This window comes from Gadus morhua, chromosome 3 (genome assembly GCF_902167405.1).
Source record: "Gadus morhua chromosome 3, gadMor3.0, whole genome shotgun sequence".
NCBI lineage: Eukaryota > Metazoa > Chordata > Actinopteri > Gadiformes > Gadidae > Gadus > Gadus morhua.
Window position 1 is genome coordinate 16,007,917 of NC_044050.1, and position 69,597 is coordinate 16,077,513.

General features: G+C 42.5%; 7 protein-coding genes across 15 annotated transcripts in view; 5 read left to right on the forward strand and 2 right to left on the reverse strand.

Moving 5' to 3' along the window:
- Positions 1-8,683: 8,683 nt before the first annotated feature.
- psip1a (PC4 and SFRS1 interacting protein 1a) lies at positions 8,684-20,979 on the forward strand. 4 transcript variants are annotated; one of them, XM_030351652.1, is made up of 17 exons: positions 8,684-8,747; positions 9,208-9,296; positions 9,396-9,472; positions 9,774-9,912; positions 10,223-10,312; positions 11,491-11,622; positions 12,392-12,451; positions 12,723-12,783; positions 12,891-12,984; positions 13,269-13,455; positions 13,885-13,967; positions 14,099-14,154; positions 14,605-14,675; positions 14,787-14,888; positions 18,153-18,354; positions 19,119-19,209; positions 20,388-20,979. In XM_030351652.1, exons 2-17 carry the CDS (start codon positions 9,225-9,227, stop codon positions 20,416-20,418), a joined length of 1,548 nt encoding a protein of 515 aa, XP_030207512.1. In that variant the 5' UTR covers positions 8,684-8,747; positions 9,208-9,224; the 3' UTR covers positions 20,419-20,979. The 4 variants fall into 4 exon arrangements, with proteins under 4 accessions (XP_030207512.1, XP_030207511.1, XP_030207513.1 ...); XM_030351651.1 differs by having other exon boundaries at positions 8,712-8,747; positions 9,162-9,296; XM_030351653.1 differs by lacking the exon at positions 11,491-11,622 and having other exon boundaries at positions 8,712-8,747; positions 9,162-9,296.
- snapc3 (small nuclear RNA activating complex, polypeptide 3) lies at positions 20,857-25,228 on the reverse strand. The gene is made up of 9 exons (XM_030351655.1): positions 24,967-25,228; positions 24,773-24,856; positions 24,588-24,669; positions 24,349-24,450; positions 24,038-24,187; positions 23,695-23,777; positions 22,670-22,828; positions 21,963-22,070; positions 20,857-21,545 (listed from the first exon to the last, which is right to left on the reverse strand). The coding sequence occupies exons 1-9, from the start codon at positions 25,191-25,193 to the stop codon at positions 21,398-21,400; spliced, it is 1,143 nt and encodes a 380-aa protein (XP_030207515.1). The 5' UTR covers positions 25,194-25,228; the 3' UTR covers positions 20,857-21,397.
- Positions 25,229-25,251: 23 nt separating this feature from the next.
- On the forward strand, positions 25,252-33,006 carry LOC115540405 (tetratricopeptide repeat protein 39B). Its single transcript, XM_030351650.1, has 18 exons — positions 25,252-25,552; positions 25,881-25,915; positions 26,188-26,289; positions 26,643-26,774; positions 26,873-26,949; positions 27,479-27,608; positions 28,032-28,137; positions 28,365-28,430; positions 28,667-28,775; positions 28,944-29,011; positions 29,772-29,831; positions 29,916-30,077; positions 30,932-31,023; positions 31,115-31,235; positions 31,520-31,631; positions 31,740-31,857; positions 32,208-32,324; positions 32,408-33,006. Exons 1-18 carry the CDS (start codon positions 25,520-25,522, stop codon positions 32,520-32,522), a joined length of 1,755 nt encoding a protein of 584 aa, XP_030207510.1. The 5' UTR covers positions 25,252-25,519; the 3' UTR covers positions 32,523-33,006.
- Positions 33,007-33,144: 138 nt separating this feature from the next.
- dnajb14 (DnaJ heat shock protein family (Hsp40) member B14) lies at positions 33,145-43,304 on the forward strand. The gene is made up of 8 exons (XM_030351759.1): positions 33,145-33,319; positions 35,321-35,501; positions 38,259-38,404; positions 38,942-39,130; positions 39,999-40,081; positions 40,337-40,446; positions 41,658-41,830; positions 42,385-43,304. Exons 1-8 carry the CDS (start codon positions 33,187-33,189, stop codon positions 42,507-42,509), a joined length of 1,140 nt encoding a protein of 379 aa, XP_030207619.1. The 5' UTR covers positions 33,145-33,186; the 3' UTR covers positions 42,510-43,304.
- Positions 43,305-43,435: 131 nt separating this feature from the next.
- pla2g12a (phospholipase A2, group XIIA) lies at positions 43,436-46,723 on the forward strand. Its single transcript, XM_030351760.1, has 4 exons — positions 43,436-43,981; positions 44,151-44,227; positions 44,357-44,522; positions 44,941-46,723. The coding sequence occupies exons 1-4, from the start codon at positions 43,768-43,770 to the stop codon at positions 45,057-45,059; spliced, it is 576 nt and encodes a 191-aa protein (XP_030207620.1). The 5' UTR covers positions 43,436-43,767; the 3' UTR covers positions 45,060-46,723.
- Positions 46,724-48,680: 1,957 nt separating this feature from the next.
- Positions 48,681-53,236, forward strand: LOC115540905 (caspase-6). 4 transcript variants are annotated; one of them, XM_030352540.1, is made up of 7 exons: positions 48,681-48,935; positions 49,098-49,149; positions 49,516-49,650; positions 50,107-50,183; positions 50,279-50,454; positions 50,700-50,850; positions 52,460-53,236. In XM_030352540.1, the coding sequence occupies exons 1-7, from the start codon at positions 48,905-48,907 to the stop codon at positions 52,693-52,695; spliced, it is 858 nt and encodes a 285-aa protein (XP_030208400.1). In that variant the 5' UTR covers positions 48,681-48,904; the 3' UTR covers positions 52,696-53,236. The 4 variants fall into 4 exon arrangements, with proteins under 4 accessions (XP_030208400.1, XP_030208402.1, XP_030208403.1 ...); XM_030352542.1 differs by having other exon boundaries at positions 48,690-48,935; positions 49,101-49,149; XM_030352543.1 differs by having other exon boundaries at positions 48,690-48,923.
- Positions 53,237-64,277: 11,041 nt separating this feature from the next.
- The window catches only part of LOC115540657 (caspase-6), an 11,759-nt gene continuing 6,439 nt past the window's right edge, over positions 64,278-69,597 (reverse strand). For all 3 annotated transcript variants that reach the window (XM_030352132.1, XM_030352133.1, XM_030352134.1), the window contains 2 exons: positions 66,332-66,479; positions 64,278-65,053 (listed from right to left, as the gene is read on the reverse strand). In XM_030352132.1, the coding sequence (XP_030207992.1) occupies positions 64,818-65,053; positions 66,332-66,479 (384 nt within the window). In that variant the 3' untranslated portion in view covers positions 64,278-64,817. The remainder of the gene's footprint in view (positions 65,054-66,331; positions 66,480-69,597) is intronic.

Below are 69,597 nucleotides of genomic sequence, written 5' to 3' on the forward strand. Positions count from 1 at the left end.
CCGTGGAGCCACAGCTCTAATGGGTTAGAGAAGGCGATCAATAGCAGCAGGCCCACATAAAGAAGATGATGGACACTACGGGTGCATCACGGCTGCAAATTAAATCAAGAACCATGGGCTGGGATTCAGACAGGGATACAATGTGTGAGAAGAAGAATATATTCAGGAACATCTTTCCTTATTATTATTAAAGATGATATATAATGTGTAAGCCTCTGATGTATCAACCCTGTTAAGGGGTGATACAGTAATCTATATATGGTTCTGTTCAAGCTCAAGTTCTGTTCTAACAAATACTGTTTGATTAAGAAACGAAAAAGGGCCAACAATAAGCCATATCTGAAAAATTTCCCAGCATTTATTGAAAAGAGAATACATTATTCATTCAAAAAAGATAGAAAATTAACTATAATCAAATAAATTAATTTATAATGTTATTTTCCTTCATTTAAACTGCCAAAGCGTCAAGCATCAGCTATGATCGGCAAACATATATATACGGTTCCTCCCGTTTATCCCGTCATGGCGGGGAATATAGGGCAAAATAAAAACGAGATTCTATCTGGAGCAGTGTGTGTTCTACATGGCCGACCCCTGGAAAATCAGTCTCTGGCCAGAGCCCATCAACAACTACTCCCCGCGTTGACCATCACCTCTGCCTCCTCCCCCCCCGCCCGCCGCCACGGGGACAGACCCTGGCCCCTCGCTCCTCATGTGACGTGACAGTACAGATGTAGGTGACCAGTGGGTGGCCCCCCGCGAGAGCCCGACCAGAGGTCAGGGGGGTCACTGTCCCTACGCGGAGGCCCCGGCGTGCACGGCTCTCGCCCTCGTTATTTATCTCACCCTGACAGTCCATTCCTCTTCCTGTCAGCCTCCCCTCGGTCCATCCCTCCTCTCCTCTCCTCTCCTCTCCGTCCCACCTCCTTCACTCCTCTCCCCCCCTTCCTCTCTCCTCTCAAATCCTTTGCTCCCCTCCTCTTCCCCTCCCTCCTCTACTCCTCCCCTCTCGTCCTCTGCTCTTGGTCCTCCTGACGCTCTGGCCCCTAGAAACAAGGTGGTGTACCCCACCGCGCGCCCAGGAGGGTGGCGGTACAAGGGGGGGGGGGGGGGGGGGGGGTCACGCAGTGAGCCGTGACCCCTCTGCTCCGCCCCGGGGAGCCAGATCAGGTGACACCCTCGCCTCCAGCGAACCTATAACTACCTCCTCCAGGGACAGGGGAGGGGGTATAGGAGCTGTGCCCTGGACTGCCCGGTGGGAGGTTGGGGGGTTTCCTCTCAGCAGCCAATCCAGAGGGGTAATTACTGCCCCGGGTCAGACTCCAAACTTGGACTCTTTGCCCCCCCCCCCACACACACACACTCCCCAACCAGGTCTCACTGGACCGTCCGGGACATGCAGCTATCCTTTCATTAGACGAAGAGAGAGGCGGATGAAGTCAGAGGCATCCTGGCTGTGAGACACCGGGAAGCCCCCCCACACACACACCCACACACACACACACACACACACACACACACACACACACACACACACACACACACACACACACACACACACACACACACACACACACACACACACACACACACACACACACACACACACACAAACACACACACACAAACACACACACACACACACACACACACACACACACACACACACACACCTCCTGCGTTGGCCTCCGGTGATAAATGGGTTGGACTCTCAGACTTGGAGGTGGAGGAGGATGACACTCAGAGGACGAGAGGTGGAGGTGGAAGTCACAAATACAGTTAGAGGGAAAAGGAAGATATAAATACCTCCAGTGAATACTATACGGACACGGGGTGAGAGACTCATCCACGGTGGCCCAGAATTATGACCGTTGACTATTTGTACTCCAGGTAAATGGCGTCTTCAAGTAAATGGCGTCTTCAAAAATCACTCACACTATCCGTAACAAGCGTAAAGCGACATAGTGTTCGGGGGAAAATAAACTAAACCAAACCTGTAATTAGCGAGTGGTTTCATGTGGGTGCTCTTTGATTTATAATTCAGCATAGCAAGCACCCCCACCCGACGACTGGGAGAGGCCAGGGCGGGGCGGGAGGGACTGAACTCGTTTGAGTTCTGTGTGAGTTGGACTTAAAGGGAAAGCAATACGTGAGGTCCATAGCTCAAGACCTGGCTGTCTGACGCACAGGATTTCAAACCGTCTGTCCATCTGGATTTTCCTTCTTACTTTCCGTCTGTACTTCTGCCTTTCTTTATGTGCTACTCTCTTTCATTATTTTGATTTTAAGATCATCTTGGTCTTGCTCCGCTTTTTTATTTCTTCCGCTCATTCTCTCATCCTTTTTTATTTTCTCACGTTTCTTACTTTGCGTTGTTCTTTCTCTCTTCCTCTGGATATGCTGGAAACGGCCTGTAGTGTGCCTTGGGAATCTCTGTGAGGGAGGCCACCCTTGTCCTCAAAGTGTCCCCTCACCCCACACTGATCCCCTTACTATCCAGTGGCTTTCTCGCACTAAGACAAAGACAAGGGGCTGTGAACCGTATCTTGGAGGGAAAATAACCCCCATCTTGTGTATTCGGTCGTGTTCTGTGGGCATTGGGAAGCTGTATTCCCACATTCAATAAAACTTTGATAAGGAAGCCTCCTCGTCTGCTGTGGCCTGGTTTCCTCCCCCTCCACTCGGGTCGGTACATGCTAAGATTCCGCGTCCTCCCGGGGGTGCCATGATCCCCTGATCATCGTATATTCTGCCGCCCGTATAAAGCTAATGTGCTGATGCGCTGTTTTCAACCTGCCGTGATCCTCCTTCAATCCCCCCCGCCCCCGACGCTTCCCCCTTCGTTCCCTCCAGTCCCGCTTTCACACTCAAGCGGGGATCTGTGGGCGCTTTGATCACAGTCCCCCCGCTAAAGGTTTAAAACGTCTCAATTCCTGATGATCGTCAGGGCCTCTGCGCTTTTCACTTTAAGCATTTCCCCCATGCCACCCCCTGTCCGAATTCACAACTGCTTAAACGAGGAACCCTATTCTCCCAGCTTCCCTTCCCCAGCGCAGCTTTCAAGTTACCCCCCCCACCGCACCCCCCATCGGGTGCCGCGCCGGTAAGCCCTAGATTTTGTCTCCTCCATCGTTGTCAAGCCCATTTGCCAAATACGAAAAAAAAAGAGCCAATAAGCTGGGTCTTCATCGCTTCTCTGGAATGTAATCCCCAGATCTCCCACTTCTCGTGAAAATCAATGCCGAGGTTGAGTCGAGGTGAAACTCCCGTCTTAACTTATCACGCTGTAAAAGTAATACAACCGAGTGTGGTGACTTTTTTTTTGGTAGAATGAGGAAACTAATTGTCTAATTGCATGCAGCCGTCACTCCCCTTACCCTCTGCTATTAAATAAAGATGTTATCCGTATCTGCCTCATCAACTCCAAAATAAACAATGTTTGTCTCTCTCTCTGTGAGGTGTGGTCCTATGAATGTTGCGTTTAATTTATTATAAAACTTGAATGTGTGATTAAATGTCCTGGTTTAGTGTTTCCTGCTGGAGCAAGGACCCAGGGTTGCGTGTGTCTGGTGGATAAGGAGGTGTCTAGTGGGTGGAGGGGCAGAGCAGGAGCTGGCAGCCACCTCACCGTATGTCAAGCCCGACGGAGGCTCCGAACCAGTGGGGTGGGATGTTCCACTACAACCCTCTCTGCCCTATAGGACTACCTCTGTAATTAATATGTTGTTGTATCAAAGTTGAGGCGTTTGCCTTCCGAAACGTCCCGCACGCAGCCCCCCCTCACGAAAGGCCTGACCTCCAAGCAGCTGAAGGTTGGGCTGCGAAACTTGGCTCGCCCCCGAGTGAAAACATCTGCTTCCCTCGCAGGCAAGGACCGCCGCGGACCCCCTCATCTCAGCTGGCGCCCGTAGCCCAGTGAGAAAGAGCCCTTCCCCTGTCCTCACCAGCTGACCCCCACATTTATAACACCCCTCCCTCCCCCCCTCCTCTCCCAAACCTGAGTCTCCTGGTTCCAGGGCCTTGCTCCTCCTCCATCAGCCCCACAAACCCCCCCCCCCAACCCTCCTCCGATCACCCCGCACACCAGTGCGGTCACACCGTACCGCTGTGAGGACTGCTCTGCTCTTGTTATCCACCCCTCATCACAGCCTGTCGAGAAGAGGAGGAAGGACAGCTAAAGGGAGACCTGGAGGAGGAGGAGCAAGAGGAGGAGTAGGGGGGGGGGGGGGGGGGGGGGGGGGGAGACGTGGAGGAGTATCTGCGCTGCTCCCACAAAGCGGCGACTGTTGGAACACTGACAGAAGCATCTGTCATCCCCCTGCCTTCACACACCTTGCCTGCTGTCCTCAGGGCTAGCCCCTCTCCCCTACTCCTCCCCACCTGCTCTCTCTCTCTGTACGCCTTCTGAGGTACGACGGGAAGCTCTACGACGCCTCCTTTGGAATTTAAGCGTCACACTTCTCCACCCCCTGGATTCATTCTTCATGTGATGACGAACATAACTTTAGAATCACAACACATGTAGTTTAGTGTAGTTGGCTCATTGGTTTGATTGAAATCGCGAAACTTAATCTACCCAAATAATGTCAAGAAAGTGATGTGTACAAAACACAGTAGTGTCATTTATAAATATAACTTATAGCAGCAAGACGCAGAACATCTATGGGAAATTAGGTCATGTGCTACACATGTGTGTTCTTCCCTGAGACCTTGGGACATGAATTAGTACTTTATGGAGAAGTACTACTTACTAAGGAGAGAGAGAGAGAGTGAGCAGGAGTTAATGAATATGCTGACCTGGCTGGTGACTACTTTATCATTCTCTAAAGACCCCCCTGCCCAGCCCCCTTCAACTAGCTGAAGCTTTGCCAGCAAGTATAAGGAAAGATGCCAATCCATGTATATGACACACACACACACACACACACACACACACACACACACACACACACACACACACACACACACACACACACACACACACACACACACACACACACACACACACACACACACACACACACACACACACAAACACTGAGCTCAAGGACACCATCACTCACGATGCATTGGAAAGGTGATCTTGAGACAATGTCACACTGAAGTGTGTTGTCGGTTGTCGTTCATGTTTTTGTTTTGATCAATAGATGGCAGAAGTACTGTGCAAGCAGACACTTTCTTACTGAAGACAATATGCATAGGTTTCTAACGCAGGTTTTAAAGCGCACAATGTGCGAGTGATTCATCATATAAAGTGCCATCAAGATAATTGCAAAATAAAATTTTGATAATGCGCATTATCACATCAAAAACAATACAGCTGAAGGCTTTGCTTTGGAGTGAGATGGGTGGGAGTGAAGGTGATTATGAATGCCATAGACAAATATAATGGTCCCTCTTGGAATAGAAGCATAACCTCACTGATGTTATTAAATTGGTTGTATAGCCGAACTCAACGGCCCTAAGAGCGATCTGGACAGTTAACTTAAAAAATATATATATCACGACAGCAACACACAATTATAAATATACGTGCTCCTAGCACACATACTCATCGACCTACACACACACTGACACACACACACACACACTTACAGGAGCAGGGCTGCAGATCAGATAGCTTTGCATGTATGTGTTCGTGTGTGTGTGTGTGTGTGTGTGTGTGTGTTTGTGCGTGCGTGTCTGGCTGGGTTCCAGCGTCAAGGTCTCTTACTCCCAGGCCATGCAGGGGGGCCGGCCAGCTCCTCTGAGTTATTCCTGAGCATCGGCCGGTGTCTCCCCTCTACCCCTCCTCCTTCCTTTGTCTTGTCCGCTCTCCTCTTGTCCATCTCGGCCCCCGCGTCTCCCCAATCCCCTTCTCTGGGACCCTGCGGCTAATGGACCTGTCCTTCACATTTATCAGCATCTCCTTCCATTGTGCTTAATGCGCTGGCATGCATTACCGCACATGGACATATGCATCCTCTACACGTTTTCAAACACACACATACACACTGATGAACCCATGTGTACGCAGAAACACACACACCCATCCGTACATTCCAAACAACTATACACATACATGCATTCATTCACACACACATTGCATTGTAAATCGACAAACAAACTGATAGAGATTATGTGTTTCGGGAACAAAGTTGAGGGAAACTCAACTATAACAAAACCTCTTTAATAGTGAAAGAGTACAGTTGTACTGTCGAAGAGGGGCCATGATGGACTAAATGAAAAGATAACCACTGGAGGGCGCTAAATCCACACAATCCACCATGCTCTTAAATAAATGTATGCTTTGACAATCAAACAACATTTTTGAATAATGCCGAAAAGTTGTAATATTTATTAATAATAATAATAATCATAATAATCATAATAACATTTAACATTGAATTTATTGGGTTGTATCCTCCGTATAGCTCTATCTATTTCTGAAAAAAACCTTTCAGAAAGCATGCATCTCTGATTCAACATTATTACGATTACTCAAAATACAACGTCGACAACATTTCTTCTTTTCTTAATAGCAGATTAAATATTTTTATTTGAATCGGGGAAGTCTATAGGTATTGTTTGGGCACCTTCCCTTCTAAAAAATAATATATACATCTGCCTTTTGCACATATGACTACAACTGTATGCATCTAGTGGCAAAATAACCATTTGACAATGTTGAACATATAAAATAATGTCTATATCGAAACGTATAGGCTACATCAATAACATAATATAACAATTTGTAGTGGTGAATACCACATAATTTAATATCTAACCATTATAGCAACATGAGTGATGTGTTTTATTAATATATTAATGCATTATGTGAATCTAACAGGTTAGTGTTATATATAGCACACCAAAATAAAAAATAAAAGTCAAAGAACCAGTTTGGATTAATATTCTGTTTTATATTTTGGAATAAAATAGGAATACATTTCAAAAATCATTTTCATTTTTGGATAGGCCTAGCATTTTATCCAATGCCGAACCTACTTGAAAGGAAAGTGGAAATCAATCCTTCCCCAACACTGACAGAACACTCCTACGAGCAAGCAAAATCTCCCTCAGGGGGAAAAAGGAAGAAACATTTTGATTCCTATCCAACTGATTGGAATGTTGTTATTTTACCCGTAGGCCTAATGATTTTTTGGATTGTTCAATTAATTAATAATGAAATTATTTTTAAGGCATTGGTTGAAACTGTCACCACATTTTTCATGCGGGACGTGATAAAACAAAGTTTTCAGGTTATATTTTATTTAGATTAATTAAGGATTGCAGTATAGGCCTAATACAACTATAAAACAAAATATCTCTGCATTGATGTACAAGCCCTTTATCCATGCACAACATGTGAAACAATATTAACTAAAAAAATAATAATAATCTGGAAAAATCAAATCCGGAACTACTACAAATAAAACTACTACTATAGCAATATTTTTATATTTTATTTGTGAAACAGGAATAGTCACCCCTTTCGGTTCAATTTCGAAATTAATTTTAAGATTACCTTGTCCACGAATTTTTTTTCTAAACGGTTGGGGAAACGGCAGTTTGGTGTGAATGAACAGAGCCAAACGAAGTTCTCGCAGCAACAGGTGATTTTTCCGTGAAACCAAATCAAATTCACCAGCTGCAACGGGTGAATTATTAAGTAAAATCAGACGAAGCGGTGAATCAAAGTATAACTTACTCTGGTTACCTTGGCGAGAGTGAAATGGTCAATATTAAGCGTAGATGGCAAAACTACCCAATGTCCATAGCAAAATAGCCTCGCCTACTTTATAAATGTAGTGGTGTAAGTTTCAATGTGTTGTAGCAGAGGAGGCTGTCCTCTGGGGGGCGCTAGAAAGACACAGTGGGAATCAAGACGAAAGGCTTCGTTCCGTTCAATCCACTGAAGGTTGAAATAAAAATAAAATGCTCGGATAGGGAGGGGTGGGGGAATCATAATCCAACTACAACATTAAAATCAATAAAGTGTTGTGATAACGCACAAATAAATTAAAACAAATACAAATAATAATAGCATTAGTGATAATGATAATCAAGCGCAGATAGGACTATTAATAACCACAGAGGGAAGAACCCTCATAAATAAAGCAATGTAATACAAAATAAATAAATTATCAAATTAAATTAGTTATAAGCGCTATTAGAGGAAGGATTAAATTCTATTCAACAAGGAAAAATTAACTATTTGCAAAAGCAAGAAATTAATACACTGGAGTCGGATTGAGGAAAAATAATGTGTTATGGTAGGGTAAGTAATAGGGTTAGCGTTAGTAATAACCCAAACCCTACGACTAATCCTCAACCTTTTACTTACCCTAACCCTATAAATAGCAGGGTTAGTGTAAGTAATACGGTTAGGTCTACTAATCCTATTTAGCCCCGGTTTATTCCTCGTGTGCTTCAGCATCAGTACCACCAAGGATCCTTTGCTCACCAGTAGTTGCTCATACGAGTGACGTCCATTCGCATCCGGGGTAGAGTTATCATATGAGTATCATATATTTACTTAAAAAAATATCTTATGGCATATTGATTGTCTTTAAGATGTATTTATTTATCAAAGATTCATCATAAAAAAGCATCAGCCTTATCATTCTATGTATACTTATACATAAATGTAGTCAAAATAGAAACTCCCCCCTGTTTTGCTTTTTTTTTTGGTATAGTCCGTTGCAGGACAGCGCGGGAGCGGAAAACGTGCAGTGTGTACGGGAAGAGTAGTGCTGCGCTTTCAGGTAAACAACCCTTATACTTTTCGAATACATCCTTTAGTGAATTATTTCAGTTAGCATTGATGTCGTTGAAGCATGTAATGAGACGCTACTGAAGGTTCACCGCTCGAACATATTCTGTATGTGTTATACGATGTATTTCTCGAGCTAGCTAGCAGGTTGCCTGTTACGCACACTAGTAGAGGTGAACTCTGTATCCCGTAGTAATGTTACATCTATTCACTTTAGTATTGACACATACTCTACGCTTATTGCTTGAACGGTATGTAATGACATGCACTGTGTGGATTTATTTGTTTGGACATCTAATGGAGACCGAACAGAATTCTCATGAATAAGTTCCGTCTTGAATGCGTGAAAGTACTTGAGAGGCCACACGCCCACTAAAGTCAGTGCGGCGTGTGTAAACTTTTTCAGATGTGAGGATGGATGCTGGTCTATTCACCTAATTATTGTTTGCTAGGTGCCAAAACTGTGAATATGGCTCGAGATTACAAACCCGGGGATCTGATTTTTGCCAAAATGAAGGGATATCCCCACTGGCCTGCCAGAGTAAGTAATGGTTAACGGTACATCCAGGAAATGAGTAATATAAACGGTGGCTTCTCTTAATTTTTGCTCTATTTACTGGTCTCTTTCTATTGCTGCTAGATTGATGAAGTCCCCGACGGTGCTGTGAAACCGTCCAACATCAAGTTCCCCATCTTTTTCTTTGGCACCCATGAAACGTAAGTATTGTTAATGACTTTAACACAAATTATGTATTTCTGACCTGATTTACTTTGATAGTTAGTGTGCCTGAAAGACAATCGGTCTCAGAATGTTCGCCAACTATGTTACTATTTATTAACACAAAACATTTAAGATTTAAAATCACTATATTGCTATTTATTTTATGTAATATGACCTAAAGTTATGTATATATAAATAATTAAATGATCATGTGACACAGGAAACTCCTCATTAGAAAAAAACAATGGGTGAGATTGGCAACAACAACATTCCAAATACTCTTCTCTTTTTGAACAGTGCATTCCTTGGTCCAAAAGACGTATTTCCTTACCATCCTAACAAAGAGAAGTATGCAAAGCCTAATAAAAGAAAGGGCTTCAATGAAGGCTTATGGGAGATTGAGAACAATCCAAATGTTGAGTTAACTGCACCCAAGGTACACCATTCACTATTTTATTTTCCTTATTTCTTCCTTCAATCTACTCTATATCAAATTAGCATTTTATATCTGTAGACCTACTTGTTCTTATTTCAAGGATGTGTATAATATTAATTCTATATAGCTAAATACATAGTGTGTGTGTGTGTGTATGTATATATATATATATGTATCTGTGTGTGTATGTATATATTACAGTATGTGTGTTTTATATATTATAGCTTTCATGTAATTTTCTACTTTTGCTCACTCCTGGTGGAGGGTGTTGTTTGTGATGAATGTGGGTATTGTTCTGTGTGGTTTAAAGCCGACTACTCTGGATACGATGGGCGGGAAAGGTTCTGACGGCGGTCCAGAGGGTGACGAAGACTGTGACGTCAAAAAGCTGAAATTCAAAGTGAGTAGATCCAATCACACACATCTCCAATGATACATTTGGTTAGTGTCTGTCACATGAGGAACGAGGGTTTGAAACACTGCATCGAAGCTCCAACCCCTAATAGTATTGCATGTGAACTCTAGTAATACTAACCTCAGAGTAAAATATGACTGATGAACAAAGATGGCCCGCAACAATGCGGGCGATTATTGCGTTACTTCCTAATTGCTGGGTGTTTTGTACTCGGACCATTAACAGATAGATAGGCTAAAATAAGTTATGTTTCATGAGTAGAAATTTATCTTAGATTCATCATATCAAAGCAGGTATCTAAATCTGTTCTAAGCATATATGGTTAACAGTCTGCTCTGAACTGCCTTAACATTTTCTTCTTTTAAAACACATAAAATCATGAAAAGAATGCTGATGCAGGCAAGGCCACGCTTAAATGCCCACTATTCGACCGTTCGAATGAAATGCTCATTCTATGGAATAATTGAAAGACCAATTTTGAACGTGCTGCAGGGAGGGGGACCCCCGACTTGTATGTCAATCAACACCAATACTGGTGTTATAATTGTCCAGTCGTCCAGGGTGCTCCCTTCGAGCCAAAAGGTCAGGGGTAACCAATATCTTCAGTCAACCTGCATGCTTGAGCAAGATGCCACCTCCTACCTGAACACTAATGATAATATATGAATTCACTGTAAGTTGCATTAGACAAAAGAATCTGCTAAATGACTCGATAGTGAATGGCACTACTGGTCCAACTTAAGGGCAACTGAACTAATGAAGCCACAGCTGAAGATGCAATTTAATTTTCTTATTTTATCCTTAATTGTTGGTGTGTTTTCTATCCAAGATAGCCTTTTCTGTTCAGTCTCTTGTATTTTATGCTGCCATTACATAGGTCTACGGCTGCTTCATAGGCCTTTTGTCTGTTAAGTCTCTCTCTATCTTACCAACTGCCTTAACATGCCTTCTGCTTCTCTGTCCTATGTGGGATTGGCACCTTGATGCATTGTACATGTTTCTGTTAATTTGGTTTTGCCCAAGGAAGCTGAAGGGAGCTTAAGACTGTTTTCCCAAGAAGAGAATAGAGGACGTAAGGACTGGCACTAACTTTGCTTTTTCTTCCAAACACTCGTTTAACCCTGCCCACACTCGGATCTATGACGTGTCTTGGGGGAATTCAGGTTCCAGAAAGTGAGGCTGGACAAGAGAATGAGGAGGAGGAGGAGGAGATGATGATGGAGGAGGAGGAGGAGGAGGAGGAGGAGGAGGAAGGGTCTCTGGAGGTGTCTGGTCAGGGCCCTGAAAGCCAGGATGTACGTACTTTGCATGGGGTTGGCCTCGTAGAACGTACAGGTTCTCCTGCCCAGTGTTGAATGGGTGCACGTGTGGGGTTTTACTCTGGTGGTGGTTGGTTCCATTAGGCATTTGTAATTGATTTGTATGCTTTGGTTTTGGGGTATTTATGATGGCTTTTTTATGGTGCAGGTTGGACAAACGTGGAATCACAATTAAATACGTATGCGAGTTGGAACACAGTTGAATACCTGTGTTGTAAGTAGGCACAGAAGTTTATATACCAGATGGGGATGGTTTGTTCTGTGCCAACAAGGAATAAACTGGGAATTAGTTTGAGGATATTTATGTCTTCTCTTATTGCTGCTTTGATTTCCATTCTTCGCACTGTTTATCTGACCTTTTAGTTGCATGGCAGTAATAATAAGTGCTAAAACAGGTCAGCTGTCCCTTTATACTGTTTGTATTGCTGTTTAATATAGCGTTTTAGATACACACTCAATACACTTATCCTATCAAATTTATATAAATGTATTGCTCGAGAGCACAGATGTGTTATAGCTTTCTAACACTAGAGGGGTCTAAAACCCCAAACCCAGACTCAAACTATAAGGAACGTATATTTTGTCAAACTTATTTCTTTCTGGTCTTGCCCAAATTCCTATCTTGCTCAATTTTTACCTCGCTTTTTTATAACATCCACCATTGGTGGTTTGCCAAGAACACCTATAGACAGTGAAATATGGTGGCTTGGTCAAAAAGGCATTAACCAAAGGTTTCATGTTCAAGGATTCTTCACAAAAGGGAACCTCAGACGCAGCTAACCCAAAAAGAGGGAGAAAGAAAAAGGTTTGTTGTTTTTTATTAACAAGTATGGAGGCCTGTTGTGCTGGCTGCTCTGGTGATGGAGTTGGGGATGAAGAGCTTCTAACATTGACATTGGTTTTGCTTCCTGCAGCAAATGGTATCAATGGCTTTTCCCTTATTAAGGCCATTTAATTAGTTTAGCCCTTGATCACAGATACAGTCTAAAAGGACTCACAGGTCCCCATTACAGTATATGACAGCCTTCTTACCATGGAAGTTCTTTCCTCTTCTTTTTTTGTCTCTTGGTTTCCAGGGTGATGGCGACCAGGACTCTGAGAAGGAGGAGGACCCTGCCAGTCCAGCCAGCCCCTCAGGTAGACCATCCCTTTGGGGACATCCCTTTACCCACCTTCAGCCTCCGGCATGCGTCCATGGAAATGTGAACATGAAAGAGTCTTGTCTGTGGGCGTTGCTTGAGCAGGTGGAGAAGGTCCTAAGCGGCGAGGCAGGAAGCCCAGGTCTGAGAAGAGCCTCTCCCTCCACCAGCAGGACCTCCAGGGCTCTGGCAGTGAAATGTAATCACATTCCACTACTCCCTCCCCCCTCCCATATCTACAAACGTACAGAAACAGGGATTCAGGGACATCTTGGTTTAGATATGTGTTCTAAAATGTGTGATTCAGGATACTATAAAACCTACTGGTTCAGAATATTTAGGAATCAGTAGGTTCCTATATATATATATATATATATATATATATATATATATATATATATATATATATATATATATATAGTTTTTACAACAATTGATTCTAAATGGATATTGATATCCCAAGCCGTCTCCGTTCTCCCCCAGGGACTCTGCAGAGTCGGACAGGAAGAGGAAGCGGACAGCGGAGGAGTTCAGGAGTGCAGAGCAGCAGCAACAGGAGAGGAAGAGGAAGGAGGAGAGCAAGGTGAAGGAAGGGGACGGGAAGGAGCCCGAGGCCAAGAGGAAGAGGCAGCCCAAGGAGGACAGCTCCTCCGGCTCGGAGGACGAGGAGGCAGGTGGACCACTGTTTGACCGTAGAACGAGCCTAGAGGGACTCATGATGAGAGGTGTTTTAGTGCTGAGAGTACAAGATTGAAGAGGTGAATGTTGAGGGAAATGATACATGAACCTGAAATGAAGTAAAAGTATAAGGCAGAAATAGGTTATGACTTGAAATTTTCATAATTGAGCGGTTCAAATAATGTTTATTATAAAAATGTTTATGCGTTGTATTTATTTACTTGTATATGTTAGTCATTAAGGATCACTTACAATCTTGATGTGTTTCAGTGATATTTGACTAAAGCGGTTATTATCGCATTTATTTTCAAAAAATCTGCGTTCTAAGTCTCATACATTTACTGATGTTTTCTTGGAAATATAAAGGGAAGGTCGGATTTAAAAAAAGCTTTTTAATGATGGGATGTTTTGTGATGACCAGAAAAGCAAGAATCGAAAGAGAACACCCAACTCCATGGACAGTGACAAGGATGTAAGGCGGCGCAAGGCGGATGAATTCAGGGAGTAAGTGCACACATAAACACGCACTTCATTCACTCGCCGACTCACAGTAGTTGTACAATATCGCTGCTCTGCTTTGCAAAATAAACTAAAAATGAAAGTGGAAAACTTTCTAATCTCACGTTTCCCTGCAGACAAAGCAAAGACGATGCAAAGAAAGGTGAAGAGAGGAAAGGGGATAAGAAAAAAGGTAAGCTTGTCATTTTCCTAAAGGTTCATAAAAGGCAAGCCGTAGAAACCTGTGATCCTTCCCTGATGTGATTGTGATGTCTTGAGTTTCACATGATTATTATAATTCATGGCTGTTATTTATGGATTCTGGGAACCAACAATGCGAACAAGCGGCCGTTGTGATGACTAATTACTTATGACTATCCTCTTATGACCCTTATGACTGTGGTATAGGTTGGTTTGATCGTTGTTGCGATAATTTGATATTTGTAAATTATGACCTTTACAACCCAAACCATGACTATTATAACAAGTATGTCTAATTCTTTTCCTAAAAATACTTGTACGTCCGTAGTCTTCAATGAAAGGGAGCCTCAGTTATTGGCACGCAACTGTAAATGTTACAAACGTTGTATTTCCTCTTTAACTATGTTGATCTTCTATTGAATTTGATCATTCTTTTCTACAGAAATCTCAACAGAATCCAAACTGCAAAGGTTGCATGGGGAAATCAAAATATCTCTAAAAATCGACCACCCGGTTAGTTTCCGGATACGGTTAGCTATCACACTATATATATCGTACTAGGAAGATGGATCCCATTTCATTTGAACATGTGTAATCCCTCCCCCGACCCCCCCCCGTCCCCAGGACGTGAGGAAGTGTTTGGAGGCGCTGGATGAGATTGGCACGCTGCAGGTGACCACGCAGCACCTGCAGAAACAAAGTGAACTCATCGCCACGCTGAAAAAGGTGAGGACAACTCCCTCCTGGTCTATTGTGGTGTCTTCTAGGCTTGGTTGCAGGCTATCCAGCCCTGTGCTACTGCCTCCTCAAGCCCTTAGTGCAAAGCTAATTCGTTTTGGATTGGAACTGATAATCAAGGTGCTGCAGTCTCAGGAAATCCTTTTTCCAGCAACACTCGATTTTCTAGGGTGGCCACTGGCCGTGGTTTGGAGTGGAGAGAGGGAGAGCAGAGTGTTATCATTTTTATTTAGAATGGAGCTAGCATGTGAAGTGTGTAAAGTCAGGAGAATCTGAATTAACAACGAGCAAGTGGCTTATCTCCCGCTGTGTGTTGCATGTGTGAAAGGGCAACTCCGGATCACCCCAGACCCGATTCTCTGGAGATGAGCCAATAAATAAACAAGCAGTTTATGTATATAGTGAAGCAATATACATTGAATACCATTAGGAGTATACAATACTAATGGACTGTATGTATATTGATGTCAGTTCTATTATGGCGTTTTTCCACTCTACTATCCTGGCACGGCACTGCAGCCCAACACTGCTCGGATTTGCATTTCCATTGCAACCGGGCTCCACATTTGAAGGTGTGTCTTTAACTGATGACGCGCTTGTCTCGTGTTGATGATGCAACATCACTCAAACTTTTATTCCCCTTTTAGTTTTGCATTATAGCCCACAATAAAATCGGATCGATTTGTTTAAGACGCATTTGGAATACTCAGGTTGTTTCACACGGACGGCGACATACAATGATATCCGGATGAGGTATTCAGTTTGACGTTCAATGTTCCCCCTTGCTTCCCAGTCTCAATAGCTCATCGAGAGCCGATTTATTTCATAGTCCTCTTTACACACTGGACAATGTTTTGTAGATTTTTCCCCAGGTGCCACACGATGTCCTTGATATAAGAAATAACTAATAGATGGAAGTATTGTACAATAACCATTCTTTACAGAATGACTAATCTTAACCAAAATTCAAAAAAAATCTCTTTCAAAGAGTTTTGCCGGAGTATATTGTCAAACTAGCGTTGCTGGGGTGCATTTCTATTAAACCTATATTACCCTTTATTATAAGGCTTTAATATAGTTCTAGAAAGCTGTTGAGAACTCTAGCCCTACTCTTCGTGCATGCATGGCGATGCGCCACATAGACAAGAACATATAGTTAATTGTATTTTTAAAGGTCTATATTCCTACAATTGGAGAGACAACTTCTCGCCCAAACGGCAAACAGGGCTGACGTCAGCACAGCCCACTTTGAGGCGGGGCAGGCTCACTTTGGTCCATATCGGGAGCGGTACGGTACGGCACACTTAAACCTGTAGTGGAAACGCTAATTAGCACGGCAGAATGACATGGTTGAATCAAGAAATAATGGTTTATTGATCTTTCAGGATTTTATTGGCTATTATTGTTGGTTCATCAAATAGCAGATGGTTGTCCCCATAACATCGCATTCCCTTAGAGGTGGCATATGAATAAATATACCAGCCTAGGTCTTCAAATGTGGTTATATAACATATACAGTAGGGCCCGACCGATATTGATTTTTGAGTGCCGATGCCGATTATTTTCAGAGAAAAATTACGATTACGATTTAATCGGTCGATTAAAAACAAAACAAAAACAAGCATATAAAACGTAGTTTTTGATACCTTAAATATACTTTAAACACTTTTGACGAATATGTGAATTGAATGCAGAACCTTTGAGTGTTTTAGAATACATTTAGTCAAAAATGAGTAATGTAAAATGTGAAATAAATAACCAACTCCCAATGTGCTGCGCTCGTGAGCAGTGACTAACACGTGCGTGCTGAGCAGTATGGTCTCACCGTTAGAGTCTACAGTATAACAAATTAACATGGCCTGGGACCTAAAGAAAAACAGGCACAACATGCAAAAAAAACAACGCGTCTTGTGTACATTGGTGAGGTGAGCGCGCAGCTGCCTGAGCGAACGTGCTTTCATGTTGTACGGTAAAATTCCATCTCCTCTTTTTTACTCCAGCTAAAGTTGTTAGTTAGCAAGGCGAGTAGGAGCCCAATCTGCAGGATACTAAGCGCAATAACATTTAAAAAAATAATAATAATAATCGGTTGTAATCGGCGTCTTTTTGGCAGATCTTGATTATTTTCAAAAAGGCTATAATCGGCCGATTAAATCAGCAGGCCGATGAATCGGTCGGGCCCTAATATACAGTGTTGTATCATGCAACAAGTTAAAATGTCCTTCATGTTGGAACCCACAAGGAACTTAGCGACCCACGAGGTCGCTAAGTCACGCCCCCGTCGTGAGCCTTGACGAACTTGGACAAACCAGACTAGATAACAAAAACATATGGAAAAATGTCTGCTGACGGTATATCAAAACAGGTATTGGATAAGTTTTGGGCAAAAAATAAATAAATTTCTTCCTGGAGGAATCGAAAGGGACTACATTACACTATGGAGCGGTATATTCAAAACTTCAAAAATACATACAGAAGGTGACGAGTTTAAATTCAGTTGGTATTCTGGCCTGCCACACAGTCTGATCCACATTACACTTTTTCTTGTCCTGTTGTGGCTTGGGAAAAGGGATGAAATATACCCCATGCTGCAGCCTCTCCGGATACCGACTCATTTGGTTTACACAAACAACATAAATCCACCATTAAATTAGAGTAGTTGAGGCTGGAATGTCATTGGCTCATCTGCGTTCTAAGGGCGGAGCTGAGCGACAGGTCAATTGTCCCTGGATACATTTACCTGGGGATTATATGGATGGAAAATTTACGGAAAATGAATTTGAAATGGCCGTAATGTCCTGATGGATGTTTGATAGCATTAAACAAGGTATTTTTTTTGTGATACAATGGATTGAGTTTTGAAATGGTTGGTCAACTTTAAACTCAATCGATGTTGTATCTCATGGTAGGATATGTTGAGGCTTGCATGTCCTGTCCCGTCCCCTGGGATTTCCTGTCTTATCTTATAAACCTGACCAAATCTCATTGAACTGTGGATGAATAATTTATCTAAAAATTCCAATAGATAACAAAAATATACATTCGGTACTTTTTGATATAATGTGAGTAATAATGATTTAACATTGACTTGGAATTAAAATATCCGTGGGATTCACCCAACACCGTTGGTTTCGCTTCACTAACCCGAGGCCACAGCATCGGTGCAAGTGTTTCCATTCAACCCAACACTCAGTGTGAGCTTACAGGACTCCCTATTTGTGGGTCACTTATGATGTGTGGTCTTGCTCCAAGATCCGCAGGTTCAAGGCCAGCCAGGACATCATGGACAAGGCCAGCATGCTGTACAACAAGTTTAAGAGCATGTTCCTGGTGGGGGAGGGGGACTCCATGATCAGCCAGGTGCTCAATAAGTCCATCGCTGAGCAAAGGCAGTATGAGGAGGCCAAGAAGGGAGCGCTGAAAAGAGCCGAACAAGCCCGGGAAATGAATGCAGGTGAGCTTACTGTGATGGAGCCAAGGATTAGTTTGAATTCAAAGCCAGGTAGTGGCTGCTTTTTCAGATTCTACGCCGGTAAAGGTACATAAATGTAATGCTGGCACAAATTAACATTAAAAATAAAGTGACAGGAAAACTGATGACCTTTTTTTCTATGGTCGACTGTCAACGACAAGCCTGCTCAAATAATTCTGTAATCCGACCATACCTGACCAGATATACATGGTCATAAATGAGCCATATGAAGAGTCTATGGGTGCTTTAAGCATGACCATGAAAGATTTGTTCCATACATCGATTTATTTCATGTGATGAAGAAAATGGTTGCTCTTCAGGCGTCTCACAGACTCGTCATGTGGCCTACTTTGACATCGTACGATCCCACTGTGATTACTCTGCATGAAGCACTAAACCAATCGGTGTGATCAGAAGGCTTTCCACCACTTCTTCCCGTCCCAGGCCCGACCATTCATTGGAGTAGCACCATCCACAATGAGAGGTTCTGTTTTAGACTAAAGCATGTCAGATTGACCAAACTATCCCTTTCACCTCAGTGGTGCTCAGGCTGAGGCATGTGTTATCACATGCACTTCTGAATCCTCCTCTTGAGTTGGGCTAGGTTATTCATTTGTGTGTGTGTGTGTGTGTGTGTGTGTGTGTGTGTGTGTGTGTGTGTGTGTGTGTGTGTGTGTGTGTGTGTGTGTGTGTGTGTGTGTGTGTGTGTGTGTGTGTGTGTTTTCTCTTTGAAAAAAATAAAATAGATAAGATCTCCAATGGTGATTTCAACTTGTTAGACAAGAAGGATACTGAGAGGGAAAAGGCTGATGAGGAGACCACACTTGGAGATAATAGGTAAGACAAAAAGGGGTCCATTCAGCCATGGCCATCAATATAGCGGGGGCCATCAGAACAACTGGCTTATTTCATTCTGGGTTTTCTAAAAGGTTTCTAAAAGGCATAGTCATGTGGAAAGTTAAGACACCCCATGAAATTGTTTGCCTTTTGTTTTAACACATTTAGACACATGGACATTTAATAACATGATTTAGAGATGGATGTATTATAACTATTATTTAATTATTTGGAAGATATTAATAGAAATTCGATTTTCTTTTGAGGGAAAAGTTATGACAACCCTCCCATCGTCCTAACCACAACCTCCCCAGACTTGTGACAAGTGGAAGACATTTAAGACAACTGCAAACATGCCCAAGTCAGGCCATCCTAGCTCAGCCCAATAGCAGACCTCAAGATGCTTAATGAAGTCTCAGAAAATTCAAAAATGTCATCACAGGACCTACAGGTAGCTCTTGCCACAGTTGATCTCGAAGTACATGAATCTACTATTAGAAAGAAACTGCACAAGTTTGATTTGTATGGGAGGTGTGTAAGGAAGAAGCCCTTGCCGTCAAAAAAAACATCAAGGCAAGTTAGCCAGAGGACACCTAGAAAAAGACCAGGACTTCTGGAACAATGTTTGACAGATTAATCCAAAATATAGTTATATGTTAATATAGCACAGTAACAGTAGCTATGTTTGGTGCATACCAAAGACAGGATTTGAGCACAAGAACCTCATACCAATTGTGAAGCATGGGGGTGGAAACTTCATGGTTCGGGGCTGTTTTACTGCAGCAGGGCCTTGCCAGCTCAAGGCTCACATCATGTGACACCATCGATTGATGGACTCATTTGAGTTCTGTAGTGTTAGAAGCTGATATTCTGAGCACAAGTTTTGGTCCGATTATTCATGGATAGGTTCAAAATCAACCAGTGTGTCAAGCCCTTTGTTGAGAATGACGAAAGTTCATATAATCGTTAAAGAAGGTTAACATTCCAGACTAAACCCAGACCTCAGACCGGACAAGAAATGGAATAAAAAGGATTCATAGAAAGAAAACCCAGTAAAACTGCTTTTTTTGTTTCTTAAGATTCAGTGAAAAGTAATCTTATGAAACGAAGATCTGGGATGGGAAGACTATTTAATATTGTATTGATAACCTGCTGTTGATACTTCTTTTTTTTTGCAGTACTGGGAAATGCGTGGAAGATGCCATTTGAGTCAACAAACCTTTCTGGAGAAATTACTTTTCCCTCAGTTTTCTTACATGACATTGTCTTAACGTATATTTAAAAAAACTGGCATCAGATTCCAATATTGCGCCTATCGATGTGCCTCAGTTCTGTGAAATGCACATGGTTTGTCCACAGGTAACATTGTCAAAACCTTTTTTTTTTTATGCTTTTAGTTTGGCTGTTCACTAGGGTGGCTTGCTTAAAAAAGAAAAATTCAAAACGCACATTTGAATCAGAGAGGTTTCAAGCTGCCAAACCCTGGGTTTAATAGAGATGTTGAGTATTTGAATGTTGTTATTCAAGAGAAGAAGCTGTTCACAACGTTCTTTGTATAAAAGCCAAGTTAGTGGATTAAGTAGTTTCACCATTGTATTCTGAGGTCTGTTTTTCAGGTGTACAATAGAGAAGTGATGGACGCCAAAGTTTATTTTGCCAAAACGTGCTTTAATTCAATCATGTTTTAAGTGTTTCTCTAACAAATGTAAATAAGAGTATTTTCCTGTCCATCATAGAGTCCACTAATAAAGCAGCAGTTTCTCAAATGTTTCCCGTTAGGTGTTGTTTTGATGATACTGCAAAAATACCTATTTATTAATCATCTCAAATTCATCATGTAATTAGCTACCACAGGTAACGATGTGGCCTTATCCGTCATTACTAAATAATATTCTATTGACACTCGTGTGAAAGGTGGAAAAACATTTTACAAAATACACATGGGTCAATTCAACCTTTTCAAACTACAGACAATACCTGGTTCTCCTTCATCAGAGCACTGTCCATACAAATAAGAAATAAACAGTGTTGCAAAACATTTACAGAAAGTGCTATAATGTTCAATTTCCACCAGATAAACTGAATGAGCATATTGGTTTTCCCCATGAAGCATTAACAGGAACATGAACAGTCGACCCTTGGAACACAACATCCGAAAGAAAATCCATTTAAACTTTGTTTGGAGACTTCAGTTGAATGCACCTGGGTCGACGTAGGGGTACGCTAGGAAGTCCCCCAACTTGTTTCCCTGGTCGTCGTAGTGAAGCAACCGGAAGCATTTGTCACAGAAGAGGCACGGGTCGCACGGAGCGTACCGGTCGTTTGACGTCAGCCATCTGGATTATTACCAATACAAAAATGTATCTTCCATCATCTTTGAAAGTTCACATTAACGGACTTAAACACTTGTTATAAACACCTATTGTTGATGCACATCGGAGCCCAGGTCCTATTTTACGACTGCAGCCTTTTACTTTGACGAGGCTAAACTCTTTCTCTAGACATAACTACTTCATGCAGACATGGCTGCAATGGGCTTAATAGGACCAAAACGTCAAATGTATAAACCATATCTATAAGTAGCAGATATTCATTTTATTCACATATTACAACAACTCATGGTTCTATCTCAGATAGGAGGTGAGAGATTTCCATGAGAGTTGGCAGCACTGAAAGTAGTTATTTATTTGCGGTACCATTTTTCTTTCTTAAAAAAGCCTGGCCATTTGTTGTGACATGTGATTTTAACTTGCCTGCCAATGTAGAGATGGCAGACGGTGCATCTGCGTGTGGTCACCCTGTGCTTGTGGGTCAGGAGAGGGTAGAGCTTCTTATCCAGACAGTCAGTCTTATGGGACAGTCTGAAAGATTGCAACAAGAAACTCACTGAGATGAGCCCAATACTTCCATTGAAACGCATACTAGAATGATAATTAATGACAAACATTGTCAATGGGCAGGACGCTGATCATAATTATTTGGCCTGTTAGGCTCTTTGAGACTGTAATGGTGATTAAGGGCTATGCAAATAAAATGTAATCTTTAGGTCGGAGGTTTTTCCAGTCCAACAGCTCTGGTTCAAACCCCAATGTGTGCAGCAATGTATGTGTCGAAATCCCTTGACCCGCTCCATAATGTATCTTAAATTCATTGCAACTTGTCGATAAAAGCATCTGCTAAATAACAATAGCTATATTTGTTTATAAGTCATTAAATATTTAAATTCTTGATAAATTGCTTTGAGCCTTGAAATAAGAACAGGGTGCATTTGTCACATTCATGACGTGGATGCATTCCTGGTAAGATGTGACGCTGTGATCACGCCAGATATTTCCAGGAACTTAAAAATGGATGCCTTTTTTATTTTATTTATAACCTACTTCACTGTATGTAGAAAGTAAGCATGTCAGAAATAACGTGGATAGGTGGTGACAATTAGTCTTGAATTGATCGTACTTGCCTTACATCTGTGATGATGACAAGGTGCTCACAGTCTCCTTGGTGACAGTAGAGATAGGGGAAGCCCACTTTGATTTTCAGATCAATAAACTTGGTGTCCTCCATCTTGGCTTTCTCGTAGGAAGGGAAGTTGTGGCTCTTTGCCCAGTCAATCGTGGTGCTGCGGAACACAACCATGACAATTCAAATAAGATATTTTCTAAATTTCTTTACATTTCACTGTTCTCTCCCTTGTAAGTTGTTTTGGATAAAAGAACCAAATTATAAATGTGAATCCAATATAAACGACAAGATACATCTAGAACATCATCGCTATGAATATTGCTATGTTACAATGCATAATAAAGGCTGTATACTGATGATTAATTACACACAGACATGTGGTTTTAAGTGTTCTACACATCGGTGTTGGCACTTAAAATTTGAATCAAATAATCATGAGAATACATAGCAGGTCTTTCATGCATGTACAACTTTCAAAAAGGATAATATTTGACTTTCCTTGTGATCCCTAACACTTCTTTCATCATCCACTTCTACTGTGGAACGTTTTAACAAATTAAGTGAATGAATGGAATCCTACTCATAACTCGTCTTGTGATAATGATGTCAAAATTGTGGCAAATTTATCTCATAGCTCATTATCACAAGATGAACGCTTCTGGTACTCAAACTAATTCAATATTCTTCACTTCAAACATTGGTAGAAATGGCTTTATGTCTCGGTTGTAAATTGGGATAGCCTGAAAGTTAGCGATGTTCGCGACTACATTTTTGCTGATGTGTTTTTTTTAACAACTCTGCGTGTCATCCTTTTCATAGTCATCCCACATTTATCAAAATTTCACAACAGAACACCACATTTCAACACTAATGCAGCCATTCAGTGTTCTGTGTAAAACATAATTTCAGAACTGAATATTTGATAATCTTAGGCCACCATTCAAGCAGTCATCTGAAATTTCAAATCACACAATTCATGTGGTTAGAAAAAAAGGATTTTGTATAGTAAGTAGGCCAACTTACCTACTGATGTCCTGACACTCTGGGAATCTCATGTCATTGTAGAAAACTCCCTCCAGGTAGAAGAAGGATGACCTGTAATGATCCTAAAACAATAAGAATTAAAAAAGCACTTTGAATGAAGCGCTTGAAAATGGCATTCAACAAGCAGACAAATAATGCAACAAAAAAGTTATTCCATGAGCTAGTTTGAGAGTACCCATTAATGCCACTTAATCATTCATAAAGTAGGAGTCATAATATCATTTCAAACAAAAGGGTGGTATTGAATGAAAGTCAAAGTAGTGCTTGATGGTCGAATGAACCTGCAGCCAGGAAGCTTACATGGCCTCTCTGTGCTCATTACCTTGCTGATGAAGTCAGGAGCAATGTCGGGCGTGTTGCTGAATTCTCCACACACTTGCAGGTCACTGACACAGCAAATGGCGTCCCTTAAGTTTGCCAATGTATGGGACCCGGTCATCAACAAAGTCATGTGGGGTCGAATATACTTAAACTAATAATAAAAGGAAGAAAGATAGGAAGGATACCATGAATATTGACAGCTGAATACAGTTTAAGCTTCCCATTGCTTTCTGCACTTGACTACATTTTAACTATTCAGATCACAGCTATGCAGGGTTTTTGTTTTGGGGTTAGACCAAATCCATACTCAACTCTCTCAAAAATGGTGGGGTAGTAGACGTTGACAGAGATAATAACTTCTCCTTCAGGAATCTCGTTTCCTTCAGTGGGGTTCCTTCCAAATGTCAGTCTCTCCTAAATTCCAAACATCAAGCCAGAACTTGACTGACCCACTACATTCTGAATTCATAATATAACATACAATGATGTCAATGACTGATATTCACTATAGAGATAGTACTTTGTATTGTGACATGTTGTTTAACACTCACCAGCTCATCCGCATAGAGGTCATGTCGACCAACTTTTTGGACTGTGAGATTTGATTTGTAATCCTGTCTCCTCTTCCTTTGTCTGTAAGGAATAACGACATTTTGGTTAAGCAATATGTTGTTCCTACGCAATTGGTTTGACTTAAGGATAACCTAAGGTAAAGATGAACAAGTGTGTAACCTACATTAGTGTTCTGAGAGTTGAATCGGGCGGCACAACGTTTGTATCTGTGGGCCGATCCACAGGATTGCAGCGAAGTGAATCGAGGCTTCAAGCAAAACAAAACGAACGGATAATCGTGTTATTGTGCAGAAAACAACACAAAATACAATAGTAGAAATATGCTGTTTAGTTCGAACACAGCCTTGGGTTTATTACCTGCAAATGGATTTCAGATCATTAACGGTTTCAGCGTTGAGCCCGAATTCTTTGGATAATTCTGTCTCAAATTCCTCATCTTCCTTTTCTTTGTATGAGTAATGTGATGGCTTAAGCCTTTCTAACCATAAATTTCTAAACGCACCTATATCAAAAGTTTTTGTGTTAACATCAATGTATTCGTAATCTGGGATGTTTTCCGACACCGACTTGCCACAAGTCGCCATTTTCCACAGTTGATGTGACCTCCAGGAATCATGGGAAATGTAGTTGATCGAAGGACGTCTGCTGCTTTGTCGACGCCAGATCAGCTGGTGTACGACTTGGATGAGAGCCGTGTCTGGGACCTCATCGCGTTGAAAATTAGATAATTGGAAAGGGGGCGTGAGGTTTGTGTGTGAAAGGCCTGAGGGGCCATGGTACAACACATAAATGTCTCGCCTGTGGAGCGTCTTCTAGTTTAGCTCCGTTTAGGTAATTTGGATAAGTCCCAATAACGACATTTGTCAGTTAATCATTTTCGATAAAGAATTTTGCTCTTAACCTTTTCGCAATGGAGGATAAGAAAGAAAATCAAACTACACCGGTAACTAGTTTTTTTATTTTTATTATTTAGAAAGAAATATAATGTGTTGCGAGCGTCTTAGTTAATTGTAGGCTTATCCAACTCAAAATGATGATGTTGAATATCAGTATTCACCGTTATAATTTTCAGTTGATGCATCTGATCATTTTGATTTGATTCTTAATGGTGACAACAAAATAATTAAAGACTGATGTTACGTCACATTAAACATTTCTATATCCGATAATTTTAGATTTTTACAAAATTAAACTACTATAACTACTGCTAAATACACAGCTATTAGATTGACTTACTATGATTGAATGAAAGCATGTTTTTTCTTCTTCAGACGGAGATCAGCAGCCATTTTGCCGAGAACCTACTGTGAGTAGGCCTATTACAATATATTAATTGATGAATTCATTATAGTCCATCTCTTGGTTCGGGCTTGTCCAGATTTTCTTTTTATTATTGTACTTGGCATTACTTGTTCTTTTTAGCCAGGGTGAATGCATTAACCTCCTCAGATTTCAGAACAAAAATCAAGCCACTGATGTAACTGGCCTCTATCTTCCTTTTCATGATATTTTTAGATGTACTTGAATATTCATTCAGTGAAACTTGATAGCTGATGATCGTACTTTGGAATAAAGCAGTCCGCAGATGGATCTGGAGCATGCCCTGGTGGACTGCTCCGCTGGTCTGGAGTTATTCCTCAACAACCGCTTCTCTGATGCGCTTGCTCATCTAAAACCATGGTGAGTGCGATATTATTATGTGATATTTACTACTATAAACTTCCAAAAACGATGAGAGTGGGCTAGTAAGTAAGACGGAGACCTATGGAGGCTCATGCAGGAACGCCAATGTATATTCTGAAACTACTTTTCTCTTTTATTGTATATCTTTGTCTTTCAATGTCAGTTAAATCTTTTATAGGCACAGATGCATCAGCTCAGGAATGACTTCTCTGTCCTTACTTATCTTGCATGGTATCTCGGACACTTCCAAAGACCCAGAATGGGGTATATCGTCTAATATTTGAGAGAATATCTTATTCTGAACGCACACATTGCACACCAATATCTGTTTTTGTTTTTCTTCCCATTAGGAAGGCCAAGAGTATGTACCATGCCATGGGCTACAGCAGTATGCTGGTGATGCAGGCAGGCATGACTTTTGACCCGAAAGATGTAGAAGCAGCCATGACCTCATTGAGGGAGTCTCTAGAGACATGCCAGAGGTAGTACACTTACAATAGTACAATCGAAACTCCTTCAGAATTCTATCAGTCCTTCCTTCTTTAAATATGCTTCCTTTCTTTCATGTGTTCCTCCCCAGCTTTCGTAAAAAGAGTGGATTATTGGAGACCATAACGAACTTGTGGTACCGGCAATCTTCTGACAATCTGACAGAAGGTGAGAAAGATCTGATTATCTCATATTTGGATGGCCTGGGTCAGGCAAATCACAACCGATCATCCTACAAAGGGCCACCTTTTAGTTGCTCTATCCAATTGCATCCAAGAAGTTAACTTTTTTTCTATGACATTTGAATGGTTAGTTGATTCAGAGCTGGTCAGAATTAGTTTGCTCTCTAATTTACTTCAATGTGCTGATAGAGTCTCTTTAATAATTGTTTGTTATTATTATTAAAGAGGGGCTTTCTTGTGTTTCTCATTTGAGTTTAGATATAGCTATTACCTACCTGGCACCTGCCTTTCTCAGAATGGTCCCTGAGAATTTAAGTATATTTGTGTCATAAAAGCACAGTATCAAATGCAAGATAATGAATATATTTTCTTTATAGTATACAATTATTATATTTCCTTTGAACATACGATTCATCAATCAATTTCTTCCATGCGTACATTCTCAAAGTTGAAAAAGGTTGGATTAGGGAACATTGATTTTCATTTCTTTGTCAAATTTATTATTTTTTAAATAGAGGAGATGCATGCTGAGCTCTGCTATGCCGAGGTCCTTCTTCAGAAAGCCTCGCTGACCTTCATGGACGAGAGCATCATGGGCTTTATCAAAGGAGGGATGAGGATACGAAACAGTTATCAAATCTTCAAGTAAGGAATTCGGAGAGGCACTGTTTGTTATCGTTTTAACCAATTCCCATCGCCAAGGTTAAGGGTTTGGTTCCCACTACACCCATCCTGGCTGACAATATTATGAGCATGAAGTATTTGAAGGTGCTTTTGAGAAAAGCGTCCACCAAATGCCAATTTTTCTTCTGTTCAACCTAGACTGGGGGCTAGTCGTATTAAGGTATAAAGCTCCTTACTCATTCATCTTATTGTGATTTGCAATGCGGGCCAATAAGTTATTCACTTGAGGGGACAGTAATTCGCTCCCGCAGAGGTTCACCTCAGTGGTGCCCCCCCCATTGGTGAAAATGTGAATACTGACTGCATTTGGTTCCACCAAGCGCTGTGTTCAGAACATTTGTTTCAATTTGACTTCACTATCGTTACTATATTTCCCTTTACCAGGGACTGTCAAGTGATTGCAAACAAAATGGATGAAGAGATGCAGCAGAAAGCCACACACCTTCACTTCAAATGTGGTGTCAACATGGGAATCGGATCGTTCAACCTGGTAAGCATGTAGATAATCTTGTGGAATTTAATTTTGAATATCTATTTATTTGATTGCACTGTGTCTATCTTTCTTGGATGCATTCAAATCAATTATGTAGTGGTATTTATTCCATTAATATACATGACAATCAACTCGAAACGGTTGTGCTTGGAAAGATTGATGGGTAACTGTATCCTTAACTATTTGATACTATTGAGGTTTTTCTTTCCCCATCCCTCCGTTAGATGCTGTCTCTGCTCCCAACACGAGTCCTCAGACTGATGGAATTCCTTGGCTTCTCTGGAGACAGGGTAGGTGCTACTGCCTGACTATTTACAATCTATATATTATTTTGCTTTATTCTATTCAATTAATTTTGTACATGTGTGTGTGTATGAATGATATGGCTGGATAATAACTGTTATTCTTTCATTTATTTTTTAGCCATCTTTAAAAAAGGCTTCAATATTTTGTGATCTTTAAATTCTGTATGGTTTGTGTTGTTAAATGAGCCCTTTTAAAGAACGCACTGTTGGTAATGTTCCAGGATGTGGGTCTCTCGGAGCTGAGAGCTGGCGTCGCCACAAATGGCCTGCGCTCTATCCTCAGTATGCTCACACTGTTGATGTACCATCTCTACATCACTGTCATACTCGGTAAGGGAACAAAAGCCATATTGGGTTATTTTATTGAGAGAACCCAATATAGCCAATATATCCAAAGTTATTTTGGACGACAACCTTAGATATTTAAATGTATCAATATAAATATAATTTTTTTGGGTGAAAATAACATTTACAATCTCATTACAATCTCAACAAAAGGCACAGGTGAGGTGGACTTGACAGAAGCTGAGAACCTGCTGGAACCTTATATTAAAAAGTTTCCCAATGTAAGTTCCACACCCTTACAATGGAAAGTTAATCCATCATACATTCTACTAGAATACCTGCGGGCTGATTTTGGTGGGAATTTCGGACCACATCAATCATTTCTATGTAAACTGTTTTAAGAATAAAGAGTAATCCAAAAGTATAACGATTAGGGTAATATATTTAGGTAAAAAACCTACAATAACATACAAAAAACCTACAACAAACATAATCCGAGGCCTCTCATTAATCTGAGTCTTCAGATGGGAGTTCGCCCTGCGACTCTCTCTACAGTGGCACAGGTCTCAGAAATGCTGAGAACAGGTCTGCTCCACATATGATGCGGGATGGAAAAATCCATATGTTTCCCCTTCATCATGTAAGCTCTGTCTCCTATTCCTCGCACTGTCTAGCCACCCTACATGTTCCTAGTTTTATCTAACGTTAACCTTTGTGCCTGGGGTTAGGGTTAGGGTTTGATCCCCTTATGCATTCTTCTACTTGATGAGAATACAGGCAACTCTGTCCTTTAAGTAAACATTATTTGATTTAATCATTGACAATTCTAATGTGGGGTGACTTAGCGGTGACTTCTCAGTTGGATCCTTTGACCCTTGACCTCCCCAAGAGTGTCAGGGAGAAGGCGCAATCAACAAATGTCAGTTACAGAAACTGAATGTGAAAATATAATTTTACAGGAATTATTGAAAACTGTATACTGTGCAGGGATTTATATTTTTAACTTGACTTTTCTTTTGTTTATAAACTTTCCTTGATTAGGGTGCTCTGATTCTCTTCTACACTGCCAGGATTGCTTTGCTCAAGGGAAACTTCACATTTGTAAGTATCATGTCTCTCTCCTTTGTTCTTTTGAAACGATTGGAAACCGGTTTTAAAATAACTTTGTTTTACGTCCTTCTTTAGGCTAGGGAGAAGTACCTGGCCTGCATCACTGCCCAGCAGGAGTGGCGCCAGATACACCACCTCTGCTACTGGGAGCTCATGTGGGCCCATTCCTTTGAACAGGAATGGAAGAAAGCCTACCATTACGCTGACCTGCTCTCCAAGGAAAGCAAGTGGTCCCAGGTAACCCGCTGGCACTGGACTTCAAACCTGTGTGTGGATGATGGCTGGTTTAAGCAGCCTTACTGGCCTGAGTCCGACTGATGATATGATGATCAACAATCACCACACACACTGGAGGAGATCTCCTGCAAGGCAACATGGAGCCCCCATAGTCATGTGTCGTTGTCTGCACATTTTACAGTTAATCGGATTTCTAACACCAACACCTTGCATCCTTGTCTCGAGGTGAAAGCAATCTTGGTGGCGCATGGAAGCCACCAGACAGGTGGTGTGTGAAGAACTATTGTTGTTACAATGGCCTCCCCAGACAAGAACGAAAGGTGGTTGGAAAGAATGAAGGAGGCTCCATTCCTCTTTGTGGCCGCTGTAGGCGTCATAAGGCCCTCCCTGTCTCTTCCTTCATTGACTCCGTAATTCTCCCACACTTATTTAATTTCTATAGGCAAGATAATGCAAACAACTTTGCTAGATTTCCCCATACTTTTCAAGTAAGCCTGTATGATGATCATTACGTCTTCTTGTTGGAAGCACTGGGGGGATGGGAAGATAAGAAGGGCCTTCATGAAAACCTTATCAGGGGGTATTCAACAAACATACGTGCAACTGTAGCCCCAACTGAAAGAGATAAGAGGGCATTCAGTTCAGACATAAATTGTTATTCAAACATTGTATTGAGGCAGACCTCAGATTTTCTGGAAGTTCGCGCTTTCTAAAAGCTACAAGCGTGGTTTGAGTTTTGGGAAACAGAAGAGGCCGGCCGTGATGACCTACTTGCTCAACGTCATACATTCCACGTTGCTTTGATTTGTTATTGTCATTTTGCTTGTTATTCCTCATTTAAAATCTCTTTCCAGTCCACTTATATGTACCAGAAAGCTGCCCTCTTGAGCATGCTCCCAGACGCAGAAGTGGAGGCCATGGGACAAAATGCAGAAGACTTGTTCAAGTGAGTGAAGGGAGACTCCCCTGCTTGCACTACTCCTGATTTGGACAATTCTGCTCATTCATTGCTGTCGTCCACTGGTGTGGTTTAACAGACAGGTGGAAGGCCTCCGCCTCAGGATTGCTGGGAAGTCGGTCCCAACAGAGAAGTTTGCTGCCAAGAAGGCCCAGAGATGCTCATCCTCCAGGCCTACAAAACCAGTCCTCCCTGCATTGGTGAGCACAAGGCCCCCTGATATGAACTGTTATACCAGTATACAAAACCAGTCCTCCCTGTGTTGGTGGGCACCCGACCCCCCAATATGAACTGTTGTACCAGTATACAAAACTAGTCCTTCCTGTGTTGGTGGGCACCAGGACCCCCTAATATGAACTGTTCTACCAGTATACAAAACCAGTCCTCCCTGTGTTGGTGGGCACCCGACCCCCTAATATGAACTGTTATAGCTGTATACAAATTTCCTAAAACTGTGATTTAATCAAACCTTGTGGGATTCCAGGAAATGATGTACGTGTGGAACGGCTTCACGATAGTAGGAAAGAGACCAGAGCTGACATACAGCATATTGTCCACCATACAGAAGGCCGAGGACCAACTCGCAAGTTCTGCAAGTCAGTGAATTCTTGTGAAGCTATTCATCGAGATGCTCTGAGTAAAACAAATTAATATCACCATTTTTAAATCCTCGAAATCGTGTCTAACGTTCTGACTGTGCCCAGGCCAGTCTGATCATCATGTAGACGACCAGTGTGTGGTCCAGCTCCTAAAGGGCCTGTGTCTCAGACAGCTGGGCAGTCTCGATGAGGCGGAGGGCTGCTTCAATCAGGTCATCTCCAGGTGAGACCCCGGGGGACTGATCACACTACTCTGATCAGGTACAGGTCTAGTCATGCTACAAATCTTAGTGGAGCATGTGGAAAATTGACTATCTCCTTCCTAATATGGATGCTTTGATAAGATAGTGCAAAAAAAAAAAGATGCATTATTATTCATGAGACTTTATGCAAAATGGAAGAAACGCATTTTAATTTACTCATTACTAAATAATATTGAATAATAAGTAACTAAAGCATCTTGACATGCATTGATCAAGACCGACACTTTTAGCGTTGAATTTGGGAGAGCGAGGTCACTCTTCTGCTCTATCTCAATTCATTACTGAAGAGCCCTTTCTTTACTTTTCACAGTGAACAACAGATCAAGTATGATGACTATCTGGTGCCCTTCACCATGTACGAGCTGGGCCTGATTTACAAGCAGAGGGGGGATACCCACAAGGCAGTAGAACTCCTGGAGAAAATCAAGTGCGTCGTCAAGCCTTTTTCTTGCCATATCGTTTGGTTCAGCAGCGTCCTTAAACTATTGTATGTACTTTTTGTCCGAACAGGGTCACCTACAAGGACTACAGCATGGAGTCTAGGCTTCACTTCCGCATCCATGCAGCACTCAACACCATGGGCACTTTCCCAAACAAGCCTTACCCCTCACGCATCCAAGCCTAAGGAAAACCGTTAGTCTGGAACTCTCAACGTTTATGAGACTGGAAACACACACACACAGACACAGACACAGACACAGAGAGAGAGAGGCGATGGTGTTAGTACCTGGTTGGTGTTGGGTGGAATCCGAGTCTGGAAATGAAGTTTAGTTTTCAATGTATGATGTATAATAAAAGTTGCTCCTTCTTGCAAGAGTGTCTGGCTGCATGATCACTCAGGCGGTAGTTCTGCAGCCAGGTGCCTGTCCCCAGTTGGGTAGGCCAGAAACTAGTCCTTGAAGTCCCAGGGTAGGCTACGTAATTGCAATCGCAATAGTGACCTCTGTTGATCGCAATGGATAATCCACCCGTGCCAAAATATTTATTTTTACATTTATATTATTACTTTTAAATATTTAGGCTTTTTAATTCAAGCATTTTTTCGAGATATCTCTCATCTTCATTTTGGATTTTGACACGCATGTTAATAAAACATTTTACGCTATGAATTGTCGCTCTTGCATTTCCTTTCGATCTTCTATATCAACAGGTAAATGCAAAATTATAGAAGTCAGCAAATGGAGATGGGTAAATTATCCTCTTATCTGCTAACACACTTGACAGTCCAGACCACGTGGTCTGGGAGATGATCAGCTGACCGAGCCGGGGGAGGAAGAGGAAGAAGAAAGATGGAAGGGAACAGGGACGAAGCTGAAAAATGTATAAATATAGCTTCGAAAGCGCTCGAAGCTGGTGATAAAGAGAAGGCGTCAAAGTTTCTAAACAAAGCGGAGAAGCTCTACCCCACGGAGAGAGCCAAAGGTACCGTATTCATTCAATGGCGTCCGACCTCCCCGTTATTTCCAGTCAGCATACGATTTAGCTAAGGGTTAAATGGACTACTAGCCAACTGCAAATTCACAGTAGCTGGCTACGATAGCCGTGCTACGTTATCTGTCAATTGGGTCAATGTTTTACGGTCTATAAATGTGTATATATGTAAATGCACTACAAGCCTTTCACACATGTTATTAATTTCGCCGAACGACGTTACGTTACTCTCGTTGCGAATGGTACGCATTTACACGGTCCTTTGCTAACATGAACGTTAGCTTGTGACGGTATATTGCCAAACAGTGTTATCTTTCTGTCAAACCGCTGCTGTGTGTCGGTGGCTGTACAATGCTGTGAATTTAATCATGACCGCGAGTTGAGTGAGAACAGAGTACACACACGGTTTAGAGAGGGTACTGTACGTTGGACTAGCTGTCCCCGGGCGAGCCTGGCTCCTGTCAATCCCTTCATTGACTCATCGACCCAGAGGCTGCAGTTGGAAGTAATGCATTAGCCCTGGTATAAGAGCCATGGTATATGGTTGGCTTTTATCTAAACGAGCAGTCTAATTCAAGACGTAATCGATTGATGGATAGAAGGCTCTGCAATCGTACATATGTGAGTGCATTGTTGTGCAGTATTATTCGGTGACCTATTTTACACCCTGGACAGAGCAGCATGCAATCTCTGACAATATTTGTGTTGAAAATTGACTTGATTCAGCTGTCAATCTGACTATAGGCTACTTTAGTATTATTATCCAGTAGTTTAACAGAGTAAATCCGCTCACAAAAGCCATTGGCTTTGAACCATTATAAATAGAAGTATCTCCAATACGCTTTATGCATGGATGACGTTTGCATTAATGTACGACCTCCGTCGCAATTCCCTCCTCATAGTGCCCTATGCATGATGCTATAATTCTTATCTGATTGTATTTAATGGTGATTAGCTCTCCAATGTTGCACCTCTACGGTAAGTTTGGGTTGTCATCGTTGTATCTGCATCCCTTTTGGTTTCACAAAAATCAACGTTTTTAATTTGTGTAATTTTCTGTCAAGATGTATGAAGGGCTCAAATGAAGTGTTCTGAGGTGATCGAAGCTTCATCAACTACTTCTGGCTTCGTTATTCAGTGACATTTGAATTAATGTTTTCCATCCATACCTAGACTTGAATCTGGTTCTAGAAAACGTGTACATTTTTTGAAGCAACAGAGCAGCTACCGCTTCAATATTAATGAAACACGGGTAGTTAAATCATACTACGTAACAAGTTATGTCATATTTGAAGGAAAGAGCATTGTGTCTGTGCTCAGTGTGCTTACAATTTATACTATCCCGAGTAGTAGTGTGGAGAAGATGGAGTCAGATTGACGGACATAAGCATAATTATGGATGGACCTAATGAATACAACAATGGGTGTCTACTAATTCATGGCTTACATCTGGGCTTTGGGGTTCAGAACGTTTTTTTTGTTTCCATTATGGCTCTTGGTATTTGTTTTTGGGACACGCTCAAATGGTATAAGATATTGCCGTTGGTATTTGTGTTGTACATCCTGCATCTTTATGTGAAGGTCCAAGGACACCTTCTTGTCTAATGTTAACTTGAGGACAAGTTGGCTTATGTTTATACTGGTATAGATAATGCAGGTGGACATTGTAGGGTTTATTAAGACTAATGCCACATGGTTGAGGAATAAAATGGAGAGCTGCAGCTAATTTTTTTTATTAGTTTATTTAAATTACATTTAAGAAATATTCACTTGAAATGCAAGTTGCATATTGTCTGAATTAGTTTCGGCATTATAACATTATGTAATATTGACGTTGTCAGTTTCTGATCTATTACGATTTTGAAAGTTTCCTCCAAAAAACACAGCAGGTATTGATTTTGTATTCCGAAACCTCCCATGCACACCAAACCATTCCCCCTGTCCAGCTGTGTGCCTAGCCTGAACCCTCACCCTTGGTCTGTCTCTCTCCAGTGCTTTTGGATGCGCTGACTAAGAATGGCAGCTCGGCGGGGAACGGAGCCCACTGCAGGCGGCGGCCTGCGAGCAGCGGGGAGAGTAACGGCTTGCACGCAGACCAGGAGGGCCATGATCAGGCAGGAGGAGGGGAGGCCGCCAAGATCTTCACCAAGGATCAGGTGGAGGGCGTGCAGAGGTGAGGAGCCCGGGAGCTGGTCTGGTTATCGTTCTCCACACACGCGTGAACATGTTCTTGTGTTTTTGAGTGGTGGTTTGTCTAGAACATGGGTATTCAGCTAAAACAGAAAGGGGTCAAGTTAGAGATTATTTTTTTTAAGCAAAGATCCGGAAGATCATAATAATGTCTAACTGTTAAGTGTGATGTATATTTAAGTAGCCGAGTAGTTGTATGCATGTAATCAATACCCCACTGTAAAATCAAATAACCTCAGTAGAACTCAAAAACGTTTTGCAAATATTCATTGTCACATAACATAAAACTGAGCATACAGTACATGTATAACTGCAGATATACTGTAAATACAATTATAAATTGTCAAAATTGTCAATCAATAAAAATTAAAGTAATGTATTCGTGACAACACCATCAGTAAATGGCTTTTTGTGTTAACCCAAAATCCAAGCCACTCAGAGGGAACACTCATGAGCAAGTTTTTGTGTACTGAATGTGTGGCTCAGGATCCTGGTTGATTGGTCATATTGGGCTCTGAGACTACTTACTTTCTGGGATCTCACTTCAGATTTGAGTGGGGTATGTTTGTTTAAAACCTGTAGTTTTTTCACATTGGCACTTTTTATTATCATCTGTCATGCGTCTGTATCTATCCGTTTCACTCGTCTGTATCTCTAGCTTTTTTTTCTGCCATATTTTCACGAATAACTTGCCTCTAACTTGCTCATCTGTCTTCACTGAGTTTAAATCTTTACCGTCTCGAATGCACAGACTTGATTGGCTGATTAATATCACGTGGGATGGCTTGTCTTGCATGCAATTGGTCTGTGCGTTTCCTCACCCACTAAACCACTACCGTAAAAACTACAGATGCTGCGCCGGTTCAAATAGAAGCTACCCGTCGTTTTATATCATAATCTGCTGTAGGTCCGAGACCTTATGGTAAGGCTTCTAGGTCAAGAACCGACTGCGGTCTTCCTGTTGGTGACCTCTGGTCTAGAATATGAACTATAACTGCTGCTGTTTCCATATCCTGTTGACAGGCTGTAGAGTTCTCCTAGATTTGGTCCAATGCTAAATATTGTCATTGTGATACTTGCCATGGTAGAAAGCTGATTTGAGAAGATATGGACTGAGGTTTGAGAGGCCAGTGGGTGCTGTACATACAGGGGCCTTTGTTTGTTTAAATTGTTCACCTAAGGCAAAAATCAAAGGTAGATATAAAAAAATAAACGGTTGAGGAGCTAAACCAAGGTGCTGAACAGGTTGTGAAATAATTGTGAATGGCTGATAACAGGATTCCTTCCGAAGGGAATCTGAACCGCAAGGGTTTTAATTTTAATTTAGGATCAATCTTGTATGGTTGCTGTTAATGAGAGCCAGATGAAGATCGACTGGACGAGTTGTGATTGAAAGATGCATATGGATGGATATAGTGGTAATTGGAAAGAGCGAAATAAAGAAGACTTCTCAAGTCTTCCCAGGTCCTTCTTGGCCTTTACGATTGAACCATTGTCTGACCTTTCTGATCATGTGTTTATGGCAAGAGAACGATACCTAAAGTAGATCATCGTATTCCACCAGTTTCTTTTATGGAGCTAGGGTGAGAAATGGTGTTATTATTATATTGCATTGATGGTCATTTTCTATTTGTCCATGGTATTTTTCATAACAAATCTCTTCTGACCCTAGCACAAACTTGAAGCCACTTATCGCTCCACTCAAAACATGCAGATATCACTTGACTTCACTCCTTAATGGACAATACTAGCCCGGTCCACGGGTACTGCCCCCCCCCCCCCCCCCCCCCCCCCTGAGTTTATGCACCTTTTATATTCCCGGGCCATTTGAGGCCCCCACACGCTATGCAGTTCTCTGCACACACAGCAGATCTCCATGGGAACCGCTAGTGCTTGGATTCCTGCCCTTAAGGGGAGGGAGGACCACAGTCACACAAACACGTGTAGCATTTTGACCAGAGAAGAAGACTTTGCATTGAGCAGGAGTGATTTGAATCACAATGCACAGTACAGTTTGATGATTGCCAACTCATTGACCATGCACCCAGGTCTGGTTCGGTTGTATTATTTCCAAGTTGGAGAACATGGCATTTGTCGTCCCCTGTGCAATACTTTCAGTGTGTTGCAGCGTTCCTTTCTTTGCACCCACCCCTGGAGGTTTAAATAACAAACCCTTCAAGGGTCTCCAAGGTCTCAATATAACCCTGAGGAATCTCCTGTGATACAGTTTACTGAGTTGCTTGTTTGTTGTTCTCATTGAGAAAGCCTCCTCATGACAAAAGAAAAACATCTCCCACTCATGGCTGATTAACAACTAATGCATTAACAAACGATAAGCCTTGCTTTGAAAGCACAAGGCACAGTCACGTGTCGCATTCTTGGATATGCAAAACTTATAAGAAAGGTTTTGCTGTGTTAGGTTGCAGAAGACGCAACAATGTTTGGTGCCTCATTTACACATGTCTGCTCTGGATCACATGACAAAACCTGACACATTTAATAGGTTTTGTTTACGTTCAGCTTCATCATGATTGGGAAATGGCAGCCTTTTTATGTTTTTCTGACCTACTGGAACGTGGATTGAAATGGATGCAAATAACATGTAGAAAATGATTGGTGAGAATCAAATGGTGTCACTTCAACTTGTACCGTGGAGGCGGTAAGAGCACTAGCGGTTTAATTCACTGACCCCATGAATGAGTTGAAATGACTAATGTGGCCCCTGTACTCGTGTTCCCAGGATAAAGCGGTGTAAGGACTACTACGAGGTGCTGTGCATCAATAAAGAAGCCGGCGATGAGGACCTGAAGAAGGCCTACAGGAAACTAGCGCTCAAGTTCCACCCAGACAAGAACCATGCGCCTGGAGCCACTGAGGCCTTCAAAAGTAAACCGTCTTATAATGCTAACATGGATGTTATTCCCAATAACATACGTTTTTAGTGCTTACCACCCATGGATACTTTGATATGAACCCAGACGACAAGGAAAAGATGAAGAAAAGGCTGTTTAACCATGTCCAGAGGCCAGTATAAAAATATTTTGTGTAGCAGAGGTGAAGGCCTTCACCCCTAAGGCCACCACTCTAGACGGCCGGTTACATCTGTTGTTCAGTATCCCAGCTGAATTCCTTCTGTATCAGGAAAGGTTGTTAAAATTGGCATGGTCTGATAATGTGCACGGTGCTGCTGATGTGCACGGTGCTGATGTGCGCAAGTGCATGGCGCCCAAGTGCAAGGCGCGCAAGTGCAAGACGCGGATGTACCTGATGCAGAGAGGTTTTATTGTAATCCCCGGTTATTCTATAGAGGCTCTGGTTCATTCTAAGACCATTGAGTTGTGTCAGTAAATTCCTCGCTAATTTTCCCAAAATATGTATTGGACCTCCTATCTACATTAACATATTGCTTTTGTATTCCTCCAGAGATCGGCAATGCGTATTCCGTGCTGAGCAACGCTGACAAAAGAAGACAGTATGACCTCACAGGGGGGGAGGAGCCTAGCAGTCCAGGCCAGGCCCAGCCAGGGGGCTTCGACTTCCACAGGGGCTTCGAGGGGGACATCACTCCTGAGGACCTGTTCAACATGTTCTTCGGTGGCGGGTTCCCCTCCTGTAAGCAAATCCTATTGCATACAGTCAATTGCTCGCACAATCCCATGCGTTTTCACCCAGTCACACAGGCGCACGCTCACACACACAGGTCAACTCACACATACACACGCACTCCCTCACACAATCATTGACAACCACACGCTAGCACTAGCGCACACGATTGCTCACAATCTTATACCATCCCTAAATCACTCTAACAAACGTGCACAACCTTTTTCTGCATCACACATTTCTACACAAATGTGACATGTGTGCCTTGATTCAATTATTTTCAGTAAAGTTAACATTGGGAATCCCCATTCAAATAGCTTTACATAATGGATAATGTATTCCCAACCAACGCCATTGCTGTCTTTTTTTCAGGCTTTATATAGCTGGAGAGGGGTTTGGGTTAGTAGATTAACCTTTTATGACTCCTCTGGCACACAGTATTTCTCTGCTCCACTGGACCAGCAGGTTTTATTTTGAGCAGAGCCTGCTAGCTAATTCACTTTTTTAGTGGACGTAAGATATTTATAGAGCATATTCTTTTCATGACATTTTACACTACAAGTAATGAAACCAATCGGACCACAATGACGACAATATTTAGCTCTTCTGTTGCACAAAGAGCTGTGCAAACAAGGTACAAAATATAGATGTTGTATTTATACGAAAGGTTTATGTAAACAGTTTAGAGATTAGTAGACTTGGTAGACAATAATAGACTGATTTTGAAAGAGTCATAATGAAGGCTATGTCTGAATTTGCAGTCATTTTTGAATTTCTCCTGTATGCCAGCAGATGTCACACTTGGACAGGTTTCTGCTATAACAAAACCCAATGCATAGTTGACTCCTGTAATCTGAAAATGTATTCCTTTCCACAGCGAGTACACACACCTTCACCAACGGCAGGGCACGCTACAGCCAACAGACGGATCAAAGACAGGAGAGGGAGGAGAGGGCAGACGTATGTACACTGGCATCGTTAACTCTAGGATTCATGTACATCTTGGAGATTATCAGGTTTTACCAAATGGAAGTCCAAGGAGAAATAATCCTGGACTGATTTGGTTCAATGCTTTAGCTGGAGTATGTAACTTTTCAGTACAAACTATTCACAGTTCTATGATAAGGAAATGGCAGCCATGTATTTTCAGTGTTGATTCTGCCTGTAGGGGGCTGTAGATGATACGGCCTCATTTCCTGTCTTGTTGTTGTGCAGGGTGGCTTCTCAACGTTCATTCAGCTGATGCCCATCTTGGTGCTGATCCTGGTGCCCATTCTGAGCCAGCTGATGGTGTCAACTCCACCCTACAGCCTGTACTCCAGACCGTACGTACATATTCAAATGGTGCATTCAAAAATATATAGATTTGGAAAGAGGATGCACATTTGAACTGCAAAAACTAACCAAAAAATGATATTGCATTTGTTAAATATTTAATGTGGAAATAACCGAGCCGGAGATTTGAGATTTGAACTTGAGACTTGAAAACCGGGACTTGCAACTTGACTTACTCTAGACTGAACTTCTTTGAGAAAAAAATGTGCTCAGATTCTAAGGCCTGTGATGATTGAGAATTGAATGCATGCTAGTTTTTTGAATTGTTATTCAATAAACAGCATTGTAGCCATGCACATTAATGATTGAATTGTATTAAAGGGGTAGTTGGTAGTGGACATAGGGCCTGATTCCCAAGTTAGCCTTGGTGTTCTTTATCATTGGAGACCGTTTTCAACACATTTAATTCAGTCCTTCTAGTTGCAGTGTTCGCTCGTGCTAGGCTAGCGCACGTAAACGGGCAATACTAGCCTGCTAATAAAACAGTCTTACCCACTCCACAGTCCACCCAGGATAAATCAATTATAAAGCCAGACTATAGATGTAAATGTCTGTGTTGATAGAATAATGTTAGAAATAAAACTAACTTTGCATCGCATGAATCATCGCATTTTGAGGGACTACTTTCTCAGCAGCAGCGGAATTTAACCTAGGTATCAGTCTCCCGCTGCCGTAGCCTACTACCAGGAATATAAGACTGCTGCTGAGACACAGCAAGTCCCTAAAAATGCAATGCAAGGTTGGTTTTATTTCTAACATTATTCGATCAACACAGACATTTACATCGACCGTCTGGCATTATAGTTGATTTGCCTCAGGTGTACTCTGGAGCGGGTAAGACTGTTTTATTAGCAGGCTAGTATTGCCCGTTGCCGTGCGCTAGCCTAGCACGAGCAAACTCTGCAACTAGAAGGACTGAATGACATGTGTTAAACTGTCTCCAATGATAAAGAACACCAAGGCTAACTTGGGAATCAGGCCCGATGTCCAAAATTCCGAACTACCCCTTTAAGTTGCCCCCACAATGTGCAGATTCCTTCTCTGCTTGATAAATGTCAAGCAAAGAAGTGATTTTTGGAATATGATTTGGGCACCATGGAAACCATGTTCAGAGACAGCCAACCAGCAAATGCAATGGATGTACATGTGTCTTATGTCCTCCGTCAGCATGAGTTAGTATGTGCGTGTCCTCTCTCCCCAGGTCGACCGCGCAGACGGTGAAGCGGCAGACAGAGAATCTGCGTGTGGACTACTACGTCACCCGGGACTTTAGGTCTGAATTCAAGGGCAACAAGCTGCATAACATAGAGAAGAACGTGGAGGAGGACTACGTGTCCAATGTTAGAAATAACTGCTGGAAGGAGAGGCAGACAAGTAAGTATTCCTGTCCGTGATGAGACGCTCCTGAGATGGGCTAATTTCTGGAAAATGCTTACACACATTGAGTATATATGCAATTCAAACACTCGGGTCTGCTCCCTGTTTAAACGATCAGTCAATATAAATGTTAAAGAAAATCCTTCACTTTTGTCTTGAATAGGAAATTATATAAGATTATCATTCTTAGGGGGATCAGGGTAATGTAGTGGCCACAGGGGTTGGACTTCTAGCTAAAAGGTACTGTGTTTGATCTCCAATGTTCACAGCATACCTTTTAGTTGTCCTTATGAGATCCCCTAACCCCTTCCTGCGCCAATAAAGACCTGATCTAGTCACTTTGGATGTAAGCGTCAGAAAATAAGTAAATGGCCCATTTCAGACCTCTGTTTAAAGGGGACATATTAGAACATATTATATGGCTAATGCCATTCACACCTTATGATATAATAATATGTCGCCTTTATTTATGTGACTATCCCTGGCATGAGTACATTTTCGGAAGTGACTAACTTTTGCTCACATGAGTTTATTTTGCCTGTTTCGCCCAGAAACAGACCTCCTGTACGCTGCCAAGGTGTACAGGGACGACCGAATGCGCAAGAAGGCCGAACTAATGACCATGGACAACTGCAGGGAGCTGGACAGACTTAACGACCTATTCCGAGGGGGATGAGCTGGGGACGCCCCGTTTTAAATCTTATAAATGTATATGATAGATGTATGTACATGTTTTTTAAGGAAATATCTTTGAGGTAGACGTAAAGAAAATAAAAATGACTAAAATGCTTTAGCCTTACTGTTGAGATTTTAAGGAGTCCCGTCATACCCTATTTTTCCTATTCCTATCACCCCACCCTCTCCTCTCGGCCCATCCGTGTCCCGGAATCTACCTTTTTTATTATTATTTTTTGTATTATACTGAACCATTCTCACCATATACTAGAAGCCTCCATGCATCCTGATTTTCTTTTTCTGGAACAAAGGAAAAAGACACTTGATTGTAAAGTGGAAAGGGACTTGTGGCCAACAACAGGGATTCTTCAAATGTCCTCATCTCAACCTGAACATCTACATTTTCCGCTTACTGTATAAAGAAAGAAAAGCTGTATTTATTATGGAGACTGTCGATTTTTCTGAAGTACCTGTCCTAGCTGCCCTAGAGCGGCTTGTGGAGAACATAAAGAACCTAATTGAATGCTTCCTGGCTACCGACCCACCCATGTAGATGTTTTGGACATGGACCGAGAACAGTACAACTTTGATTTTGCTGCTCAAGAACATTGTATATTGTCTTCTCAAAATGTGAAGTTGTTGGGACATAGGCTGAAGGACTGCATTGAAGCTGTTATTATGAATACCTTGTTTCATTTTTGAATGTTTGGATTTTATGACATTATTTAAGTAGAGAAACTTTTTCTTTAATGCTCGACTAATCATTTGAATAAAGTAGAATATGTGACCATCTTGACACATTGGTCTAATGATACATTGAACCAATGGATCTGATCGAACATCATATGTATGTATGTATGTATGTATGTATGTATGCATGCTGTTAAATGCTAGTTCATGTTATAGTTGGTTGTTACGTAATTGCGATTAAGAAAACTGGAGCAGTTTAGACTCTTGCTCTTTGCGGGCTTAACCATTTGAGATAGACTTCTAACTTGATAACAAAAAAGCAGCACCCTAACTAATGATGGGGAGTTGCTTCAATGTGGGAGGTAGTGTTTAGAAAATCCGACACGTTGGCGTTTGATAAACGGCATTTTCGTAATCAGTAATCACGTGATTACACCGAACCCGGAAACGACTTGACAACTTCAGCAACCTTTGCCACAATATTCTTGAAGCGAATTAGGAAAACAATAAAGATGGTATACTAATATATACTAACAGGAAAATATTTGTAGTTGTCAATCAAGTGCAATATGCGCTACCGTGCCTCGATGGGTGTTTTTGGTTTGTTTTTCTGTGGGGGACTATTGCGTGTGTCTATGTCTAAACAAGAACCCGAAACGCCAGACTGGCGAAAGACTTTAAAAACAATCCGTAATGGAGTTCACAAGATTGATACATATCTAAATGTTGCGCTGGACCTGTTTGGCGGCTATGATGGTTTGTGCCAATATAAATGCACTGATGGTAAGCTATCCTTTCTGTCCTCGTTGGCATAGTGTACGTTTTTCATTAAAGTTGCTGACTGAATAAAAAGTGTGTCATCTGTTGTAATTCTGTGAAATATATTGTCACATAATCTTCTCGTAACAGCCAAAACGTGTAATTTGTATGGTATGTCATTTGCCCCTTGTAGGATATCAGCCAGCCCCTCGTCCTGGCTACAGACCACCGCCCCCTAACGGCTGCGGATCTCCACTGTTTGGATTCCATGTGAGCCTGGATTACATTATGAAACATTTAGGAAAACATGAATTACTACAGTATACCTTTTTTTATGTCGCAATGTTTTACCATGTAAGCCAAACAAGAGTGATAAACGATACAAATGTCTGTTTGAAGTTTGACATAGGAATCCCATCCATGACCAAGTGCTGTAACCAACATGACCGTTGTTACGACTCCTGCGGTCGTCAGAAACTTGACTGTGACGAACAATTTCAAGACTGCCTTGATACCATCTGCAGGAACGTGCAACAGACTCTGGGATTGGCCCAAGGGGTCCAAGGTAATAACAACCGGCGACAAGAAAATGTTTTATTCAATGGCACAACGTGACGTTTTAAAGCTACGTAGGGCACTGCTGAATTCTAAGTAGCCTATATGGGTCAGAATATTTTTTGTTTTGTTGCAATAATAGGTTCAGCATTGACATTCATATATTTTTAACTCTACTGAGCTCATAAATATGACATTTCTAGTAATCTCAACCATGTAGTCAAACAAACAGCTAATAAATAGGCTAGGGTTTTACAACTTTTCATGAATTGGGACATTAACAGATTTAAATGCACCATGAAGTGAGTACACATGCTAATACCTGTAGGGTTACTTTATAATTACCATGGTGGTGTATTGTCTAAACGGGGACATTATTTTCCACTTGTGTGCTGCTGAGTGCTCATGTCCTCCTTGTCTCCCGACAGCGTGTGAGTCAGCGGTGATTTTGCTCTTTGATGCAGTCATGCATTTGGGATGTAAACCTTACCTGGACAGCCAGCGGGAGACCTGCATTTGTCAGTTTGAGCTGATGAAGGAGTTGTGACCAACAAAAAAACACTGTGAAGTGGGCTGTGAAGAGCAAGTGATTACATAAAACACTGGAAAAAGGAAACTACAGCTTTTCAAACTTTAAAAAGTATTACTCAGGGTTTAGTGGTGGGGTATTTCTGGCAAGTGAATGTGGATTATAAGCATTACTTTATTAATTATTTATGTATTTAGATAATATTTGAATTCTACAAATGTGCAATATTGTTTAAATCGATTACATTCAAGTTAATAATGGAATGGAAAACAATGGAAAACGGCAAATAAATGTTTGTGTGGAAATACAATTGTTGTCTTCCAGGTCAATCGATTTTTGTTCGACCAGGAAACTACTGTATCTTACATCCTGTTCATTGTACTAAAACGTAATGAAGTCCATAAAAATAAGTTAACTTAATAGATAAGATTTGGATTTTGATATTAAAGATGACATAAAAATCAGTGTTAAACTGAACATGCTGCTGTGCTGTCGCACCAATCAGACACTCTGCCTTTAAAAGCGAGCCATCGTTTTATAAATTACATTGTTATTCAATTATTGGAGGGATATTATCCTACACTCATACCTCTACTGTACTGTGTCCCCCTCTTTTATAGGGAGGTTGACTGTTTTATTGGCAAGTTTATTTAAAAGTCAGCAAGTAAGTAACAAAGTTGCTGGAAAGATCATGGGGCACCCATGATCTTCCAGCTGTGTTCACTATACGTTGCAGGGCTCTCCTGTAGTAGTCAGTGCAGCTCCCGCCCCACACAGTGATGCAGCTGGACAGGATGCTCTCAATGGTGTCCCGGTAGAATGTGCACTTGATGGGTGGGAGGTAGTGAACAACAATCTCTTTGGTTTTGCTGACATTCAGTAGGAGGTTGTTTTATCTGCACCACGTGGTCAGAAGGTTGACTCCTTCCTGCAGTGGCTCTCGTCGTCCTTGGTGATGAGTCCCACCAGAGTTGTGTCGTCCGCAAACTTCCCCATGTGATTGGTGCTGTTGAAATTACATTGTTATTCAATTATTGGAGGGATTTAACTTGGCAACAGTCCCATACAATTGGAGCAGCAGTAATTATTATATTTAAAAAAATTAAATACAACGTTGACTCTTTCATAAATGATTATCCACGTAACTTTAACTATATTGCTTATACTTGATCTAACTCCCCGCCCCCCCCCACACACGCCCTACTCCAACCAACCCCTGGCGATCCGTTCGTATATTGGCATTCTGGAACAACCATCATTGGCCAACATGAAAATAGAGACATCTCTGAACCCAAACTTCACTGAGGAGTGCATCTGCTGCTGGGGGCTTTCCAACTTCCAGCAACACGTGGCAAGTGGGGCCCACTTAGGGTAGCAACTTTCTAACTTACTTGCTGACTATTAAATGAACTTGGCAATAAAACGGTCAACCTCCCTGTAAAAGAGGGGGATACAGTACAGTAGAGGTATGAGTGTAGGATAATAATGTGTACCGTACAGTGAAGTCAGGGAAAGTCATGGACAATGCAGGAGGACAAGGAATCCAAGTTGCCAGCTCCCTTCTTTTTCTTTGTTCTTCATGTAAAAAATAAACTGAAAACTGCTGTAAGGTATCTCTTTTTGATTTTATATGTTGTTGAAATAAATATATCCAGCCTCCAAAGGAATTGGATTAAGACTTTTCTAGTTTCTCCTATTCTTATCCATCCTCAATGAACATACCCCGGAAGCTTGTTGGGCACTAGCCTCTAACTTGGGAGATTGTTAACAAGTGACTGCATTTCTTCGTAGGAGGGAACAAGAGTTATAGTCTCATCTTAGAAAACTCTTGGATCACATAACAATACATACATGCATACATATTATTTTGCTCTTACTTCTGGCATGATTCTTAATGTTTGTTCAGTTTAGGGTTAGCGTTAGTATCAGTTTATTGATATTATTACTGTGTGTCTGTGTGTGTTTCCTTTGTTTGTGTGTCTGCTTGCCCCCCCCCCCCCCCCGTGTGTGTGTGTGTGTGTGTGTGTGTGTGTGTGTGTGTGTGTGTGTGTGTGTGTGTGTGTGTGTGTGTGTGTGTGTGTGCATGGCCGTGTGTGTGTGTTTGAATACCTATGTATGTGTGTGTTTGTGTGTGTGTGTGTGCGTGTGCTGCCTCATAAAGTGAGGCTATAATCCAAAATGTCTCACAATTACATACATACATTTTTTAAATGGCTGGCCTCAGCAGGAATCGAACTCCTAGCCAATGGTGTATGGTCTATCAGTTGAGCTGCGGGCATGGTGAAGGCTGCCGGTCACTTGTCAGGAGAGGATACCTCCAATGCCTTGAATTCAAACAGATATTGTTTTTGTAGCAGACTTTCATCTCACTTTCATCACTTTGACACCAGTGGTACTATTTTCTTAATGAGACATATAAATGCATGTCTGTATGTCTGTCAGGATTCTCGTATGGACTGTTGTTTTTTGTCTCCCCCTACCTGTTGGAGTGTGATAATTCTGGACTTTGTTTATGTTTGTAGCCATGTGTTGGTCATGTGCCCGGAGTAACACCCATGTCCTTATTTGCGCAACTTCCTGCCTTTGTCTGTTTCCCTCCAATTTTTCTGTTCACCTGTCTCTTATTTTGTATTGATTTGTTGAGTATTTAAACACTGCCCTTTCTGTTCACTTTGTCAGATCGTCACGCTATGTATAGTCTCGCAAAGCCAGACCAAACTACAGCAAGTAGAATGCTATGTACTGTTTGCTACCTGGCTGCCACGTGAGTGAGACTAGCGTGAAGCTCTTTAAAGAGAAGTTATAGTTTACTGTTTTTCCCGGTTTTGAACCCTGCCTGTTTTGGACTAAGTCTTCTGCCTATCGGTTTTGGATCTCTTGCCTGTACATGTCCGTCTGTATCTGTCTGCCTGCTTGCCTGCCTGTTTACGAACCCCGCCTATACCTGGAATCTGATTTGGCTGCTGGACTGTTTGTGAATAAATCATTTTGATCTGCAATTGATTCCCGTTCTGATTCGTGACAATGTCTGTTAAAGAAGTACCTTTTATACTCCAACACTATACTGTGTTGCATATGTCTGAAGCAACTCAGGAGACATGTTTTCATCTATTTAGCCACTATCTTACCGTAAAGTATATGATTCCTCAACGATTTCTATGAAATAAAGCCTTTGATTGAACATGCTCTGACTCTGTGATTCAGTTGCTGAGATTATTTGGGGTCAAAAAGTAAAATGGGGGGAGAAATCATTTCTGAAACGTGAAAGTGTAGCTTCAACATATGAGTTGAAGAAAAAATACATGATTAAGGGATGAAGGGGACCATTTTAATTCAGATTATATTTCAAGATCAGTTCTGTAACATTTATTTTTAAATACGTCTGTCTATTTGAAAGAATAAGAAACTGTTTGGATATTAACAACTTATTTTTTTTGGTGTTTTGATAATATTTGATTGTTAGAATTCTGTACAGTGAATATACAGATTCAGTTTTCCTATTTTATTCAACTTGACTAATATGTTGCCATTAGCCTGGTTCTACCAGACTCTCGTACTTCACTTAATTTCATTTGTACAGAGAGGGAAATTAGTACTGAAGGGAAATTCAAATTGAGCGGAAGTACTTAGGCGGGCGGAGCCAGGCTACGTTGCCACAGGTTGTGATATGCAAATCGTCGAACGTTTGGATATGGTTTTGACCGACAGGAGTGAGCTCCAATTGCTTATCTGTTTTGAAACCTTACCAATCAAACAGTAGGGAGGCAACTATAACTAGTAGTCATCGGTTGACAGTCGCTTTTTCAGTCACTTTCTCTGTCACTTTCTCTGTTTCAGTGTGTGCTGATCACTTGACTACGACCATGTCTAAAGCCGAAAAGGGTGCGTCTAGAGGTAGCCTACAGTTAAACCTTTGATCTTTAATCATAATGTTCAATTTTAAACAGAATCTTCTCTCAATTGATACCATGGACTGTTTGTGATATAGATAGACCATCATATTTTCCTTATGCGAAGGAAAACATCGAAAACTAAAGTTTTGTTCCCCACTGACAGCAGGTGCTCCAGACAGCAAAACAGCAACAGAAGTGGATGCCCTTATTGGCAGGTAATATGTTTATGCATGCATACATACATACACACATACATGCATGCATGCATGCATGCATACATACATACATACATACATACATACATACATACATACATACATACATACATACATACATACATACATACATACATACATACATACATGCATGTTTACTAGTACTTCTGGCCTGATCTCCTTGGTTGTACAGGACTCATCTTAAAAAATCAGTTTATTTCTGATCCTACTGTGTTTGTGTGTGTGTGTGTGTGTGTGTGTGTGTGTGTGTGTGTGTGTGTGTGTGTGTGTGCGCGTTTCTGTGTGTGTGTGTGTGTTTGTGTGGGTGTGTGCGTGCGTGTGCTGCCTCATGGTTAATGTCTATAGTGACTTCCCTCTGGGGGAGTACAAGATGGACCACAAGCGTCGCGGCCTGGCGCTTATCTTCAACCAGGAGACCTTTGGTTGTCAAAAAATGACTCGCTCTGGGACCAACATTGACCGAGACAATCTGGAGATAAGGTCCCACTTCTCTATCGAAACTTATGAATCTCTTTTGGATAAAACACAAATTGGCAAAGGGCATTGGTGGTTGTAGTTCTACAGTATTATGACCACGTGAAACTTCTTTGGCCTGCATTTTATTTCTCCACTGTACATGTTGTTTTTGAACCATTTTTGCTGGTTGGCACAGTGTAGTATATTGCTTGAACATGTTTAGTATTTGCGAATATGTATATATATTTTGATTCGGTGATGTAATTTGTTAGTTTTCGGCATACCCTAAATCACCATATACCCACTGCAATAAATTAGACACATCACTGGCTGTGTGTGTGTGTGTGTGTGTGTGTGTGTGTGTGTGTGTGTGTGTGTGTGTGTGTGTGTGTGTGTGTGTGTGTGTGTGTGTGTGTGTGTGTGTGTGTGTGTGTGTGTGTCGCTGTGTGTCTGGGTGGGGAAATCCTTTCCTTTTCGTAGATTTAAAGCATTAAACTTTGATGTCCAAGCCCATCAGGATCTGACAAGGGTTGACATTCTGGCAAAGATTAGCGAAGGTAAGACACACTGGCTCCATTGCTAACGTCAATGAATTTGTCTCGTCTGTTGAACAACTTCTTTAACTTTAACTTAAAATGTGCTTTTCTACTAGCGGCGCAGGCTGACCACGTGGACTCAGACTGCTTTGTCTGCGTCTTCCTGAGTCACGGTGAGAACGACAAGGTGTGGGCGCACGACCAAGAAATCAGCATTGACGAAGTTACCGACAATTTCAAAGGAGACAAGTGCAGAAGCCTCGTCGGGAAGCCTAAGATCTTTATACTACAGGTATAATACTCAATAATACTGTAAACATCACTTAATTATACTGTTTACTACAAATGTATATACTTCCATTATATACTCAATAATACTGTATACGCGACTCAGGCCCGGACAGTGACAGTATGCAGGCTCTGTCCAAGCCTGCTAACTGACCCTGTCTCTGCCAAGGCCTGCTAACTGTCCCTGTCTCTGACGAGCCCTGTAACTGTCTCTGTCCGGGCCTACTAACTGACCCTGTCTTTTTCCAGGCCTGCCGTGGGCGTGAGTTTGACCTCCCTGTGACTGGCATGGCCGGGGACAGTGACGACGAAGAGGAGGAGCAGGTGGTGGCGGACGATGGTGTGTTCCACACACTGCCTGCTGGTGCTGACTTCCTCATGTGCTACTCTGTGGCCAAAGGTGAGACAGTTGGAAAAGGGGGGTTTTGAGGGCCTTTTTGAATGACGGCCGGGGGTTAGCCTGTCCGATGTGGTGGATACCCAAAACAACCGCCACAGTCCTTCCGTTATTCTTTGATTCTGCGTCCTAATTCCTTGTGTAAATCCTGCGTGCTCTCCCATTTTTTTTCTCTGCAAAAAAAGTAATTTGCAAAATACAAACCAAAAGAAATCAATTGCCCTTTTCATGAAAAATGTAAATGCGAAAAGTATTTGAATATAAGATTGAATCTCTCCCGGAAAGTTTATGTAAAGAAAAACTATGCATCATTTGTCCGTATTCTTCCTGCATTAAATGTTCTTGATCCTATCAAACTCTAGTCTGTGTACAGCTCATTCAAATGGATTTGTTCACCTCACTCCCACATGAACCATAACTCTGGTGACAGTGGCTTACTGACTAACAAGTAAGCACTCCTGCAACCCCTCATTGTTCAAAGGGGATTGAACATTGAGGGGATGCAAGAGTGCTTACTTGTTGGTCTGGACTTGTGTTAGTTGGCCCTTAATACAGTATTTGAAGACGTTCAAGAAATTCAGCCATGGTGCAGAATTACAGCCACTTTGAGCCAGTCCCACAATGAGCTTTCCACAAACGTGCCGTTTTATAGAGGTGGGTCAAGGTGGAGGGTAAGGGTGTGGCCCTGAGCAGCTTGCGGCCATGTTACCATGCGCTAGTGTTTACTGTGGATGTATCGCAATTGCTCGGATTCATAATTTCATCCGGAGGCGCACACAGCTTTTGGCCGTGTTCAGTAAATATTCTAGAACACTCCGGGTGCTCCGGAGGGAGTCCTGGAGCTCTATATCTAAATCATGTCATATTATACATAGATTTCTATATCATATAATATATATTATCACGGCCAAAAGCTGTGTGCGCCTACAGATGATATTATGAATCTCAAACGACTGTGTCGGGTTCTCCGACGTCTCTGATTCTTCCACTTCCACATCAATCTGAAGTAGACTGAACCGTGACATAAAGGACAAAGGGATCGTTGCCCACGATTATTGACCGCGATTGCCTCCCGCACCGCTGCCCGCTGCCGAGGCACCGCCTCCTTGGCAGCTGGCAGCAGGCAGCGGGCAGCGCCCGCTCCGGCGGGTAACAATCGTGGGCAACAATCCCTTTCTCCTCCATGTTGCGGTTCATGTACTTCAGGGAGTCAATGCCAAAGTTCCTTTCCCCCAATTCCTTCTCAACCATGGCTGAGAGAACCCCCACTACGAGTCTCGGACCTATAACTTTGTTATGTTACGTTCAGAACACCATATTTTATCTTTAGCATAAATCAGCAGCTGCCATCTTGGCTGTTTTATTCAATGCCTCAACAGCACTCCAATAGTCAACATACCAAGCCCGATTTCAACTTGTTGTACAACAATGGGCAGAACTCATACACATAACACGCAAATTTGCAAATCAAAGGCCTTTGAAAAATTAAAGCATATTTTACTCAGATTTGTGTTTCTATGTGTGTATAAAACACAAATACAAATTTTGTGATTCACTATCGCTGTCATACAAAGACAGATATAACAGTCAGTGTGTGTGTGCGTGTGTTCAGGGTATTTTTCCTTTAGGGATACCATCAATGGCTCCTGGTATATCCAGGACCTCTGCAAGACCCTGGAGGGGTACGGAGGTTCCCGGGAGTTCACAGAGCTGCTGACCCTGGTGAACAGTAAGGTGTGCAAGCGGTCCGTCGAGAAAAGCAGAATCCCAGATGCCATCGGGAAGAAGCAGTTTCCCTGCTTCGCTTCCATGCTCACCAAGAACCTCTTCTTCCGACCAAAACAGTAGAAGTTTTATTTTTTTAAACGGTCGTAGTTGAATGGTGTTTTATTATCCTGCCTGCATCATTCCCATCATTTGGAACTAATGTGTTAACTAAATTGACAATGTACAATCATGCAGATGTCATAAAGTTACATAGAGTGGGATTAACAATCATCAAACGTAATTCATTTTGATAATAAATATATATTTATTTCCCAAAGGTTCCCATGCATCAAACAAACTATATGAAGGCAGAAAGAAACTGTGTTTTATCTTATAAGGCTTTACAACGAGACCATATTAGCATAGAGTACCTCCGGGATGTTTTTCTGTTAAAGATGTAGGTTTATACTCTGCATGAGGTCAGACAACCAGCATACGATACCAACATACTGTGATGCATGTTGTATAGTGTCTACACAGCTTCATGTTTGAATAATAACCCAGTGCCTATCAATGGTGTCTAAAACGACTCAGGAACCATGTTTATCATCTTCTAGCCACCATGCACCTGTAAAATGTATGGTTCCTCAAAAGTTTCTAAGAAATAAAACCATATGTTCAAGCTTTGACTTTGTGTTTCAATTGCTGAGATTCATTGGGGGCCAGAAGATTTATTGGGGGAGGTGGGGAGAGATTATTTCCGAAAATCTGAAAGTGTAGCTAACATATATGTTGAGTTGAAAGAAGTTACATAATGATTAAGGGTGATAGGGGAACATTTTAATTCATAATATATTTCAGGTCCAAGCCAATAGCATTCTGATGAAGGAATCCGTTCCGGGGAAGATCCGCGAAGGTAAGACCCAGTGACCATTGCTTACGTTGCACATTTTTCACATTTGTTTAAGCTTTGATGCGCTAGCGCAAACCTAACCTAAGTGTTTGGAATTTTACAAACCGAAAGGATTAAAAAATGAAAGCTCTGAATGGTATTTCTCAAGTGAATTAGTTATAAGTCTGCCCCCTGTCAACATATGTTGCTAGGAGACTGAATTATATATTTGAACTTTGATTTACAACACATTAATCGGCTTTGGTTTCTCTTTCACATCAGTAGTTTTCTAGCCATTTTATCGTCAGACCAATTGGTTCCAAAGGACAAACTGGCTGTACAAACCAAACAAACGATTGCGATAACATTATGTCCACTGGTTAAATGATTAATGAAGAAATTTACAACACATTTCAGTTTTACACCTCTAGGGGCCATTTTCAAGTCCCCATGTGCACGGATGAGATCAGGCTGAACCAACTTATTACAACCAGTGCAATGTTCAAAAATCGAATGTATTCAGTCATCATCGGTTGAAGTCAATGCAGCTTCCTGCTGCTTTTTGATGAACTCCGAATCGTTGTACACAAAGAGGTTCTGTGGTTGTTAATTCAAACTTGATATTTAAGGTGGGCCACGTGGAGAGAGTGAGCTTCTAATAGCTTGGTGGATGAAGCTGAGGGGAGAGAGTTCAGCTTCCTGACAGCCTGGTGGATGAAGCTGTTTGTTCGCCTGGTGGAGCGGGCACGGAGGCTCAGATACCTTCTCCCAGAGGGCAGGGGGCTGAACAGACCTGTGCGGGGTGGCTGGTGTCGCTCTCAATCATGGTTGCTTTGTGGGTGAGGCGGGTGATGTATGTGTCTTGCTAGAAGGGGGGTTGGGCACCCATGATCTTCCAGCTGTGTTCACTATACGTTGCAGGGCTCTCCTGTAGTAGTCAGTGAAGCTCCCGCCCCACACAGTGATGCAGCTGGACAGGATGCTCTCAATGGTGTCCCGGTAGAATGTGCACATGATGGGTGGGGGAGCCCTCGCTCGCTTGAGTTTGCGGAGGAGGTAGAGCTGCCGCTGTGCTTTCTTTGCCAGCGATGCAGTGTTGGTGGTCCAGGAGAGGTCCTCACTGATTTGCACTCCCAGGAATTAAGTGCTGCTCACTCTCTCCACAGCAGCACCATTGATGTTCAGTGGTGGGTGTTGGGTGGGGTGTCTCCAGAAGTCAACAACAATCTCTTTGGTTGTGCTGACATTCAGCATGAGGTCATTGTATCTGCACCACGTGGTCAGAAGGTTGACCTTTTTCCTGTAGTGGGCCTCGTCGTCCTTGTTGATGAGACCCACCAGAGTTGTGTCATCCACAAACTTCCCCATGTGATTTGTGCTGTAGGTTGGTGTGCAATCGTGAGTCGGCAGGGTGAAGAGCAGGGGACTGAACACACAGCCTTGGGGGGCTCCTGTGCTGAGTGTGATGCTGCTCGAGGAGTTGTTGCTGACTCGTACTGCTTGTGGCCTCTCACTGAGGAAGTCCAGCAGCCAGTTGCAGAGGGAGGTGTTGAGCCCCAGCTGGTCCAGTTTACAGAGGAGTTGTTTTGGGACTATGGTGTTGAACGCTGAACTGAAGTCTATGAAGAGCATTCTCACATATGAGTATTTTGTGTCCAGGTTGGTGGGGGCTGGGTGGAAAGCCGAGCTGATTGCATCCTCTGTGGCCCGTTTGGCTCTGTATGCAAACTGGAAGGGAGCCAGGGTTGGGGCGAGGATGGATTTGATGTGTGACATGACTAGCCGTTCAAAACACTTCATGATGATGGGGGTAAGTGCCACAGGGCAATAGTCATTGCAGCAGGATGGAGCAGGTTTCTTTGGCACAGGTATGATGATGTTGGCCTTGAAACGTGATGGAAAAGCAGCCTGTCTCAGAGAAGTGTTAAAAACATCCGTGAAGACATCCATTAAGCTCCTCTTTGCAGGCCTTCAACACATGGCCTGGAATGGTGTCTGGGTCTGTTGCACTGCGGGGGTCGATAGTGGAGAGAGTTCTCTTCACACTGGCAGCAGACAGGCACAGAGCGTGATCGTGGGGGGTTGGTGGAGTTTTCTGTGGGTTTGTGGCTTCAAACCGTGCAAAGAAGCTGTTGAGGTTGTTGAGCAGAGAGATGTTGTCGTAGAGAGATCTGTGGCGCTCGCTGTTCTCAGGCCAGTTTTATCCCCGGCTCTGAAGGCGTTGTCTCTGGTCCTCAGCAGCTGGTGGACATTTTATTGTCAGCCCAATTGGTTCCAAGGGACCAACGGCAGTGCAATAATTCTGAAATAGCTGTACAAACCAAACTGATTTCGATAACATTGTTTACAACTGGTTTAATGATTAATGATGAAACTTACAACACATTTAACTTTTGCACCTCTATGGGCCACTTTTAAGTCCCCATGTGCACGGATGAGATCAGGCTGAACCAACTGGGTTGGTGGAGTTTTCTGTGGGTTTGTGGCTTCAAACCGTGCAAAGAAGCTGTTGAGGTTGTTGAGCAGAGAGATGTTGTCGTAGAGAGATCTGTGGCGCAGGCCAGTTTTATCCCCGGCTCTGAAGGCGTTGTCTCTGGTCCTCAGCAGCTGGTGGACATCCCCTGTCAGCCATGGCTTCAGGTTAGCCCGAATGATGATGGTCTTTGTATGAGTCAACTCATCGATGCTCTTCATGCAAGAAGTAACAGTGTCTGTGTACTCCTCAATGTCTGTGTGGTTGTTGCATGTGGTTTCCTTCTTAAACATTTCCTGTTGTTCCAAAACAGTTCTGAAGGGCAGAGGAGGCCCCCTCTGGCCACACACGTACCTGCTTCCGAACCGGATGGTGACTTTCTCTGTCTGTGTGTGGCATTAGCATAAAAGTAATGTGATCAGAGAGTCCGGTGTGGGGGAGGCCTTGTGTGCTCCTTTGTGGGTAGTGTAGACCATATCCAAAATGTTATCTCCTCTTGTTGGGAAATCAACATGCTGGTAGAGTACAGTCTTAAAATCAGCATGATTCAAATCTCCAGCGAGGATGATGAATCCATCTGGGTGTGCTGTCTGTTGTTCACTGATGGCCTGATACAATTCAAAAAGTGCCGCATTCCTGTCAATGCTGATGGAGGTTGGAGCGATGTATACCGCGACTAACAAAATTGCAGTAAACTCCCTCAGTAGGTAGAAAGGACGGCACATTATGATCATAAACTCCGCCAGTGGTGAACAGTGTTTGTACACTTCCACACTGTCACAGCACCACGCATCATGGATGTAAAGGGTAGGGCTTCTGCAAAATGGCGGATAAGGCACAAAAGAGAAAAGCGGTGTTCAAACCTGAGGAACTTAACGTTCTGCTTGAGGAGGTGGAGGCAAACAAAGTCCTCTTATATGACCGCTTCAAAGGTGCCCACACCAACAAACAAAAAGTTAGGAAGTGGGGAGAAATGGCTGAGGGAATGACTGCGGTCACTGGCATCACTAGGTCTAATGTGGACGTCCGGAAAAAATTGAAGACTTCGTCAGTCTTGCCAAAAAGAAAGTGTCGGAATTTCGACATCAATCCAATATGACTGGTGCGGGGGTGCACACGGCGCAGGCCCTCAACGACGAGGAAGAGCGAGCCTTGGCCATCATAGGCTACTCAGCCTCCCAAGGCATCCCCGGGGGAGTGGATATCCATGCGGGTATCACAGAAGAGGGAGATCCTTCAAGTGAGCAATGGCAGGAGGATGAGGAACCAAGGATCCCCCACCAGTCCACCTCGGCTGCCCCCACCTCCATACCCGTCGTGACGCCCCTGCTGACCACACCGTCCTCCTCGGCTGCCACCTCTACCACTTCCACCGTCTCAACTGTCACCGCCTCCATCATCGGTCGTGGCTGCCAATGCAGCCAAGACCTGTTGGAGTTGGAGAGGGAGAAGGTGGCTCTGCAAAAGGACGTGTGTGGTCTTCTCCAGGAATCCTCCGAGCGTGACACTCAATTCCAGAAAGAAGTGATTGTGCTGAAGAGGGCCAAGTTGGACCTTATGGCACGTCAGCTTGCCCTCGAGGAGGAGAGGTTTGGCCTGCAAAGCCTTTCAATAATTATCCCGGAGCAACAAGGTAATGCATATTTTCAGTAGGCCTACATACAGATATTTGATATGGCGGTTGGGAAAGTTGAATGAGCTGTGAACACGTTTTCATAAGGCATTTTTGTTCTCTTTTTAGATGGCGACGGGTCATGACGGGTGGGGGCAGCCGAGTTGGACTGGTGGGGGATCCTGGGTTCCTCATCCTCCTGCCATTGCTCACTTGAAGTATATCCCTCTTCCGTGATTCCCGCATGGCTATCACTCCCCCAGGGATGCCATGGGAGGCTGAGAAGTCTACGATGGCCATGGTTTGTATCGTTGAGGGACTGCGCCGTGTTCACCCCCGCACCGGTCTAATTCGTTTGATGTCGAACTTCCGACGCTTTCTTTTTCGCTCCACATCGGACCTAGTGACCGCATTCATTATCAGCTATTTCTCCCCCCACTTCTTAAAATGTTGCTTGTTGGTGTGGGCACCTTTGAACCGTTTTTTCTTTGAGTTTTGAAATAAAAAAAACTTTGTTTTTCAAACGATGTGTGAAAATCATGCAATTACTAATGCAGCCTAATATGAACCACAATGGTCTCCACAAATGATAAAGCACACTTCAGTGGCCACAATACATGAGCGGCTGTGTTGCCTTCATTGTCAAACATGTGTGCATGTTTTGGTGTTAAAGCTGTTAAAATTACTCTTGGTTTAAATCCTTGAGAGGAAAAAGATTTGTCTGGCTACATAGCATCATTAAAAAGCAATTTTAACTATACTACTATATAATTATAATAAAGACTATAATACTATAAAGCTATTATATGAACTATAAAATAATACATGTGGAAACACTGGCAATGAGTTTGATATACCCTTAACAAATTAACTGTTTAACATTACCGAGTGTCTGACTGATTGTTAATGTGTTGATAGTGTTGTGGAGTAGGCATGACGCATCTAATTAACATTATTCGTTGACAGTTTTTATTAATTAGTCTCGGAACATAGGCCTAAACAGTGCAAGGGGCCATGCAGTACGTCAGTGCAAATAATGGCTGGTAGACAGCGTGTGCTAGCGGTCCGTGAGCAAGAGAGAGAGAGAGAGAGGCCGAGGCGTCCCCGGAGTCGCCTTGTTGCAATTAATGCTCGAATCCGGGAAAACTTTGACCCCCTCGAGGTCTACAATGACGCGGCAGTCATCCAGCGCTACAGGTTGCCCAGGGAGCCAATCAGACAGCTGCTTGAGACGATCAGCGAAGACCTGAGACGCCCAACCAGGAGGAACTTTGCGCTCACCCCGCAAGTACAGCTCTTGGCCGCCCTCAGGTTCTACGTCACAGGGAGCTTTCTGCAGGTCATTGGAGATGGCCAGGGCATGTCCAAGGCGTCAGTTTGCAGGTCGGTCCATGCAGTGACGTACAGCCTCCTCCGACTGGTTCCGCAGCACGTCCGTTTCCACACCAGAGACGAGATGAGTGCGACCCAAGAAGATTTTTTTCGGTCGTTCCGCATCCATCAAGTGGCCGGAGCCGTTGACGGAACTTTGGTACCAATTCATACGCCCCATGTGGATGCCCATGTTTTCATGTGCCGGGAGGGATATGCCGCTGTGAACTGCCAGGTGGTGTGCGACCATCAGGGCATCATCCTTGATGTCATGGCGAGATGGCCTGGAAGCACACACGACTCCTTCGTCTTCCGCGAGTCCTCCATCGGCCGGCTGGCTGCAGCCTCCAGGGGAGAGTGGCTATCCTCTTCGCCCTCACCTCTTCACACCTGTGGCTAACCCGGGAGACGTCCATGACGAGGAATACAACGAAGCCCACCGTCTGGCCCGGTGCATCGTTGAGCGCACGATCGGGAGGTGGAAGTTGCGCTTTAGATGCCTCCACAAGTCCAGCGGAGGGCTCCAGTTTTCGCCAGCCAAGTCATGCGCTGTGATATGTGTGACAGCTATGTTGCACAACATTGCAGCTAAGGTTTGGGTAGCTTTAGGTGAACCGGAGGACAATATAGACGATGACGACGAGGAAGATCGGTGTGAGGACGGCCTCCCTCATAACTACGCGGCTGGTTTTCAAGCACATCGAAGAGTGATTGAGACTTTTTTTTAACCCCCCTCCCCCCTCCCACATGTCACTAAACATTCCCGTCAACGTGACCAATCCCCACCATATCCCAGCCTTTTGCCTGCTCCTATGTTCTTTTTCTTTTTCTACGTTATTTTAGGATATGTTTTATGAGTAGCCTATGTCAGTCTGCACAAATCCCCCCCACTTTCTCTGACACATTTTGAGTGCCCTGCCTGCTCAAACATTTTCTGGACTGTCTCTTTATCAATCACCAAACTAAGAACATAATGGCCCACAATAGGCTCAGACGTGACACACCATTACCAATGTGTTATAATAAAACGCATCCAATACTACGAAGGTCTGCTGGTGACGCCACTGAGGCTTTAGTAGGCTAACGATGCTCTTAGCATCCTACGAGTACCCTGGAGTCCTCGTTAGCTACGAGCGTTTTCACGACGTTTGTTACCAACGATGCTGTTGGGAAACGGTGTGAAAACTGTACGATGCTCGTACGACGCACTTTACGATCCACTCAGGCTAACGATGCTTTCGGGAAACTGGGCCCTGGTCTTATGATTCTGTGTCTCTGAGTCCCCACCTACTATCCTCGTCATTACCTTGTTCCCTGCCCATCTGAGTCTAGTTATAAGTTTTAGGTTGATTGTTGTCTTGACCAATGTTCTACCTTGTTCCCTGCCCACCTGTGTCTGTTAGTCATGTCTATTTAAGTCCTTGCCTTGGTTCAGTTCCTTGCTCGATCATTGTTTCTGTTGTCGCGTGCACCTTGTGCTTCATGTATCCAGAGCGAGTGAGCAAAACCTGTTGTTTGTAAAATAATCTTTGTTTCGTGCATTTTGGGTCCTCAACCTTAGTAGCAGACGAGACAAGCGTCTTCTCGTCTGCCTCCATTTTGTTTCAACGCAAATGACGCACCAGGTCAAAGGGCACTATAGAAGCGCGATTAAAAAAAAGAGACGCTAGATAACATACGGTACTACACATATCAAAACAGGATTATCCAATTAATTAACGCATGTATACCCGGAAGATTCTGCAAATCTTTGCCATTTCATTTTCAAAAATCAACATTTGGGCCCTTTTCTCATACTTTGCTTTATATATTATTTATATTATTATTTTACATCAGTTTGTCAGTTTATGACCTGATAAAGAAAAACAGCTTGTATTAAAATGTTCATTTTTGTATTTTAAAACCAAAAATAATGATTACCCCTAGTTTTTTATGTATTTTTCTGTTTCCGAAACGTGAATCAAAAGACCAAATATATACACAGACTCATCAGCTGGTGTACCCAGGGAACTCGCTGATTCAGTAAAGATGTTAGGAAAGCGAAGGAGTATGAAATGATCCACATGGAACCATGGCCCTATAATAAGCCATAATAAGCAACACATTTTAAATCAAATAACGATGATTTAAATCTAATAATCATGGATTAAAGCATGTGCAGAAGAAGTTCATCTTCAGTGGGATTTAAAACTCTCGGGATGAGCAGTTCCAAAATAAAAGTTGGAAAATATTAGTGCAGCCACTGTTGAGCTGTAAAACGCAGCCACTGGTTTGTTGACCTCATTCTTCTGATTGGAACGTGTGGCTCAAATAAATCAGACAGATATGTGGTGCCAGTCCCTCGTCAGGTTTCAAAAACAAGTACTGAAACTGAATCTCAAACTGGATCCTGAAATTTAATTTAGCATGAAATATTGTACAGGGAGAGGGCTGTGGCAGGCTGGCAGCAATCGATGGAGGGGGCAAGTGAGGTGTGCAGGAAGACAACAACTGGAGCATGATGGACAGGGATCAGAGGAAATCAGGCCTGCTGTAGCCTATGAAAATAAGATTAAAGATGTCTAGGTAGTATAACTGATAACTGTAAATGGCAGGTGTACATTGCTTTTGATGGAGCCATTATGTAATATTAATAATAATAATGAAATGCATTTTATTTATGGGCACCATTCAGGCCACTTAAGGACACCTTACAATTAGTGCTGTCAAGCGATTAAAATAATCGCATTAATGTCATAGTTAGTTAGGCCTTTAAGTTCCCAAAGGAACATAGGCCATCGACAAAACCCCTCCATCCTCTCCTGTCTTGGGCCCTCCGCTCCAGTTGAGGCCAGGACAGCCCTTCTTTCTACATTTCCTGTTCTGTGGTTCTTCTCCAGGTGGTTCTCGGTCTGCCTCTCTTCCTCTTGCCCTGTGGGTTCCAGGTTAGGGCTTGCTTCGTGATTGACTTCTGTCTTCTGAGTGTATGGCCTATCCACTTCCATTTCCTCCTCCGGATTTGGGTTTCTATTGTTTCTTGTTTGGTGAGTTCCCACAGGTTGGCGTTTGAGATGGTGTTGTCGTGAGTTAATGTCATAGTTAACTCACGATTAATCGCGAGCAATCACGGGTTAATCGCAAATGTTTTTTCTATGCTAAATATCCCTTGATTTCTTTGTCCCATAAAAACTTATCAACATGGAGAAGTGCATCGGCTTGCCTTGTGCAAATGGTTCTTTATTGATAACAACATTGGCATATACTGATCAAAACAGGACGATACAAAAAAAAAACTGTAGTGCAATTAGACGATGAACATACGAACATACTGCCTTGAACATAGCAGTCAGGCTACTGCTTCTTTGTTTTTAGCCAAAGAAAAAAAGAATTGCGTTAATCGCGCGATAAAAAAGATTAAAGCCGTTAAAATCGGTTTGCGTTAACGCCGTTAAAAAAGCGTTTAACTGACAGCACTACTTATAATTAATAAAATATTTAAAACACTTGCACAACCCCAAAACAGAGCAAAGATAAATACAAATAATAAAAACAACAACAGACTAAAATATTTCGAATTCTGACTGTGAGGCTGGATGAGCAAACAGATTTTGACCATGATACCATAATGCACCGTTCTTCGTCTTTGGATATTTTGAATCGCAATGATCGCAAGCTAGAGGAACGTGAGAGATATTGAGTACACGACGTCCAACAGCGGAACCAGTCTACAAATCCCTCGGCGACCTTAAGTGATAAAAAGTCACCACAGTGCCTAAAAACCATCAACGTCATTAATGTTAAGTAAGGAAAAACCTCGGACACGAGAAGTAAATGGAGCCGTGCACTGAGCCCTTTCGGATGCCGGGCCGAAACAACATTTTATTGACTAGGCCTACGACTCCTTTCAGCTGCTCACCCCTCCTTCCCCAGCCCAAAGCTAAAAATATAATGGCTAATAAAACGCTTGAGGTGGAGTTTTGAAAAGAGAAAACTTGCAGTGGAAACACAGTGGAAACACGGCATTATGCCGCGTATCCACTGCAGGGTGCAGTACGGTTCGGTTCGCCTCAGCCCGGGAGGGAGGGGGCGGTATAGCCCAGCTCAGTTCCGATACGGTATAGCATTTACATTACATTTACATTTAGGGCATTTAGCAGACGCTTTTATCCAAAGCGACTTACAATAAGTTCATTTGTCATAAGAAGTGCATCAATATCGCTGTCGGTACAGAAAGGATGTTCATTGAACCAAGTGCAAGTACCACGATCGCTAGGCCCCGTGTTACAGCCATGATAGCAGCTACTGCAGTTGCTACACAGTTAAGTACTACAATACAATACAATACAATACAATACAATACAATACAATATAATACAATACAATACAATACAATACAATACAATACAATACAGTGTACAATGGTGGTCAGAAGTGGGAAGGTGGCTATGCAGAGTCGAGGTGGACTCTGAACAGGTGAGTCTTGAGTCTTTTTCGGAAGATAGTGAGCGACTCTGCGGTCCTGAGAGCGGCAGGGAGCTCGTTCCACTCGCTCGTATAGCCCAGCTCAGGGTGCGGTACGGTTCGGTTCGCAAAAACCTTGGACACGAGAAGTTAACAGAGCTGTGCACTAGGCCCTCTCGAAAGCCGGGCCGAAACAACATTTGTTGCACTACGACTCCTTTCAGCTGCCCACCCCTCCTTCTCCAGCAAAAAATAATTACAGAAAACGGCTAATAAAACGCTTTCGGTGGCGTTTTGAAAAGAGAAAACTTACATTTTTTAGTACATGGCATAAAGATGATTATGAGCCTTTGATTGATATGATTGGAGGCACATTTTTTGCGGAGACACATTCCTGGTCCCCACTTGTATTGGAGTGAACAGAGATATCTACTTCTGGGCCCCCTGAATCGAGGGACCTGTCCACAGCCCGCCTAAACAGCTGCAATACCAGGCTTGGCCACTGAGCACTGGTGGATTAGGGAAGTATGCACTGTTCCTGGGGGCTTGGTTGTGACCCACACAAAGACCATCACCACATGGGCTAACCGGAAGCCATGGCTGACAGGGGATGTCCACCGGCTTCTGAGGGCCAGAGACAACGCCTTCTGAGCCGGGGATGAAACTGGCCTGTGATCAGCGAGAGTACACACACAAGATGACCTGCTATTTCAAAGACAGCAGAGACACACAGAGCCTGTTGCAGGGCCTTCAGACAAACACATGCTACAAACCTGCACCAAAGAACTGCGACAGCAAAAAAAATTCTGCCCAACAACCTAAACAGCATGAGAATTTGTTGAGCAAACCATATATTGAAGCTACACTTCCCCCTCTCCCCCCACCCAAAATACATTTTCTGGCCCCAAATGAATCCCAGCAACTGAAACACAAAGTCATGATCGAACATAAGGTTTTATTTCAAAGACAGGAACCATACATTTGTACAGGTACATCGTGCTGATGGTAAACATGGATCCTGAGTTGTTTTATACACCATTGATAACCATTATTATAAAACTTGAAGCTGTGTACTGATAGATCCCCGCACTATAAAAAAAATAAATTGGGATGAGATAAAAGAAGTAAACATAAAAACATGTGTGAGGACTATGATATCTTTTAGTGATTTACTTTATTTTTGTTTCATTCTGCCTTCATTTATATTTTTTAACCTGTAGAAAAATCAATATATTTATATCCAAAATTAATTATGCATCATGATTGTTAATTACTCGCTATGAAACTTTATGACTTCCATATGATGGTACATTGTCCATTTAGCCAACACATCAGTTAAAAATGATGGGAATGATTCAGGCAGGATATAAAATCCCATTCACCTACAACCCTTTCAAAAAATAAATCATCTGTGAACATTATCAAAAGCCGGGCTATACAATCACAGAAACCACTTTGAGATTATCGATCTGATACTACTTTTTTGGTCGGAAGTAGAGCTTCTTGGTGAGCATGGAAGCAAAGCAGGGAATCTGCTTCTTTCCTTTGAGCTCTTTGTCTCTGCATTTCTCAACGGAACGCTTGGCCATCTTACTGTTCACCAGGGTCAGCAGCTCTGTGAACTCCAGGGAATCTCCGCACCACTTTAGGGTCTCGCAGAGGTCCTGGATGTACCAGGAGCCATAGAAGGGATCCCTAAAGGAAAAATACCCTGAACACACACACACATACACTGACTGTTATATCTGTCTTTGCAGGACAGCAATAGTGAACCCCAAAATTATAATTTGAGTTTTATACATACATAGAAACACAAATCAAAGTGAAATATGGTTTCATTTTCAAAGGCCATTGATTTGAAAACGGGTTTGGTACGATGACTGTGGGAGAGCTGTTGAGGTCTAGGCCCTTTGCTCCCACTGCACGTTCAGACCAACAAGTAAGCACTCCTGATACTCAATAGTCGCATTAGGCATGCATGTTTACAGTCAATCGAATTGGAATTTGAATTTGTGTTCTGCGCATGCTCGAGATCTTTTACGTGGGCCGTGAGCCGGAAGTAGAAGGAGATGGTAGTCGTGTTGTTATCGCTGTTGGAAAACGCAGAAAATGGAGGAAGCCAGTGTTGTGCCAATGTAGTTACCCCCTATAAGAAGTGTATAATAATCAACATGCATTCAGTACACCCTACGCTTTGATTTCACCCAAGGCTGAATTAAAAGTACATGTTTTCTAAATGTTTGTCATCAACGAGGTTGTAAAGTAGTAACTTCTGGCATATGAATGTTTCTTTCTTAAGACGGGTTAACGATCTTTATTCATTCATTGCGCCGCGGCCGAACTGAGAGGGCTATTCTCTGATGATATGAATCTAAAAGACTCCATTGGGTACTCCCACTCTCTGGTACTTCCACAAGTAAAGACCCGAAGTGGGGGTTATCTCAGCCATGGTGGAGAAGGAATTGGGGGAAAGGTACTTTGCCTTTGACTCTCTGAATTCAAGATTGAACCGCGACATGGAGGAGAAAGGGATTGTTGCCGTATGCAGACTCCCGGCGGAGCTGCTCCGCCACCGGAGGAGCTCCTCTCGGTCGTATGCCGAGTCCTCCGGTGTTGGAGCAGCTGCTCCGCCGTCGGAGTCTGCCTACGACCGAGAGGTCGGAACAATGGAGCATCGGAGAAATGACATGAAACCAGAGTTGAACTGACAGCTGTATACTGAAAACATATTTTTGTAGTTGTAAATTAACTTTCCGGGACTAAATCTATCTCACATTTGACTTTCTTTTAGGTTTCCCTTTTTCGCGTATAGGGCAATTTGTATTTTGCAAAAAAAAAAGAAAAATTGCAGAGAAAAAGCAGTGAGCAGGTAGGATTAAGATGCATAATTAGGTTGCAGAATCAAAAGAATAACTGAAGGTCTGTGCTGGTGGTTTTGGGTATCCTGCTTGAGCCCACGGAACAGCCCCCCCCCCTCCCCCCGTCTCACCTTTGGCCACACAGTAGCACATGAGGAAGTCAGCACCAGCAGGCAGTGTGTTGAATACACCAGCGTCCGCCACCACCTGGTCCTCCTCTTCGTCACTGTCCCCGGCCATGCCAGTCACAGGGGGGTCGTACTCACGCCCACGGCAGGCCTGGAGAAAGACAGGGTCAGTTAGCAGGCCTGGAGGAAGACAAGGTCAGTTAGCAGACCTGGACAGACAGTTAGCAGGCCTTGGCAGAGACGGGGTCAGTAAGCAGGCCTGGAGAGAGACAGGGTCAGTTAGTAGGGCTGGCTATCACCCCTTACTTAGCAATTGGATAGCTATTCACATGGTCCCGGCTTGATTAGACTTTTATTCAATATGGAGAATCAATGAGGATTACTTCAGTTAAAATGCCAATTGCTTAAAAATGGGATATGGGACCTGTACAGTGACCTCTCTCTAACTGGTCATGTTCATTAATAGCACTTTTATTAGCACTTTTCATACACAAGGCAGAATCAAAGTGCTTCACATATAAACATTATCATACAATAAAATAAAATAATAGATAAGTAAAAGAAAACGGAGTAAAAGAGATTGAAAATAAAGGCAAAGTTAAAAAAGCATGTAGAAAGTGCAAGGTATTTAAGATCAGATCAATAGTCTCTGGTACCCACGTCGGGACTCCAACCCGACCTAAAGGAACTTTGTCCTTTCTCTGGGACTCTAACCCGGATTCTAGGACTCTAACCCAGACAGAACTTGGGTCGCAAACCTTTCAAAGTTCATGTCTCTCTGTTACCCACGTCAGGACTCCAACCCAACATAAAGGAACTTGGTCCTTTCTCTGGGACTCCAACCAGTAGCGGTTCCTGGCCGAGCTCACCAGGGAGAAAATCATGAACGCGCATTCATGAACGTGCGCAGTGCACCCGCACATGCATGTCTTTTCTAAAGCGTAGGCCTACACAGCTTTTAAAAAACATACTCGCGTGACGCGTCGTATGGAGGCATATTAGAGAGGATCATAAAATAAAAATAGACACAACTAGGCAGTTCAATGCTTCTAAACTTTTAATCAAACGTGCAGGCAAAGTTCAACTTTATAAAGTAAAGTTCATTCATGTTGCGTGCTGCTTAAATGTAATACAAATGAGCCTTAGTCAGTTGCCGCACAAGGCGGCAACTGAAGGCTAATTTGCTTACAACATTAATAAAATAAATAGCTGATTTGTGATTGGTTGCAAGGAGTAGATGCGGCTGGCCGCCATTCCTATGTTTAACATGGTATGGATGATTTACCTCGCAAAAGTGAATTGTGATTGGTTGTTTTTTATTCTCAAAGTCGGCAAAAGTGAGTTTTGGCCTCTTTGCCTCCCTTCAGATGCTTGCCCCGGACGTAACATAATCAGGGCCCTATCTTGCATCCGGCGCAATTGCCTTTCTCACTGGCGCATGTGTCGTTGCTAGTTTGCAACTGGCGCAGAGCGTTCTTTTCCCTCCTGCGCCACGCGTCGGTAAATTAGGGGATGATCTTGTGCCCCAAGGGGCGGTTCAGCGAAAGGAGGAGGCGTGTTGTGGCGCAAACGTTCCCTTGTGCTATTTTGCAGTTTCAGAAACCACTTGCGGCACAAACCAGGAAATACCTGGTTTAAAGTCAGTGGCGCGTTGTTCAGAAGCTATTTTAAGGGCACATGCATAATGTTGCTTGTGCACCTCGCGCATACACTTTGCTTCTCTCATCTACCTAGCCACACATTCTTGGTAAATTATTTGGGAAAGAACAGCTGATACAGCGGTAATAAGTTGTACTTTTAAATCAATGCATCTGCAAACACTGCACAGCAAACACATATTTTCTTGACACAGACATCGTGCACATGCCCATAAATTTTAGGATTGATGAGTATTTGATTGTGAGAAAACATTGTTTAACCGCGAGTGAGTGTTATTAAGAATGAATGAATGCCGGCGCGCGTGTGTGTATGTGTAAAAGAATGAATGAATGCGGGTGCGCGTCCATCTGTTTAAACACACGCAAACTAAACTCGTAACGCATAATACAGTCCAAGGCAATGTATATTAACGGGGGGAAACATGCATATTAGGAACAGAAGTCGATAACGATAATTCATACAATACTGAAAAGATAAAGTATTGCGTATATCATCAAATAGAACCACAGTTACCACATATCATATGTTTGTTAAGTTTTCTTTGACGAAATTCATTTGAGGACTCTCAATGTTTTTCTGAAGTTGTGGAAGAAAACCTTATTCCATGTGTGAATTAGGCCATATTATTTGGCCATAAACTGAGCCATTTGAAGATTGAAATTCATGTGCATCTGTCTCATCGGAGAATGCAGAGGCGCTTTCAAAATATAAACTTGTCAGATTCAAATGCGCTCATGGCTCTTAAAGGGGATGGGAGCTGGCACTCTCATTGGTTTATTGCATGTTATGCCCAAACCACCCCTACCGGTAATTAAGCTACTTCAGACCAACCCTTTTTAGATTTGCGCAGGGCGCAAGAGTAAATTTTGTGCCGGTAAAATAGCGACATCGCCATAGAACCGCCCACAAAGCTACTTGCGCTTGGCGCTTCTCACTTGCGTTTCAGACCGTTAAAATAGGGCCATCAGAGTAACGTCAGCCAGCCTACCAGCCAATTTTTTTCAACATTTTCATGCAATATTTCAGTAATAAAACACACATTGCATGTATATAATTTTGAAAGTAAATTATTTTTAACAATAATTTCATCATTACGTAAATCTTTATTTATTTTTTTACATCACAAGGAGGTGTTGCCTCCGTTACTGCCTCTAAGGAACCGCCCCTGACTCCAACCCGACCTAAAGGAACTTGGTCCTTTCTCTAGGACTCAAACCCGACCTAAAGGAATTGATCGTTTTTCTGGGACTCCAACCCAGAATCTTGAACTCCAACCCAGATTCTAGGACTCTAAACCAGACAGAACTCGGGTCTTAAACCCTTATCCTTTTGCTCTGGTATCAGATCATGATACTCTCTGGTAAAAATAGAAAATATAGGCAAAGTTAAAAAAAGCATTTTAGTGCAATGTATATAAAATTGAAAGCTAAAGCAAACATAAAAGTCTTCAGTCCTGTTTTAAAAGTGGTCAGAGTTTGGGCAAGTCTTAAATCCTCAGGGAGCTTATTCCAGCTATTTCTTGCATAGTAACTAAATCCTGCTTTCCCATGTTTTGTGTTTACTCTGGGGATAATTAACAGATTGGTCTCATAAGATCTTAGTGGTCTAGA

Excerpts from the sequence above, each read along its gene's own strand:
- psip1a (XM_030351651.1), top strand. The coding sequence starts at position 9,174 with ATGCTGGTCTATTCACCTAATTATTGTTTGCTAGGTGCCAAAACTGTG. Across the intron at positions 11,623-12,391 it reads AGGGCCCTGAAAGCCAGGAT|GATTCTTCACAAAAGGGAAC; the intron begins GTACGTACTTTG and ends TTCATGTTCAAG. Across the intron at positions 14,889-18,152 it reads TCATCGCCACGCTGAAAAAG|ATCCGCAGGTTCAAGGCCAG; the intron begins GTGAGGACAACT and ends TCTTGCTCCAAG.
- snapc3 (XM_030351655.1), bottom strand. The coding sequence starts at position 25,193 with ATGGCGACTTGTGGCAAGTCGGTGTCGGAAAACATCCCAGATTACGAA. Across the intron at positions 24,188-24,348 it reads ACCCCACCATTTTTGAGAGA|TTTAAGTATATTCGACCCCA; the intron begins GTTGAGTATGGA and ends TTTTATTATTAG. Across the intron at positions 22,071-22,669 it reads GTCATCATCACAGATGTAAG|ACTGTCCCATAAGACTGACT; the intron begins GCAAGTACGATC and ends GCAATCTTTCAG.
- LOC115540405 (XM_030351650.1), top strand. The coding sequence starts at position 25,520 with ATGGAGGATAAGAAAGAAAATCAAACTACACCG. Across the intron at positions 25,553-25,880 it reads AAGAAAATCAAACTACACCG|ACGGAGATCAGCAGCCATTT; the intron begins GTAACTAGTTTT and ends TTTCTTCTTCAG. Across the intron at positions 29,012-29,771 it reads ATATTAAAAAGTTTCCCAAT|GGTGCTCTGATTCTCTTCTA; the intron begins GTAAGTTCCACA and ends TTCCTTGATTAG.
- dnajb14 (XM_030351759.1), top strand. The coding sequence starts at position 33,187 with ATGGAAGGGAACAGGGACGAAGCTGAAAAATGTATAAATATAGCTTCG. Across the intron at positions 40,447-41,657 it reads TACAGCCTGTACTCCAGACC|GTCGACCGCGCAGACGGTGA; the intron begins GTACGTACATAT and ends CTCTCTCCCCAG. Across the intron at positions 41,831-42,384 it reads CTGGAAGGAGAGGCAGACAA|AAACAGACCTCCTGTACGCT; the intron begins GTAAGTATTCCT and ends TGTTTCGCCCAG.
- pla2g12a (XM_030351760.1), top strand. The coding sequence starts at position 43,768 with ATGCGCTACCGTGCCTCGATGGGTGTTTTTGGTTTGTTTTTCTGTGGG. Across the intron at positions 44,228-44,356 it reads CTCCACTGTTTGGATTCCAT|TTTGACATAGGAATCCCATC; the intron begins GTGAGCCTGGAT and ends GTCTGTTTGAAG. Across the intron at positions 44,523-44,940 it reads ATTGGCCCAAGGGGTCCAAG|CGTGTGAGTCAGCGGTGATT; the intron begins GTAATAACAACC and ends GTCTCCCGACAG.
- LOC115540905 (XM_030352540.1), top strand. The coding sequence starts at position 48,905 with ATGTCTAAAGCCGAAAAGGGTGCGTCTAGAG. Across the intron at positions 48,936-49,097 it reads CGAAAAGGGTGCGTCTAGAG|CAGGTGCTCCAGACAGCAAA; the intron begins GTAGCCTACAGT and ends CCCCACTGACAG. Across the intron at positions 50,455-50,699 it reads CTAAGATCTTTATACTACAG|GCCTGCCGTGGGCGTGAGTT; the intron begins GTATAATACTCA and ends GTCTTTTTCCAG.